A 72,089-nucleotide genomic window follows, 5' to 3' on the forward strand; every position below is an offset into this window, starting at 1 on the left:
ATCTGACAAACCAGACTATATGAAGAAGAATGCAAGATCAAAACTGGAGGAAAAATCATTAACCCGTCATACACAGATGACACAATTTTGCTTGTTGAAAATAAAGACAACTTGAGCACTGATGAAGGTCAAAGACTATAGTCTTTAATTATGGATTACATCTGAACATAAAGAAAACAAAAATCCTCACACTGAACCAATAAAAAACATCATAATAAATGGTAAAGAAATTGAAGTTGTCAAGGATTTCGATCTACTTGGATCAACAATCAATGCCGATGGCGGCAACATTCAAGAAATCAGATAACATAAGGTTGCCACGACTTGAAGCCAACTCGACAGCAACCAAAAACAACAACAATTTCCAAAATTGAGGTTGTGCGTGAAAAACCCAGAGATAAAGTCTCACAAATATGGTCAATTGATTTTTGGTAAGCAACCTAGACCAGTCAATGGGGGGAAATAACAGCCTTTTCAATCACGTACTAAAATATTAAATTGGACCCTTACCTTACACCATATATAAAAAAAAACACCTCACAATGGTTGAAAGATCTACATTTAAGAGCTAGAGAACTCATGGAAGAAAACAGGGGCTTATGCATAACCTTGGATTTGGCAATGGTTTCTTAAATATGGAAAAAAAAACAAAACACAGGCAACAGAACAAAAAAGAAATATATTGGACTTCGTCAAAGTTAAAAACTTTTGTCAGCCTGTGTATAGTTTTAGGACAACTGTGAAGTTAGAGGGAACATTTTTACCAAGACTGTCCTCACTCCTGACATCAATTGCAAGAATTCTGGTTTCCCAACACCACCCTCAGGTTTGATAATTCACTGGAAGGATGTACAGAACTCACAGAATATTGTTATATTCATGGTTACTTGAGGTAGTCTGAGAAAGCCTCTATGCCATACTTGGAGATACAGTAGCCTCCACCACGATGACATGCTGCCAGGGACGCTGGAGACTTTGACCATGGGGCCCCTCACCTTCCTCACTAGAGGCAACAGGCTCAGGGTCACCTTGAACACCCCAGGCAGGTTTATGTCTGGTATTTTCACAAAGTCCTGTTTGGTCAGCCACACAATGGGTGCTGAGGGCATGGAGACGCCAGTGTTACTCACCAGGCCCCAGAGACCTGGGAATAGTGGGAAATTAGAGAGAGGCCCTGAGATGGATTTCAGGTTAGACCCATGTATAGTGAATTTACATTCAAATTATGTTTACTGATTGAGTCAACAACCACATCCTGTGGGCTAAAAGGGAAAGGGGTGGAGAAGAAATAAGGACCTGGTGGCTGCAGGCTGTCAGGGTTTACACATAGGTCGAGATTTGGAGGGCAGGGATGGTCCCTCCTCACCTTTCTACTCCTAGTGCCTGGCACACCACAGGCCATCAACTGTGTTTGCTAAATGCATAGACAGTCTGAGAAAATGTGGTGAGTCCTTAGGAAATATCTCTTGGGGGAAGAGGGAGAGACAAAGACAGGAAGAGAATAGTGGGATGAGAGAAAGAAAGGAAGAAAAAGAAGACAAAAAAAGAGAGGAAATGGAGGAGGAAAGAAATGAGAAAAAGTAAAAATACAAATCTTTACTTTCCATACCCCGGTTACTAAAGAAGCACTTACGAATTTACAGAATGGGCCTATATTTGATATCAGGGACAGATCTTAAAAACCCCTGCATCAATTCTCAGGCAACATCTGCTCAGGGGCAAAGTTGACCCTCTGACCTGGAGAACTCCAACCCTCACCCAGGGGTGAATGCCCAGGGCAGGACTGGGGGAGGAGGTGAGGCTGCCTCATACAACATGTCAGTGGGCAGACTCCACACTCTGCTCCAAAAGGTCAGCCTCTTCTCCCACTCTCACCCCATCCCCCTTGATCCCCAGTACACCCAGCTTTCAAGAGGCTTCCCTGGAAAATACAGGAGAAAGGACACTACATGCAGGATTTGAAATAGATGACAAAGCTTAGGTCAGCAGAGGCAGGATTTCGGGTGAGTTTGGGTTGGGAGTGTTCCTGAAGGAATCAGAATTTGACCCCTTAAATACTGGGAAGAGAATAAGGCCTGCAACACGAGTCCCTCTCCTCCTCAAAAATCTTACCTTGCCTTAAACAAATGCAGTCTTTAATCCAATTCTTTTATTTTACTTACATAACATCGCTGAGAACAGGAACTATTTATAGAAATCTTTACCAAGATGTTATTTATACCAATAAAATTAGGAAACACTTTCAGCATCCAACAATGTAGGATTACTTAAATAAACTATGCCCTTCGTCATGCTGGAGTATATAAGACATTAAATATTGTGTTCAAGAAAGAATTTGATGATGAAAATGCTGATCAGAGGATCCATAATGTAGAGAGTAATTAACTCTGGCAGGGGGAGTAGAGCGAATGCTGTTCCCACTTTGTTCCTGGCTGAAAGCAGAGAGTACCAGAAAGATGTTTACCTGTGTTTTATTGACTATGAAAAGACATTCAACAGTGTGGATCATAACAAATTATGGATAACACTGGGAAGAATGGTCAAAACACTTAATTGTGCTTATGAGGAACCTGTGCTTAGAACAAGAGGCAGTCATTTGAACAGAACAAGGGAATACTGTGTGGTTTAAAATCAGGAAAGGTGTGCATCGGGTTGTATTCATTTCACCATACTTATTCAAATTGTATGCTGAGCAGATAACCTGAGAAGCTGCACCATATGAGGAAGACTGTGGCATCAGTATTGGTGGAAAACTTACTAATAACCTGCTATATGCAGATGACACAATCTTACTTGCTGAGAGCAAAGAGGACTTGAAGCACTTATTGATAAAGATCAAAGACCACAGCCTTCAGTATGGATTACATCTCAACATAAAGAAAACAGAAATCCTCACAAGTGGACCAATAAGCAATATCATGATAAGATTGAAGTTGTCAAGGATTTCGTTTTACTTGGATTCACAATCAATGACCATGGAAGCAGCAGCCAAGAAGTCAAATGATGGGCAAATCTGCTGCAGAAGACCTCTTTAAAAGATTAAAAAGCAAAGCTGTTGCTTTGAAGACTAAAGTGCGCCTGACCCAAGCCGTGATATTTCAAATGCCTCTTATGCATGCGAAAGCTAGACAATGGATAAGAAAGACCAAAGAAGAATTGATGCATTTGAACTATGGTGCTGGCGAAGAATACTGAATATACCATGGACTGTAAGAACGAATAAGTCTGTCTTGGAAGAAATACAGCCAGAGTGCTGCTTGGAGTGAGGATGGAGAGACTTTACCTCAAGTACTTTGGGCATGTTATCAGGAAGGACCAGTCCCTGGAGAAGGACATCATGCTTGGTAAGGTAGAAGGTCAGCGAAAAAGAGGAAGACCCTTGATGAGATGGATTGACATAGTGGCTACAACAATGGGCTCAAACATAGCAATGATTGTGAAGATGGCACATATTGGTCAGTGTTTCGTTCTGTTGCACATAGGATTACTATAAGTAGGAACAGACTTGATGGCACTTAACAACAACAGCAATGAAAGATCCAAAGAGGAAATTAAGAAAACATCTCCATCCACAATAAAAACCAAACCCGTTGTCATCGAGTCAATTCTGACTCATAGCAACCCTATAGGACAGAGTAGAACTGCCCCATAGAGTTTCCAAGGAGCACCTGGTGGGTTCAAACTGCCAACTTTTTCATTAGCAGCTATAGCACTTAACCACTTCACCACCATGGTTTCCTCCATTCACAACAGCACCAAAATAATCAAATACTTAGTGATAAATTTAACCAAGGCAGCACCAGATTTGTACAGTGAAAAGTATAAAATGTTGCTGAAAGAAATCAAAGTAGACCTAGATAAATGGAAAGCCATCCCATGTTCGTGGATTGGAAGACTTAATACTACCTGTCTAGTCAGCATATACATACACACACAGAGAGGGATTTGCTTCAAGGGTTTGGCTCACACGATTGTGGGGATTGGCAAGTCCAAAATCCCATCCAAAAACCAAAACTTTTGCCACCAAGTCGATTCTGACTCATATAGTTCAGGTAAAAATGGAGACTCCTGCTGGCTCACAGGATTAGGGGGAAGGGGTGGCAAATCCAAAATCCATAGGTCAAGTGGCAGGCGGGAGGCTCTTGCAGGCTTGCATAACAAGATCTGTAGGTCAGGTGATGGAAAAAGCACAGAGTGTAGAGAGAGAGTGAGTTCTGCCAAAATATCTATTTATAGTCTGCATGCAGAATACCCCCTAAGGAAACTCCCTTTTTCAACTGATTGATGGATTGACCGGATGGGACTGTATTAGATTATGGAAGTTGATTAAACTACATTGCATTAGATTACATTATGGAGCAGCAACTAGTCTAGCATTTGACCAAATCACAGGAACTTTAGCCTAGCCAAATCGACACAAAATTAACCATCACACTACCCAAAGCAATAAACACATCCAGTGTAATCCCTATCAAGTTCCAACAACAAAAAGTTCCTATTTTTTGTGGAAATAGGAAAACGCATTGTAAAACTCATATGGAATTTCAAGGGATCCAGAATAACCAATATAATCCTGAAAAAGAAAAACAAAGCTGGAGAACTCACACTTCTAATTTCAAAACTTAGTTAAAATATACAGAAATCAAAAGAGTTTGGTACTGGATAAGGATAGACATGCAGACCAGTGGAACAGAATGAAAAGCCCAGAAGTAAAACCTAAAAACAAACAAACAAACAAACCCATTGCCACCAAGTCAATTCCAACTCATAGTCTTATCACAGTTTTGCGAGTTAGAGCTGCCTGCTGCAAACAGCCAATTCTTGAGAAGGGTGAGGTGGGTAGCAAGAGCTTTATTATATATACCGGTATATGGAGACAGAGGGTAATGATCTTCTCTTAAAGCTGTCTGTCTGGAGGAACTGCAGTCCAGCTGGGGTTTTATAGAGAAAGGGGAACATGGGTTTTAGGAACTTGTGGAACGTCCATACTCTGGTTTCGGTTGTCATATTTCAAACATGTTGATTTTTTTCTTGCCGTTATCCCATCATCCCAGGGGGTGGCTGGCGCCATCCTTTGTCCTGTTTGACAGGCTTGGATTGATATCACTCGTTTTTCAAGGTCCTAGGGGAAACATTAGTTAACATTTAACTTTTAGGGGAGTTAACAGCAAAATCATAGTTGGAGACAAGCTAGGGAAAGGAAAAATGGCACAGGTTCTGTTCAAGATATGGCTGAGCAACCTGTTTCAATAGCGGCCTTGTAGGACAGAATAGAACTACCCTATAGGGTTTCCAAGGAGTGCCTAGTGGATTCGAACTGCCAACCTTTTGTTTAGCAGCCAAACTTTTAACCAGTATGCCACTAGGGTAAAACTTCACATATATGGTTAATTGATTTTTGACAATAGTGCCAACCACTCAATAGGAAAAGAATAGTCTCTTCAACAAATGGTGCCAGAAAAGAAAACAATATCTACATGCAAAAGAATGAAGTTCGAACACTTACCTTATACCATATAAAAAATTAATTCAAACTGGATCAAATTTATGAGCTAAAACCACAAAACCTTAGAAGAAAATATAGAGGTAAATCTGCATAATCTTGGATTTGGCAAAGGTTTGTTTAAAATGACACCAAAAGCACAGGCAACAAAAGAAAAACAGAAGAATTAAAATTAAGAACTTTTGTGCGTCAAATGACGCTATTGTTACCGGGTGGAAACCCACGGTTTTGCTCTGTGACTTGTAAATCAGCCAATAAATAAGAGACCAAGCTGGGAGAGTGTAAAGGGGCCTTTAAGGAAGCAATTGGGGCTGTTGCTGCTAAGATTGCTTCTAGAGGGTGAGGGAAAAAAAAAGTACTTTTAAGCGGTTTACAAGGAGGGAGTTCATACAAGTTACGTTAGCAACATTCTTAAACATACCACGCAGATGCCAGCATTTTCACAGGGCAGGCCAGCAAAGGAATTGCAATTCTGCTGCAGATTTCGGAGCTATCCAAGCAAGCTGCAGTGGAATTTTCTGCAGCCTGGGGACCTCTGTATTACTATGAAGAAGGTGAAAATACAACACATAAAATGGGAGAAAGTATTTCCAAATCATATATCTGATAAGGGTTTAATATCCAAAATATGTAAAGAACTCATACAACTGAACAAGAAGACAAACAACCCAATTAAAAAATGAGCAAAGGACTTGAACAGACATTTCTCCAAAGAAGATACACAAATGGCCAATAATCACATGAAAAGATGTTCAATAACATTAGTCAATAACATGGTTGTTGTTGCTGGGTGCTGCCAAGTCGATTCGACAGAAACAAACAGAACCAAACACTTCCCAGTCCTGCACCATCCTCATAATCGTTGCTGTGTTTGAGCTCATCGTTCCAGCCGTTGCGTCAATCCATCCCATCCAGGGTCTTCCTTTTTCAACAACCGTCTACTTTACCAAGCATAATGCCCATCTCCAAGGACTGGTCCCTTCTGACAATGTGTCCAAAGTATGTGAGATGAAGCCTCACCATCCTTGCTTCTAAGGAGCATTCTGTTTGTACTTCTTCCAAGGCAAACTTGTTCGTTCTTCTGGCAGAACATTATTCTCCAACATCACAATCCAAATGCATCAATTCTTTGTCCAGCTCTCACATGCATACGAGGCAATTAAAAACACAATGGCTTGAGTCAGGCACACTGTAGTCTTTAAAGTGACATCTTTGCTTTCTAACACTTTAAAGAGATCTTTTGCAGCAGATTTTCTCAATGCAGTGCATCTTTGATTTCTTGATTGCTGCTTCCATGGGCGCTGATTGCAGATTCATGTAAGATGAAAATCTTAACTTCAATATTTTCTCCAGTTATCATGATGTTGCTTATTTGTCCAGTTGTGAGCATCTTCGTTTTCTTTGTGTTGAGGTGTAATCCCTACTGAAAGCTATAGTCTTTGATCTTCATCAGTAAGTTCTTCAAGTCCTCTTCGCTTTCTGCAAGGAGAGTTGTGTCATCTCCACGTTGCAGGTTGTTAATGAGTCTTCCTCCAATCCTGATACCACGTTCTTCTTCATATAGTCCTGCTTCTCAGATTATTTGCTCGGCATACAGATTGAGAATGGTGAAAAGATACAACCTGACACTCATCTTTCTTGACTTTAAACCACGCAGTATCTGCTTGTTCTGTTCAAACGACTGCCTCTTGATCTATGTACAGGTTCCTCATTAGCACAATTAAGTGTTCTGAAATTCCATTCTTCACAATGTTATCCATAATTTGTTATGATCCACACAGTCGAATGCCTTGGCATAGTCAATAAAATACAGGTAAACATTTTTCTGGTATTCTCTGCTCTCAGCCAAGGCTCATCTGACATCAGCAATGATATCTCTTATTCCACGTCTGCTTCTGAATTCAGCTTGAATTTCTGGCAGTTCACTGTTGATGTACTGCTGCAACCACTTTTGAATGATCTTCAGCAAAATTTTACTTGCCTATGATATTAATGATATTGTTCAATAATTTCCGCATTCTGTCGGACTGCCTTTCTTTGGAACGAGTTCAAATATGGATCTCTTCCAGTCTATTGATAAGGTAGCTGTCTTCCAAATTTCTTGACATAGGTGAGTGAACACCTCCAGTACTGCATCTGGTTTGTTGAAACATCTCAATTGGTATTCCTGCAACTCCTGGGGCCTTGTATTTCACCAATGCTTTTGGTGCAGCTTAGACTTCTTCCTTCAGTACCATCAGTTCTTGGTCATATTCCTGAAATGGTTGAACAGCAACTGATTCTTTTTGGTACAGTGACTCTGTATTCCTTCCATCTTCTTTTGACGCTTCCTGTGTTGTTTAATATTTTCCCTGTAGAATCCTTCAATACTGTCCCGCGAAGCTTGAATATTTTCTTCAATTCTTTCAGCTCGAGAAATGCCGAGCATGTTCTTCCCTTTTGGTTTCCTAATTCTGGGTAAAATTGAAGAGGCATGGCATTGCATTTATCATCAAAAAAGGACATTTCAAGACCTATCCTGAAGTACAACACTGTCAGTGATAGGGTAATATCACACACCTACAAGGAAGACCAGCTAATATCACTATAATTCAGATTTACACACCTACCACTAATTGAAAAAATTGAAGACTTTTACCAACTTCTGTAGTTTGAAACTGATCAAACATGCAATCAAGATGCATTAATAATTACTGGTGATTGAAATGGGAAAGTTGGAAACAAAGAAGAAGGACTGGTAGTTGGAAAATACGGCCCTGGTGAATTTTGCAAGAGCAACGACTTCTTCACTGTAAATGCTTTTTTTCAACAACATAAATGGCGACTATACACTTGAACCTCACCAGATGGAATACACAGGCATTAGTCATTATGGAAATGCAAATCAAAACCACAATAAGATATGAGTTCACAACTACTAGGATGGTTATAATGCAAAAAAAAAAAAAAGGAAAAGGAAAATAACTCATATTGGCTAGTATGTTGAGAAACTGGAACCCTCATCTATTGTTGGTGGGATTGTAAAAAGGTCTAGCTGCTTTGAAAAAGTTTGGTGGTTCCCCAAAACTTATATATAGAATAATAATATGGACCAGTAATTCCTTCTAAGTATATACCCAAACAAACTGAAAACAGGGACTCAAACAGATACTTGCAAACAGATGCTATAAAATCCATGTTTTTAGCAGAATTATTTCCAATAGCCAAAAGAGTGATATAAGTGTCCTTATACAGATGAAAGGATTAAAAAAAAAAAAGGCATATACATACAATAAGATATTCTTCAGCCATAAAAAGGAATAAAGTTCTGATACATGCTACAATATGGATGAAGCTTGAAAACATGCTAAGTGATATAAAAGAAGTATAGCGAGAATGCTCCTTAGAAGCGAGGATGGTGAGACTTCATATCACATACTTTAGACATGTTATTAGAAGAGACCAGTCCCTGGAGAAGGACATCATGCCTTGTAAAGTGGAGGGTCAGGGAGAAACAGAAAGACCCTTGACAAGATGTTTCCTTCTGTTGTACACCGGGTCGCTATGAGTTGGAACAGACTCAACTGCGTCTAACAACAAGTGATATAAACCAGACCAAAAAAAGACAAATATTGTATGATTCCACTTATGAAGTATCTACAATAGGCATGTTCTAGTCATAGAGAAAGTGAATTAAAGGTTACCAGGGACTGGTGGAATGGGGAGATATTATTACTTAATGAGTACAGAGTTTCTGCTTGGGGTGATAAAAAAATTTGAAAATAGTGGTGATGGTTGCACAATATTGTGAGTGTAATGAATACCTCTGAATTATACATTTAAAATGATTATAATGGCAAATATTATGTATGTATATTTTGCCACAATGAAAATAAGTTTAAAAAATCAAGGTTTTTTGGTTTCAAAACAAAGCAAAAATTGGTTATGTCCTCCAAACCCCAGGAGCGGTGAGTTCCAGGTTACAGGTTAACAGCTCTTTGGAATTTTTTTCTGCCCCAGGTGAGTCTCCATCAGGAGAGGTGGTGAGAAGCAAAGGGTTTCTCCAGGGTGGTGTGCTCCCATTGTCCCAAAGTAGGAGGCAGCAGAGCCCTTCTGTGGGGAGGCTGGTGGTTTGAGGCTCCACTTCCAGAGAGTAGATAGACCCAAGGAGCCCCAGGCCCAGCTCCTAGGGGGTGATACTCAGAGTATCAGTGGGGAGCCCCCACTGCACCCCTGTAGGCCAGCTCCTGCTATGATCATGCAAATGGAGGGAGCCAAGGACTGAGAACCCACCAGCTTCCCCAGGCATAAGTCTTTGATGATATTTTCCCTCAACCACAAGGACCAGGCATGGGTAGGTGATGTAATCAGCTGAGGACTAAATGGGGTAGTGACAACAGGAGAAAAGTACCATGGAGCTAGCTGACACGGTGGGTAATTGGCTGAGCAAGAGAAGGGAGGCAAGGCATCAAAAGTAACTCCTGAGTGACTCTCAGTGACAGAGTCTCGGCCTCTTCATTGCCACCCCACAAAAACTCTGTCCATCCACTGCCACCTACTGCAGACATCGAACATGCAGTCATGGATAAAAATGAGCTGGTGCAAAGGCTATACTAGGGAAGCTGACTGAATGATATGATGACGTGGCAGTGTGCATGAAGTCTGTAACTGAGCAAGGAGCTGAATTACCCAATAAGGAGTGAAATCTTCTCCCAGTTGCTTATAAAAATGCTGTAGAAGCTTGCAGATTATTGTGGAGGATTGCCTCAAATATCGACCACAAAATTGAAGGTACCAAGAAGAAAACATCAAATGGCTCAAGAATAATAAGAGAAAATGCTACTAAGAGATATCTACAATGATGTACCAACTGTTTTGAAAGAGTTCTTTTGCAAGCAGAAAGCAAAGTCTTCTACTTGAAAATGAAAGGAGACTACTAGTTACTTGGATGAGGTTGTTGCTGGTGATGCCAAGAATGGGATTGTAGGTCAGTCACAACAGATAATACCAGGAAGATTTAGAAATCAGCAAAAAAAAAAAAAAAAAAAATACCTCGTGTCAGATTGGATCTGACCCTTAATGTCTGTGTGTTCTATTAGGAGATTCCAAACTGCCCTGAGAAATCCTGCTCTCTTACAAAGATAGCTTTTGATGAAGCCATTTCTGAACTCGATACATAAGAGTGATCCAAGACAGCATGCTAATAATACAATTACTGAGGGAATTGTTTGTGGACATCTTTACCCAAGTAGACGAAGCTGAAAACAGCTGCTCTGGAGTCAGATGACCTCCAGCTGTGACAAGGAGAAGATGGACCACATTAACCAGGCTTCCAACTCTTGTCTGTCGGCATAGAATTTAGGGCCAGCTGCAAAGTTAGAGGGAACAGTACCCAGCAACACTTCTCTCACTTTTTACATTAGTTACAAGTTTGAGGAGGTTCCCCAAATGCCTTTAGGTTCAATAATTTGCTAGAAAGACCAAAAGAACTCACTGAAGTCTGTTATACTCATGGTAACTGTGATGCAGTGAATTACTTAATACGGCCCTTCTAGCCACAGACTTTGTGACTCCCACACAATAATTGGGTGGCACTATGCAAATAAGGTGCTTGAGGCCACCAAAGGGATTAGACAGCTTGCTAATGAGGCCAATAAGGTCCATGGAACCCTGCAGGGTGGGGCAATGCAAATAAGGTGTGTAGAACCCTTATGAGGGGATTGGTCAATTTTGCCATCCTGTTAGTCTTAAAAGAGAGCCAATCCCAGAGCAGAGGGGGACCTGACTATCACCAAGAAGAAGAGATGGGAGCAGAGTGCATCCTTTGGACCCAGGATCCATATGCTCAGAACCTTCTAGGACCAGGAGACAGAGAGAGAGCTGTAACACAAGGACAGTGAGAAGCAGGGGCAGAGAAATGGCAGAAGCAGAGGCAGCAGAACCAGGAGACTGTCAGGAGATGACGCAGTTAGCTTCTGGCCCATGGAGTAAGAAAACTGAGCACCTCTGGCCAAGAGGCTTGCTGGCGGAGTGGGGTGCCCCTGGGCACTTGGCGGAGCTAGACTCGAAGACCCATGGAGCTAGAGAGCTGAGTGCCTCCATGAAGCAGGCCACCTGGTAGAGTGGGGTGCCTCTGGGCAGCTATCAGCAGAGCTAAAAGAGCTTTGTAACACTTGCCTGAACAGGGCAGAAGCCAGGCGGACCCAAGAGGCCCAAGGGGCCAAGGGGCCAAGGGGCTGAGGACCAGACAGAGAGCTGCCTGCAGCATGGCTGAGAAGAGGCTGTCCTGATTGATGAACTGTATCCTGAGCGTTCCTAAACCTGAATTGTAAACTGTTACTTCCCTAATAAAGTCCATAACTATGAGTATGGTCTGTGAGTTCAGTGTGGCTATTGCAACAAATTACTGTACCCAGCAGAGAAGTAGTGCCCTGGGAAGGATGGCTGGTGTCAGAATTGGCAAAGAGTTTGGAGAGAGGAGGTATATTTGATTTCTGCCTCCTTGGAATCAGCTCTGGGCTGTTGATCTTGATTCTCCTCCCCCGTTGTGGTCAGATGTCATTTTTACAGTAGTGGACACAGGGTTAGATTACCCAGTAAGCAAGGTAAGCACAAGTAAGCCCTTGCTTACCTTGCTTTCTGGGTAATCCATCCTTGTTACAGATTGTAAATTTGAAAAGAGGTTTTGATTCTGTAGGAAGGTGCTGTGGGGTTGGGAGAGAGACAGATGCTAGCCAGACCTAGAAGCAGAATCTTCTATGTGGTAAACAAAATGTGAAATTATTCACTACAGACGATCTGGTTAGCAAGGTAAGCAGTGTGCTTACCTTACCTGTTGGATAATCTGCCCCTGGTAACAGTTTATTACAGGGAAATGATACAGCTTAAAATCAGTAAAGGGAAGAAGCACAAAGGACAGTCCAGGAGAAATACCAAAGGTGTAGCTCCCATTGTCTTCTTCTGGTAGAGTCCCTATGTGTTAATCTCCGCATAAGGGTATATGACAATATGCATGGAGTATTGCCAACCAGGGAAGCTCACTCAAGTCTTTGGTGTCCAGAGTTTTTATTGGGGTTCATTCACATATGACTGACCTTTTCTCCAGTCCCTCCTAGAGGTGAGGCTAATACTTTCAGTCTCCAATTCCCTCTGGAAGAAAAACTGATGCTATGTGGCCCAAAGCCCCTGTGTTGTTAAATCAATCATTTGTTAACTGTCCAGTGGCCAAAGCCCCCATGTACAAGAAGACACTCCAATCACACAGGACATTCCAGGGACCTAGAGTCACCTCCCTGTGGCCAAGGGCAAAGGCCAAAATTCCATTTGGGTAAGGTTAATTCTTTACTACATACTGCCTCACTCCAAAATTTACACAGTAGACACTTTGCCATCCATGCTGTCTCACAAATATGTTTTTGTTTATAATTTATGGCAAATTTATGTTACTTCTATTTGAATGTTGATATTTCCCATGTAGATTTTATGATTAATATTCAGAGAGTAGAGCTAGTTAACATTGGGGAGTTATCTGTTTTCATCTTGACATGATCAGTGGGGAATGTGAAATTTTTATACAAGTTATACATGTATGGCATCATACTTTGCCAGTCAATTACTTCATATATATCAAACGTAGCAAACAAAAAGCCAAATAATTAAAAATTTTTAGGTCGTTTTGCTCTTGTAATTTTTTAAAATACTGGCCTAACATGCATGTGCTGTAAAAATAGTTAAAAGGGATACAACTTGAGATGATACCTAACTTTGTTTAATGTCTTGTGAAATTTTCATGAACAATACAAGCACAATTGTTAAGAACATGTGTATTAAGTTGATGTAAATGGAATAAATTTTGTGAATGGAGTTTTCAACTACTTTCTGTATACCTTTTCATGTAAATTAGTCTTTGGAATAAAAAACGTCTCTAAAGAAAATTGTACATTTTTGGAAATTTGTTCTTCTCTTGGGAGGGAATGTGCATTGACCAAGTTTAAATATAAAGTTTATTATAACAACAAAAATACTACTAATATAACTATTATTTTTCCAACTATGTCCAATTCCCCACTATTCCACGCACAAAAAAATCAGTTTTTATTTGGAAGGGAGGACCCACCTGCATAAAGTAATGTGTTCCATATAAACCCTTGGTATATCCATTTTTTAACTTAAGGAAGCCCCAGTGTTCTTGACCCATTGAACATTGGGTAGCATTAATTGCAAGTTTTTAAAGAATTTCTTGCTATCTTATACCTTCTCTTGGATTTTAAATCTTTGTTCCTTCTGGTTCACAGGAGTACAATATTACCTTCCTTTTTCAGCCTTCTCTCTTCTTCTGTTTGGTCACCAGCCACTCCTACTTTTGTGGCCCCGTACTTGGAAAATGGGCACACAATCTTGCTAATTTCACTCAATGTCTGACACTGGCGTCCTTTGCTTGCCTCCCACAAACTATTTCCTCATCCTATTTACAGCAACAAGTCCTTCCTTAGTTGATGAGATTGAATTTATCTTCCTGTAAATCTACCGTATTCATCTTCTATGGTTGCTGTAACAAATTGTCACACACGTAAGTGGCATAAAACAACAGGAATTGGTGCCCGGCTACCACCACTGACCACTCCAACAGGGGGCACAATACAGAGTCCTTGACAGAGAAGGAGAAAAATGTAAAACAAAATTCAGATTCACCACACTTATTGGTCTGACAGAGATGGAGGAAGCCCCAAGACTATGATCCCTGGATAGACTGCTAACTCAAAACTGAAGCCACTCCTAAAGTCTACCTTTCAGCCAAAGATAAGACAATAACACATGAGCGGAATGTCCTTTGTTCAGTCAAGTACACAAGGCCAAATGGGCAGCACCCACCCAAAAACAAAGATGAAAAAACAGGAAGAGACAGAAAAACTGGACAAATGGACTCGGGGAGGTGGGGTGGGGAGGGGGGAGTGGTGACAAATTATGGGGAATTCATCCAATGTCACAAAACAATTTGTGTATAAATTTTGGATGAGAAACTAATTTGTGCTATAAATTTTCATCTAAAGCACAATGAAATTAAAAAAAAAAAACAGAAATTTGTTATCTTAGACTTCTGTAGATATCTGACACAGGTCTCACTAGGCTAAAATCAAGGTGTTGGCAGGACTGCTTTCTGTTCTGGAGTTCCTAGGGAGAATCCATTTTCATGACTTTTCCAGCTTCTAGAGGCTACACTCCTTCTTTGGCTCATGGCCCCTTTCTCCACTTTCAAAGTAATAACAGAGGGTTGAACCTTCTCATTCCACATCACTCTGACCCCAGTTTTCTAGCCCTTTCACTTGTAGGGGCCCCTGTGATTACATTGAGCTCACATGGGTGGGTAATTCAGGATAAGCTCCCCATCCTAAGGTGAAATGGAGAGCAATCTTAACTCCATCCACCATCATAATTCCCCTTTGCCATGTAAGATAATATATTCATGAGCTCCAGGGACTAGGATATGGATACCTTTGGTGGGGCCACCATTCTGCCTACCTCACCTACCTATCCTGAATGATCTTTCAATGTCTGCCTTGAAAATCTCTCTCTTCCACTGCTCTCTAACTTCTACCACGGCTAAATTATAAAAACAGATCACCCTTCAGAATGTTTCCTCAGTACCTTACAATAAACACCAAACTATCAAATTAGGAAAAGTTTATTTTTTTTCTTTTAGCATATAAATGCCTCAAGAATAGGGACAATGATTTCTGTGTGTTCTATTGTGCCTAGTACACTGCAAATGCTCAATAAATATTGAGGACTGGAGGCTGTGAGTCTTTATATTAAGAGATATTAAAATGTCAAATATAGGTTTGTTGCTTTTTCTATTATAATTTTATTAATTTTATTATCATACTTTAGATGAAGGTTTACAAAACAAACTAGCCTCTCATTAAACAATTAGTACACATATTGTTTTGTGACATTTGTTACCAACCCCACAATCTATTATAATTTTAGATTAAATATCAGTGCTTCTGGGCAAAGAACCCAAATATTATATTCAAATGAAAGTGGAATAGAGGACTTTGGTCATTTCTTTCAGAGAAAGAGATCTCTTACACATTTGGGACAATACAATAATGCATCTTCAGGAACAGCTCTTTATTTTCTCTTGCTTATTGATTTCCCCTCACTCCAAACAGGGAGATGAAATAATTAGTCTATGGCTAAGGAAAATTAAGTAGGCTGAAGATGTGGGTCTCATTCATTTAATAAAATCTGATAACCTTGAAAATATCTAAAAATTGGCATGGATGGGTAAAGTACGGGGCCAATAGCAAGGAGAAGTAGAAGCCATGATGAGAGAAGTTGGGAGAAAAAGCACTCTGGGTACAAGGCGGGGAAGCAGGGGCCCAGAGTATTTCGACATGATCCTTAGTGAGCCTGAGGTCCATTCATATGGCACATACAGGCCTCAAGTTCCATGAGTGGCTGGAGGCAGGAGGTAGGGCAGAGCCCTAGGCTCTCGGACGGTATGAGATGTGAGAGGAACAGAGGGCTGAGGCAAGAACTTTAGGAATGCTCAGTATTAGGAGACAGGCCAGGAGAAAGAGGAAAGAAACTGTCAGAGATAAGAGGTCATCCAGAAAAGGAAAGAAAATGAGGCAGAGGGGTATAGTAGTGAGGTGCTATGCCAGGATTCCATAGTGTGCAGAGAGAGAATGATGCTGGGCCCAGGGTGGTTACTTGGAACAAATTTCAGCATCATCCTTAGGAAACACAGTGTAAACCTGGTTGCCAGATCACCTCACAGATTCCAGAATTCCAGTTACTGACATCTCCCTGACTAGAGATCAGACATTGAGTCAGGGCCCCAAAGATGCTGTAGCGAGAGACCTCTTAGATGTGTCCCTGCACACCACTGTCACAAAGATAAGCCAGTCCCAAAATCAAATGAAGAAAGTGTCACACTGGAAAAGCTTAGCAGGGTTTGGGCATTCTGAACCAAGGGTGACAGAAAAGGGGGTTCAGATCAAGGACCCAGCCCTGAAGAACAGGCCTGAACCTGCTAGGGGCTAGGGGATGGAGGCAAGAAGTGAGGGAAGGCAAACCTCCCCTACTTCATACCTGTCCCCAGCCCAGCACCTCCAGAGCTCATTTAGGAGGCATCTCCCAGCATATCTACCTCCAGGGTGAATGAATGGGGTGGGCTTGATAGACAGGGCAGAGACTGTCCCTCAAAGGTTGAGCAGGTAGGTATTCCCAGTGGCAGAGGCTCTTCAGTACTGAAGGACACAGGTGAGGCCCGGGGGTTGGCTGAGCTGGAGAAGGATGGCTCAGTACTGACCCTACCCTGGCCTGGGCCCAACCTGCACCTCCAGGACTGCTGTGCTGATGGCTGGCCAAGCTGTGCTCCCCTGGGCCCAAACATCCAGCATCAGAAAATGCAGTGTACATACTTACAGGAGATGGCGGGGAGTTGCAGAATTCCAGAGGGAGGCTCCTACTCCCAAGGATGGGAGAGCCTCCCACTCTCAGGCGACAGGCTTCCCTGCTCAGGTGGGACCTGAAGGGGACAGGCATGTGGTCACTCTTCCTATCCCACTTGCCCACAAGTATCTTCAGAGTAGGGGTGATTTCACCTCCTCCAGGCCATTTCCATCTTGTGGGATGGTGTAGACAGGGCACCTGACATTGCAGACCTTGAGAAGACAGACAGGAAGCAGAGCAGATGGGGGCTGGGCCTCCTCCCCTCTGTTCACACACTCCCCAAAGTGTGGATTCCTCAGGATGGCAGGAGAGGCCATGAGGCTCAAATATTTCAGTGGCCACCCAGGAAAACAGGGCACCAATAAGTGTTGTTGGGTCCCTGTTCCTACGCTGCAAATCTTGGTTCTTTCCTCCTAATATCCTAAAGTCCTGAAAAATGGGGCAGGGGTCAGTGGGGGTAAGTGGGTGCCCTAGCCGAATTGGAAACTCCCTCCCTCTGTCCTATTTTCATCCCCAAACCCATCTCTCCTCCTCGCACCATGCCCCAATTCACTACACCAGACGCCCAAGTCCTGTCTTCACATGGCCTTGGCAGGCCTTGGGGATTTCAAGTAGATCATGGTATCCACCAGGGCAGTGGGCATGTAGCTCATGGGGAGGTAGACGAGCTTGGCATCCCAGCCAGGTGAGTACCGGGTGTGGGGGTGGCAGGCAGTCAGCACGTGCTCCATGCAGTCCATCACCGAGAACAGATTAGGTAAGGAGTTTTTTTCTACATTTTTGGCCATTTTCATGTCTGTCCAGAATGAGAAAGAACCCAGATAATACTCCCACCTCTCAACCCACCCACCCTGGGACCAGCTTTGGGAGAAAAGTTCCTAAAAATTCCTACTTCCCCAAAGCTGTCACCCCAACTTACTTCAGTCAGGTTGCCCTGGCCTAGCCCTTCCCCTAGAGTAGGTTGATCCACACTAACCAGTCTGGATCTCAGCCTGAGAATACCTGGACAGCATGAACAAATATCTTTGCTAACAATAGGAATCTAAGGGTCTGAGAACCAGCTGTTTCCAACATCAGTTTGCTATGAGTCCAAGGGTGTGTTCCCTCTCTGGCTTCAGTTTCCTCCTCAGAATAATGAGGGGGTTCAGAAAAGTGGTCCTAGATCTAATAAGCCTGGGTCATTTGTGTGGATTACCAGTTGACCAGAGAGGATCATGGGAATCAGGCTGAACATCTCCATATTCTGGGGGAGGCAAAGCCAGGAAGATGAACCTGACACTAATAGAGCAGCTAGTGATGGGCCCAGGCCTTCCAGACAAGGGTTTGCATCTCTCCACACTGTCCAAAGCCCACTCACAGGAATCCAGGAACTTCTTGCTGTAGGGCTCCTTGACACACTAGCTGGCTCGGTCCCACAACTGTTGGAAATTCTGTAAAAATGTCTCTTTTTTGCTAGCTCCAGTTTTGAAGGAACCAGGCTCAATAACAGCCACCTTCACTCCAAAGAAGGAGATCTCTCTCCTGCAAAGCAGACAGACACAGGGAAAAGGACTTTAGAGGCCTTGGGAGAAAAAAAACGCACAAACAAACAACAATCCAGGACTGGGGTGGAATAGGCTGGAAGCCTGGGGACTTGCAAAGGGCAGCAGCCAATGGGACGATAATAATGACCATTGCATTGCCTATGTATAGAGTTTAAATAATTTTTAAAATAATTTTACATAATGAGCTCATGAGCTCTAAACCTACCTATCCCGCAGTAAGGCCCCACTGAAATGCTATCTCCTCCTATTTTCCCCACTTCCAATCATCACTAAGCCTTGCCAGTCTTACATCCTGCATACACTTTCCTGTCCCTTTCTTGCCTTTTCCTGCCCTAGTAAACCCCTGGTTGTCTCTCAGCTGAGCTCCTGCACATGTCTTCTAAGGAGTGTCTCTCTGCTTTCAGATTTATCTCCCCACACTCAGAGCCATCCTTACCACAGCAGCTAGAGCAGTCTCCTGAGGCTGATTCAACCAAGTAGCTACCCTGATTAGGTGGCTATTATCCCTTCCATGGGCTTCCACTGCCAAGAGCATGAAGTGCCAGTGGCTCTCCAGGGCCCAAAGGCCCTCCCCAAGACCACCTGTGCCTACCTCCCCAGCGACTTGCCCAGGCCCAGCCTTGTCCTTCCTCCCTGGAGTTTTTGCAGTACAGGCAGCATGCTCGCCCTCAGCCTGGGCCTCTGCTGATGTGAGGCCCTCAGCCAGGAAGCCTTTTCTGGAAACCCTTCTATGCCCAGTTGTCAGGCCAACTCCTTGTCCTTCAGTCCTTAGCTCAGACCCCAGCTCAGGGCCCTCTCCTCAATTGGGGGCTTCCAGGGCTAACTTGGTCCCAAGCATTACAAGAGAAGACAATAGTGTTTTACAATCTCTTGTCCTGCTCTCAGCTGTGAGAGTCTGTAGGTCAGGACCCAGATCTTGTCTTAGGACTCACTGAGCACTTATACAACTGCCCAGTAAATATTTGCTGAATGGAATCAAATGAGTGCCCCACTTCCATCGATCCCTGACAGAGAATATCACAGTGGATATGTACATGCACTCAGGAGCCAAGGTATCCCTAGTCTTACTCTGCCTCAGACAATTCCCTGCAGTGAAGTCTACTCTATGGCAGGGGTATATCTCATGAAACTCTATGAGCCTGGGCCCCTCCTTCCACTCAGAACATTGAAAGGTGGTTCGCAATGAATGGCCACCAAATTCAGGGAGGCAGAAAGACAACGGAACAAGAAAGAGGTTTCCAAGGAGGGGTCTAAGGCTGTGAATAAATGAACCCCCAGAAAAGGCTCCTGAAGAAGAACAGAAGCAGGAGAGCTAGGGAGACTCCACTGTTCCAGTCCCATACCTGAGGGAGTCTGAAAAGGCCTCTAGGGCGTACTTGGAGATGTAGTAGGCCCCGCCACAAAGGGACCCTGAGCCCATGACACTGGAGACACTGACTATGCGGCCCCTTGCCTTCCTCACTAGGGGAAGCATGCCCAGGGTCACCTCAACTCACCCCCAGTAGGTTCACGTCCAGTACTTCCACAATGTCCTGTTTGGTCAGCCACTCGTTGGGTGCCAAGGGCACAGAGATGCCAGCATTATTCACCAGGCCCCATAGACCTGGAGTTAGTGGGAAATTAGAGAAGAGAACGTGAGCATGTCCAGTGTACACACAGTTATGGTCCAAATTCCCACTCCAGTTGAGTGAAAAGACTGCAATAGACATTGGATAGGGGGAAAGAGGTTAGAATAACTAACCCCATGGTATCTGCAGGGTGTGGGGTTTGCAGATCCTGTAAGCTGCTGGAGGACAGTAACTATGTCTTCCTCTTCCTTTCATTCTTCATGGCCCAGCAGAGCCTGGTAGATAGTGGGTAATCCCCTATATTTGATGAATGCAGGAGCTGGTTTTAATGAAATACAATTTGTCCTTTAGTCTAGAAACTTAGAGAATAATGTTTTGGCTTCTTACACATTAATGACGTATATAGTCACCTACATTTTCACATTTTAATGGACACCTTATATAGCATGTGCTCAACAACTATCTATTGAAGAAATGAGAGAAGCAGGAAGACAGCAAGAATGATGAAGACAGACAATAAGAGAAAAAAAACAAGACAAAGCTAATATCTGTGCACAGCTTGGTTGGAAAAGACAGACCCGAAATGCCAGTTTGAGGGGAAGGTGGAGAACAGTCCTGTATTTCACATTAGAGGACTGGCCTTGAAGCCACTTGTATCAATATTGAGTAGCGTCCATGCAGGATGCAAAGTTTGCCCTCCAAGCTGGGAAGTCCAAGGGTAGGCTTTGGGGAGGAGTCCAGGTGCACTCACCCCTCACCCAAGGGCCCAGACTCCCCTTTCTACCCCAGAAAATGTCATCCTCTTCTCCCTCCCACCCAGATGGCCATCCTTGCCCCATCTCCCTCAGCTCCCAGCCCACTCAGGTTTCAGGCAACCTCTCTGGAAAATGCACTGGGGAGAAAAGACTCAACTCCAAGGACTTTGAGTAAACAGAGTTACCAACCCACCAACCTCAGAGCAGTAAGAGTGGGCTTAGGCTGAGTTAGGGCAGGGGTGGTGGCTGCTGACTCTGGAAGTATTGGTCCAAAGAAATGAGTTGCTCTCCTGCTCAGAAACATGCCCTGCCCTTATAGAAATGCAAATACTTTGGCCCAGATATTTTGTTTTTAAGAATCTAATCAATACACAAGTTTATAGAGATTTAGTTAAAAACAGATTCATGACAATAAAATGTAGGAAATAATTTCAATATCAAACCATTAGGTAATGTCTAAATAAGTAATGCTGTAGTAAAAGACGGCAGCCAAGAAAACCCTATGAAGCAGATCTACTCTGCAACACATGGGTTATCATGAGTCGGAATCAACTGGCTGGCAATGAGTATGGCAGTAAAGTAAAATGATGCTTTTGTGTGTTGTCAAGTTGATTCCAACTCCTAGCAATAGAATATTGTAAATCATTAAGCATTAAATTTCTGAAGAAAATTTGATTTTGTTGTAAAACTGAGCATCATTTTTTCAGTGAAAAGGATACAAACTGTGTGCAAAAATATAATCCCATATATGTCACAACATTAACAGTAGTTACCTCTGGGTGGTGAAATTATGGGACCTTTTTTTTTTTTAACTTTATACTTTTCTATGTTTTCCACAACGACCAACCATTACATTGATAATCAGATGAAAGAAGTCAATGGCCTTCTTTTCCTCCCAAAATAAGACAGGTAGAGTACTGTAGTAGAAAAAAAAGTGGCCACTTACTGGTTATTTGACAGTCCTAAAGCAAGTTCTAAGGAGCCCTGGTGGTGCAGTAGTTAAGCGCTCAGTTGCTAACCACAAGGTCAGCAGTTCAAATCCACGAGCAGCTTGGCATGAGAAAGAATGTGGCAGTCTTCTTCCTTAAAGATTAAAGACATGGAAACTCTATGGGGCAGTTCTACACTGTCCTATAGAGTCGTCATGAGTTGGAATCAATTCAAGGGCAATGGATTTGGTTTTTTGGAAAGCACACTCTGAAAGTTCAGTGTCCTCATCTGAAAATGGGGCTTATCTTAATTCTCTCTATAGGTGAGTGTGGGTCACCAGGAAGAACATGGTGAAGTGCTGAGAACATGAGGCCAGCTCCAGCACTGCCTGCCAACCTCCCACTCAAATCTTCTGGGAGGTGCTCCAGTCTCTACCCTTAAGTCATAAAGTCGACTTTGATCTCTAACCCTAGGGATCAGCCTCAAGTAAATCAAGAACTTTGGCTTTCGGGGAGAGGAGAGGATAAATACAAATTCTGAAAGACCAAATTCTCATCAGTGCAAACTCACCAAAATTACAGAGCTCCCAAATGGAGATGGGGTGGGAGGAAGACAGAGTGGAAAACAGAAGGGGTTCAGGCTTGCATGGTGGGTGAGGTGAAGAAGTATTAATTCAACCTGAAACACACCTTAGGTATCTACCCAGGTAACAGAAGCAAGGTCTCCCATTCACGCAGAGAGAAGCAAACAGACACAAACGGGAATCCTTCACCCACTGGGTGGCTGCATTGATGCTCTCAGTCTGGGTGACATCCATAGTCACCATCTCCAGCCTGTCTGATGTCTGCCCCTCAGTTGCTCTGCCCCCTGCTCTGTCAGACATGCAGCCAGCACCCTCAAACCTTGCAGGTCCAGCTGCCTGGCCAGCAGGTTCCCAAAGTCTGAGTCACAGCCCGTGATAAAGACACACTTCTCTCAGAGGTGGCTCACCACCTGCCTTTCCCGGTACCAGCGCAGAAGGTAGTACAGGCTCAGGATTGGCTTTCAGGGAATTGGTTAGAGAGGCTAGAATCAGAAAAGAGTCCTGGCCTCAGTAATCACAAAGGCTGTGCAGGTAGGCTGGCCTCCAGGCTCTATGATATGGAGTCCTCAAGTTTCTTCCTGTTTAATTCCTTTCCTAAGCATTATTGGCTCTGTCCCTAACTTGTGGATTCTGCTGTATTGATCCCAGTTCTAATATCGTTGGATTCCCCAAGGACCACCTTCCCAGCCACTTATCCATCCAAGGTTACCTTTTCCCAGCCACTCTTTCTCGGTACATCCACTCCTCCCTGCTCCCTATCTATATGCATGCACATGCACGCACACACACACACACACACACACACACACACACATGCTAGTGATACAGCACTGTGTGTACTTACTTTTGTTTCCTGCTCAAGTCCTGGACTCTGGTCTTGGTGATCATACAGAGGTTTTTACAGGATTCAAAACCCAGTTCTGGTACCAATTAGCTGTGTGACCTTGGGCAAGTTGTTACATCCCTCTGAGCCTGGGTTTCTTCATCCAGTTTAGCACACAGAATTTCACTCCTTCGAAAATTAAGTCACTATCTCTTTCCCTGGGATTAGGAAGAGAAGGCAAAAGAGTGTAAAGGAATAAGCATTCTCCTTATACAGTAGATCCTAGGGCAGGAAGGTGTAGGGGATCACAAAGGGGCTGTCTCACCACAGAGGCAAGGAAAAGGGAGAAGAAAGGGAATGGTGCTAGAGCACTCGGTAAGGAAGGTTGAGAGAACAACTTCTGCAAGGTAAGTGTCTTAGGCTGGGTCCTCTAGAGAAGCAAAAACAGTAAAGCGTGTATATATATATATACGTAAAAAACTTTACATATATATGTATATAGTTGTTGTTAGGTGCCGTCAAGTCGGTTCCGACTCATAGTGACCTTACGTACAACAGAATGAAACACTGCCTGGTCCTGCACCATCCTTACAATCGTTGTTATGCTTGAACTTATAGTTGCAGCCACTGTGTCAATCCACCTCGTTAAGGGTCTCCCCCTTTCTGCTGACCCTGTACTCTGCCAAGCACCATGTCCTTCTCCAGGGACTGATCCCTCCCGACAACATGTCCAAAGTATGTAAGATGCAGTCTCACCATCCTTGCCTCTAAGGAGCATTCTGGCCGCACTTCTTCTAGGACAGAGTTGTTCGTTCTTTTGGCAGTCCATGGTATTTTCAATATTCTTCGCCAACACCGCAATTCAAAGGCGTCAACTCTTCTTCGGTCTTCCTTATTCATTGTCCAGCTTTCACATGCATATGATGTGATTGAAAATACCATGGCTTGGGTCAGGCACACCTTAGCCTTCAGGGTGACATCTTTGATCTTCAACACTTTGAAGAGGTCCTTTGCAGCAGATTCACCCAATGCAATGCGTCTTTTGATTTCTCGACTGCTGCTTCCATGGCTGTTGATTGTGGATCCAAGTGAAATGAAATCCTTGACAACTTCAATCTTTTCTCTGTTTATCATGATGTTGCTCATTGGTCCAGTTGTGAGGGTTTTTGTTTTCTTTATATTGAGGTGCAATCCATACTGAAGGCTGTGGTCTTTGATCTTCATTAGTAAGTGCTTCAAGTCCTCTTCACTTTCAGCAAGCAAGGTTGTGTCATCTGCATAACGCAGGTTGATAATGAGTCTTCCTCCAATCCTGATGCCCTGTTCTTCATATAGTCCAGCTTCTCGGATTATTTGCTCAGCATACAGATTAAATAGGTGTGGTGAAAGAATATGACCCTGACACACACCTTTCCTGGGACTTTAAACCAATCAGTATCCCCTGGTTCTGTCTGAACAACTGCCTCTTGATCTATGTAAAGATTCCTCATGAGCACAATTAAGTGTTCTGGAATTCCCATTCTTCTCAATGTTACCCGTAATTTGTTATGACCCACACAGTCAAATGTCTTTGCGTAGTCAATAAAACACAGGTAAACATCCTTCTGGTATTCTCTGCTTTTAGCCAGGATCCACCTGACATCAGCAATGATATCCCTGGTTCCATGTCCTCTTCTGAAACCAGCCTGAATTTCTGGCAGTTTCCTGTCAGTATACTGCTGCAGCCGTTTTTGAATGATCTTCAGCAAAATTTTGCTTCCATGTGATATTGATGATATTGTTCTATAATATATAAAGATTTATATCAAGGAAATGGCTCACATGCTTTTTAGAGGCTGTAATGTTCCAGGTCCTTGAGGTAGGAAAGAGGATTCTCTTGACTCACCTAGCCACAGGGGCTGGCAAACCCAAGATTGGCAGGCCAGAGAGCAGGGCTATTGCAGGCTGTGAAGGCTGAGGAATCTCAATATTGGCAGGCCAGACCACAGGTAAGGTACTAGTTCAAGTTCCCAGAACCAGAGGTCAGATGTACAGGAGCCAGGTGCAGGAAAAGCTAGGCTGCTGAGGGCAGAGAGATGAAGGCTGAGAGAGGGCGGTGATCTGCCAGAGGCCCCGCCCCTGCTGGTACCATAGCAGATCCCATCGTGGAGGTAATCACGTATCAAATCTCAACAGAGAAATGATCACAACATACAGCTGCCCAAACACTGAGAATCATGGCCTAGCCAAGTTAACACACAATCTTAACCATCACAGTAGGTGTCGGACTATTACCCTTTCACCTCCTAAAACTGCTCTTTCCCACCCCTGGGAGCCCTCTGCCCCACCTGCCCAGCCACAAGTGCAGAATCTGGCCCACTCAGTACTGAGACTCTCAAAGCAGAAATCATCACCCAGCTTTATTTTCTAAGTGATGCCACCAGGACTCAGTTCAACAAGGACAGCAGGGACAGTGTGCCCTGTACTCTCTCAAGCTAGGAGGGCTGTCAAACCTAATAATTGAAAAGGATCTGATCAGTTGGGCTCAGGATGCTGATGGAAAGGAGGAGGGAGCTGCCCCTCAGAAGGCTAAAGAAAGGACCAGAGGCTGCATCTCATGAAAACTGTTGACTGAGGGAGTTTCAGGGTAAGATAATTACTACCATGTCAGGACAGAAGGTGGGGCAAGGAAGGGCAGAGATAGGAGAGTGGGGCAGGGACAGGAGAAGACAAGGTTTCTTTGCCCTGGGCATCTCCCCACTGTGCTGATTTATCGAAGCTCTGGCCCAGAAGTAAAGGAAGAAGAGGAGATGCACTGGGAGGGGGAAGAAGAGGTTTCCCGTGGAACCAGAGGCTCAACTGCAGGCAGAACAGACTGACAGTGCTGGTTTCCAGGCTCTGCCTTAAGGTGGAAACGTCATCTGCAGGGAGCTGACTGCTGGTTCTGGGAGAGTGTGTCCTCAAGGTGGAATGTTGCAGCAGTGTGGCAAAGGGTGGCCAGCAGCAATCAGCCTTTCCCTACTTCCTGAAATGCCTGGTAGGACCCTCCTACCACGGCTTCAGAGAGGGATGGGGGAGGAAAAAGGCAGAGGAGGAAGGAAGGAGCTCTAGAAACTCTGAGCAGGCCAAGGGGAACTGCAAATCATAATCTGAGATCCATATCCTGCTAAGGGAAGGGTCATGTTTACTTGGAACTAACTGGATTCTTTTTTTTCTCAGTGACCACAATTTTTTTCAACCCAAGAATATCTAAGGGCCCCCACTTCACCCTTGCTGTTTCGTTCTTGTTTGTGACCCCTTGCTGGGGTGCCAGGGCCTTCAGGGTCCCTTCCAGAGTCTGTAACAAGTCCAGGATGTTCCAGAGAGAGCTGCTTGGTCCCTACGAGAAGAAGGAAAGGAGGAGAGGAACCTGGGAGAACTCACCTGGAAGCTATGGAGTCCAAAAAACGAGACAGCTAGCAGAGGAGATTCCCTGGTGCAGACTTTGCAGCCACAAGTATCCTGCACAGGACGTCCCGTCTAAATGCCCTCTTTATTTTAAGGAAGAAACTGAAGACGAGAGGGAAGCTCCCATGGACTCATAGTAAGCTGCTGTTAGAGACAGCTGGTTTTCACACACTTAGCAGTGTTAGCAGAGACCTTCATTCATACCGTCCATGTATTTTCAGGCTGAGAGCCAGACTGATTAGTGTGGAACAACCGCTTCTGGGAAAGCCTGGGACATACCCAGGGAGGTTGGAGTAGATTTGGAGCATGGCTTGGGGTCCCCAGATATACTTAGAAACTCTCTACCTAGAGCCTTGAGTGAGAAGAGTGGGATGTGCAAGTACATCTAGATCCTTTCTCACCCTGAATAGATCTCAAAACGATTGAAGGCATTTTGCTCACCTAATTGTCCTTGGTGATGAACTGTACTGACTGCCTGCCATCCCCCTACCCAGAACTTGGCTGGTTGGGATGCCAAGTTCCTCTACCTCCCCGTGAGCTACATGCCCACCATCCTGGTGGGTGCCATGGCCTACTTCAAGCTCCCCAAGGCCTGCCAAGGTCCTGTGAAGGCAGGACCGGGGTACACGGTGGTATGGATTGCGGTGATGTGTGAGGAGGAGCCTTGGGGGAGGGGAATAGCATGGAAACGGGGAGATTTGAAGTCTCCAGGGACACTGTTCACTCCCTTCTGACTGACCCATGCCCCAGACTTTTTCTGGGACCTTACTCAGCACTCTTGTACTATTAGGAGGAAAGAATTGTACCTTAGGAATGGGAACCCGATAGCACCCATTGGTGCCCTGTTGTCTTGGGTGGCCACTGAAATATCTGAGCCTCATAGCCACTCCTGCCACACTGAGGAATCCACACTTTTGAGGAGGGTATGAGCAGAGGAGAGGAGGCCCAGCCCCATCTGCTCTGCCTCCTGTCCATCTCCTCAGGTTCTGCAATGGCTGGTGGCCTGTTTACACCACTTCACAGAGTAGAAATGGCCTGGAGGATGGGGAGGCATCCCTCCTCTGAAGATACCTGTGGGCAAGGGGTGGGAGTGGGAAGGGTAACTATCTGCTTGTCGCCATCTGGCCTCGGGTCCCAACGGATCAGGGGGGCCTGTTGCCTGAGAGTGGGGGGCTGTCCTAGCCTTGGGGGAGGAGCCCTCTACCGGGATCCTGAAGCCCCCCCACTTCTCCCCTACAAGTATGTACACTGCATTTTCTGATGTTGGATGTTTGGGCCCAAGGGGGTCACTGCTTGCTCATCTACCATTAGAGAGGTCCTGGAGAGGCTGGTCTGGCCCCGGTCTGGGTAGGGCAGCACTGACCCATTCTTCTCCAGCCCAGCCAACCCCTGGGCTTCACCTGTCTCCTCCTGAACTGGAAGACCCCCTGCCACTGGGAATACCTGCACAACTCTCGAATGGCATCATCTGCCTTCTCTCTACCAAGCCTGCCCCATTCACTCACCCTGGAGGCAGGCATGCTGGGAGATGACTCCCAATTCAGTTCTAGAGTTGCCGGGACCTCGGTAGGTGTGAAGTAGGGGAGGTTTGCATTCTGTTACTCCTCACCTCAATCCTCCACCAGCTTTAGGTCTGTTTTCAGGGCTGGGTCCTTGACCTGAACCCCCCTTTCTGTTACCCTTGGTACAGAATGCCCAAGCCCTGCTAGACTCTTCCATGGTGACACCTCCCTCATTTGATTCTTGTGCTTCCCATCATTTCATAGATTACGGAGTATAGAGATGCATCCTGGGTCTCTCCCTTCTGGGGAACTCGTGGCCCCAATTTTGTGTCAGACCCTCTAGACAGGAAAGGTATAGGGTGTTGTAATCTCTGAAGGTTGATTCCTGGAACCACCCTTGGTCCCAGCATCCTTTTGTCCCTGCAACCTATGCAATCCTGGGTGTGGCCCCTCAGTAACCTCACACTCTGTCTTTCCCATTTCTTCTCTTACCTACAGAACTATGGGAGCACATCCACCCTGGGGAAACTCTTTACTTTTCACCATCTCTCATAATTCAGACTCACCTAGGGGCAGAGAATACAAAGAGCTGATGACCTTTGTATCTTTCCCCCAAACTCAGAACTTACTTCTCTTGGGGTTTGAAGGGCACAGAAACAATTTTTATTTGCTTTACATTAATGAGTTTGTTTTATTTTTTTCCTGAAAATAAAAATTAAATTTATTTACATGGTTACACTCATGACAAATGATTCTGATCCCTGGCCCAGGGATGGGGTGGTGCAGAGGTTTTACAGGAGGGCCCTATTTTAGCTGACTCCTCCTTTCTCTTTCGCCCCTGGGCTGACCAACCAGATTAGCCATCTCTTACCACCTACATCGCTATTGGAGGCTTTCCCACCCTTGGCACCATCAGCCTTCGTGGCTGAGGGAGAGAGGGAGGCAGCCACCAGCGCTGTCAGAGGTAACAAAGCTTCAGGTTGGACTTGAATTTCTTGCATCTAGGCTAATTGATGTGCTGATGCATCCACCTATAAAAATTAGAGAGGCTCACCCAGGTGCCCTGCATCTGTTGCAAGGAGTGGAAGGGAGGAGAGCTCTTCTTCCCAGCGGGTTGCAGCTGACCACCAGCTGGGGCCTGGAGAACTAGCCGCTCTGTTGTCTCCTGGCCTGATCCTTCTTGGCTGTCATTTCACCCCTGCCCTACGGAGGCTAATATGGACCTCTCCTTTATGTACCGCTGGTTCAAGAACTGCAACTTGGTGCGAAACCTCTCAGAGAAGTATGTCTTCATCACCGGCTGTGACTCGGGCTTTGGGAACCTGCTGGCCCGGCAGCTGGTTGATCGGGGTATGCGGGTGCTGGCTGCTTGTCTCACTGAGGAGGGGGCCCAGAAGCTTCAGCAGGATACCTCCTACCGTCTGCAGACCACTCTACTGGATGTCACCAAGTCTGAGAACATCCAGGCAGCAGCCCAGTGGGTGAGGGACCAAGTGGGCGAGCAAGGTGGGGTGAATTGCATTCCTTGGCCTTCTCTGTTTATCCTTCCTTCTTTCTCTTCCACAGGCTTCTGAGAGCATTCAGGACCCTATTGTTGAGATGAGGTGGGGGAGGTGATGTAGGGAAAGGGGTTGGGTCTCTGGCTGAGTCTGATTGGAAACCATCCTGTGGTTTGGTCTGTTCATTCCAAAGGGTTGTTTCCAAGGAGGTTTTCTTTTCCCCAAACTCAGAGAGGTAGAGAAGGGACTACAACAGGAGAGGGGGAAGGGAAGATGCGTTCTGTCCTCCCAAACCTCTAAAGATGGAGGTGCCTATCTGGAACTTCAGCAGTCCTAACCATCAGCTTCTATAGAAACATGAACACATTTCCTGGTGGGATCAGGCTGCGGGGGACAGGGACATGAGGTTGGATTCCTTAAGTGGGGCATCAAGGCTAGACGGCAGAGGAAAGGGACATCTCTTCGCTTCCTTTCACGGTGGATGTTGGTTTGACCTCAGGACAAGTGTTAAGTCAGAGTGGTTGCTCCTGTTGGGAAAGGAGGCTGCAGATTGGGGGTGGACCAGGACTGTGTGAAAACCAGCCCTGGCAACTTCCTGTACTCAGGGAGTGGGTGGAGGAATGGGAGGAGGAGGATGGGTCTGTCGCAGAAGCTGCAGCTTGGGCAGAGTCCTAAAGAACTAATCTGGGGGTCTGTCCACACAGGTGGGAGGGTAGAGCCCTGGGGTCCAGGAGAAGCCAGATGGCAACTCCCTGCTTCATTTTTCATCTTTGTTCTTATCACTATTCAACATACAATATATTTTATTTATTTATTGCCTGTTTCCGTTAGTAGGATAAAGCTTCCTGGGGCAGCACTTTTAGTCTCATTTATTTACTGCTGTGTCCTTCGTACCCAGAGCAGTGTCTGACACCTAGTAGGTGCTCAGTAAATATTTGTTGAATAAATGTTGAATGAGCATCTCAGCAAGCTTGGAGCCATTTGTGTTAATGATTCATTGGGCGTGTTAGTTTCCTATTGCTGTTGTAACAAATTGCCACCAACTTAGTGGCTTAAGCTGACACTGTAAAGAAATCTTTAGAGGGAATGTTTGACAACTGTTTCAGATGGCAAGGTGAAAATAAACACGAGTTCGCTTTCCGAAAGTACCACAAGTGCATTGACATATATGTACAATGAAGTGATTTCTTGGGGTATTAAAATTAAGTAGACTCAAAGTTAAAAACCAAAATTACTGTTCCCTTTAAGTTGTGTAACAGGTCAATGAGCAATGGAAAATCATTTTATGTTTAAAACTTGGTAATAATAAGAACATTTTCCTGCTGACATAACATTTTCAATTATCATTCAATGTATAAGTTTCCAACTAGAAAAAAAAAAAAAACTAGAAAGTAAGAGGAAATTTGGGCTCTGAGTAGCTGAATGGGAACAGTGGTGGTTCAGTGGTAGAATTCTCACCTTCCATGTGGAAGACCAAGGTTCAGTTTTCGGCCAGTGTACCTCATGTGCAGCCACCACCCGCCTGTCAGTGGAAGCTTGTGTGTTGCTATGATGCTGAGCAGGTTTTAGCGGAGCTTCCAATTGAAAATGAACCTGGAAGAAAGGCCTGGTGATCTACATCTGAAAATCAGCCAGTGCAAACCCTATGGATCACAATAGTTCAATAACCAACCAATCATAGGGATGGTGTAGAACCGGGCAGCATTTTGTCCCATTGTGCATGGGGTCGTCATGAGTCAGGGGCTGAGTTGACAGCAGCTAACAACAACAACAAAGTGGCTTGAAACAGCACAAATTTATTATCTTACAGTTCTTCGAGTGTCACTGGGTTAAAATCAAGGTATCGGCAGGGCTGCATTAGATTCTGGAGGCTCTAGGGGAGAATCCCTTTCCTTATCTTTTCTAGCTTCTAACAGTCTCCCAGGTCTGTGGGGTGCAAATTGTTTATGCTTGACTACTAACCAAAATGTTGGTGGTTTGGACCCATCCATTGGTGCTGCAGAAGAAAACTAGTGATCTGCTTCTGTAAATGTTATAGCCAAGGAAATCCTATGGAGCTCGGTTCTACTCTGTAACACGTGGTGTTGCCATGAGTCAGAATCGACTCGACGGCAACAGGTGTGGTTTGGTTTTAGAGGCCTCCTATACCCCTTGGTTCATGGCTCCATTCTTCCAGTCAAAGCCAGCAAAGTCAGGCCAAGTCTTTCTCACGCTGCCATCTCTCTGGCTCTTCCTCTCTGCCTTCCTCTTCCATTTAGATGGACCCTTGTGATTACATTGGGCCCACCAGGCTAATCTAGGATAATCTCCCTATTTTGATTAGCAACCTTTATTCCCCTTTCCCATATATCCAGGAACTAGGACGTGGTCACCCTTGGGGGACATTTTTCTGCCTACCACACTGGGGACCGGATTGGGGGGGGTGTTCTTGCATGCTTTCTTGTTACCTCTGAGAGTCCCTGGATGTGACAGGCTGGCACAACCCCAGACTGCTCTGACAATTTTTTAGTTGCTCTTTGCAGAAGAAATTAAGATTACCCTCGTTCCACAGCAGGTGGTAATCCTCTCCTAGAGCAGGTTACCAGTAATGATCAGAGGTGGTGAGGAGTGTGAATCCTCTCTCCACAGACAGAGAAAACGTGAGTTGTATAGTCTTTGGGTCTTGAGGAACTTCATTTTCTCCTCTGTTAAATGAGAGTCCCTTCCAGCTAGGAAAGTTCTGAGTCCTGCCAGCCAATTGGTCTCCTGTGGTCTCTAATTGTAGGAAGACAGGAAGATAGGGTGAAGGCATGGCTTATGTAGGGATCCCAGACCTAGAGGAAGGGATGAACTGTAACTAATGTCTCTATCCACCTGCTGCAGGAGAGAGTGGAAAGTGCTCTTGTCAACAGAGGCCAAAGTGGGGAAAGGGCAGGAGCTAGGGCTGTGGGGCATGTGGGGTCCTTGAATGAAAGAGCTAGGAGGCCCTTGGAGATCATCTAGAGGTTTTTACAACAAAGTTCCTCTCCCCCTCCAAGTGGAATTTTATTTGGAAGCTCAATACGTAAAACAATTGAGGGTAGAGCTTCTCCCTCTCCTAGCAGGTTCTGGGACTCAGCCTGGAAAGTCCTCAGGCTTGTAAAACACAGACTGAAAAAAATTGTTGTAGTCCAATCTGATGAAGACTCTGAGGCCCACGCAGAGGAAGTGGCATGTGCATGGCTGTAGGTAGAACCAGGACTAGAATTTGGGGCTCTTCAACCCTGGGCCTCTGCAGGGTTGAATGACAATTAAAAAAACAAAAACGAAAAAATGAATGACAATACTTAGCATTATTTCCCTCCATTTATACCAACCCAATTTAAATAGGGATTTCCTGGGTGGTGCAAATAGTTAACGTCTCTGCTGCTAACTCAAAAGCTGGCAGTTTGAGTCCTCCCGGAGGTGCCTGGGAAGAAAAGTCTGGCAATCTACTTCTGAAAAATTCACCACTGAAAACCCTATGGAGCACAGTTCTACTCTGACACACATGGGGTCTCCATGAGTTGGAATCGACTCAACGGCAGCTGGTACTAGTAATTTAAATATCTCAGAGAGCTCTTATCACACTTTTCCATAATTGTTTTGTGTAAATATTTTATGTATTTATTTGTAAATATCATTTATCTCCTCTCTGGTTTGTGAGCTGTTTAAGGGATAAGACTCTCTCTTATTTATTTTATGGCTCTAGCACCTTCCCCTGTAATTGGCACAGAGTAGATGCAAGGATGAATGAATATGTCAATGTATGAATGGATGGACGGACGGACGGACGGATGGATGGATTTTGGTAAAATGTGAAATGGAGTTGGTTTCTTGTACTTACGTGAATAGAGAGGGGCAAGTTTGGGAGGCAGGAAGGAACTCAAACATTAATAGACACTGCTGATTTCTGCCCTGGTTCTGTCTCCCTCCTCTCACCCCCAGGCCTCTGGGCCCTGGTGAACAATGCTGGAATAGGCCTGCCCAGTGGTCCCAGTGAATGGCTGACCAAGGAGGACTACGTGAAGGTGATCAATGTGAACCTGGTAGGACTGATTGATGTGACCCTCCACATGTTGCCCATGGTCAAGAAAGCCCGTGGCAGAGTCATCAACGTGTCCAGCTCTGGTGGTCGCGTAGCTGTCATCGGTGGTGGCTACTGTGTGTCCAAGTTTGGTGTTGAGGCCTTCTCTGACAGTATAAGGTGACTGGGCCCTGGTGCCAGACCACTCTGGGTGGGAATGCTGGGAAGTTCACCTCAGGAAGAGAGAGCTGAAGTGATAGTATGTGGGTAGGGGGATTCTGGAGGGAGGACGCTGAAACAATAGCAGAAGGAAAGCTAAACCTCAGGGGGCCTTCATTAAGGGCCAAGAGAAGAAGGAACAAAGAAAAGAGCCAGAGGAGATGGAGGTGGTCAGTCTGCCTGCCCTAGAATGAGTGAAACCCTATTTGGGCCTGTGAGAGTAGAAGGGAGAGCCCCCCAAACAGACAGAGAGGGCCCCGGGGTTGCCTATGGGGAGACACTCATAGGAGGATATAGGCCTTGCATAGAGCCCCATTCCCTTCATGGATGTTGGGTGTGGGGCTGGGAGTGGGAGGAACCTGGCAGCAGGAAGGTCTTGGCCTAGATTCTCTAGTTGACTTCCTCCCCACTAGATTTGCCTAATGCAAATTACCCAGCCACTGTGGACCAGGCTTGGGAAAGGGCCAAGGCCCTAAGGAAGGCCTTATTTCATGTAGGTAATGCCTGGCCTGGTACAGGGGTTGAAGGTACACCTTTCAGGTTCCTGGGGAGACAGGCTCCTCCAAAGATGTCAGAGGTGCCTCTTCTTGATGGCCCTCTATCATCTTGGGGCCCCACACTGAGTCCAGCTCTTCTTTCCCAGGCGTGAGCTCCACTATTTTGGGGTCAAGGTCAGCATCATTGAGCCTGGAAACTACCGGACGTCCATTCTGGGCAAGGAGAACATAGTGTCTCGCATGCGCAAGCTGTGGGAGCGGCTGCCTCAGGAGACCCGGGATAGCTATGGAGAAGAGTACTTCTGCATCTGTAAGTCCCCCAGGCACGAGAGGGGTCCTGGGAGGGATGGGGACACTCTGAGGGTTAAGGGCTTGCTTTGGCCTTACAGATGATGAGGCAGAGTCTGAGGGGTTACAGGTCTAGTGGCAGAGCTGGGGTTTGAGAATAAGAGAACAGGTGAGCAACTGCTGGGAGTGGCAGGACCATGGCCGCTGGTGGTGGGGGTGGGGAGTTGGGGAGTTATAGAGATGCTGCCCAGTCCAGGCACCCTGTCCCCTCCAACCTTAATTTTGCAGATGAAGCAGGTGAGAATGCATTGAGATAAGTATAAAGAACCGATCAAAAACATGGCCACTGGAGCCAGACTATACCCATTGCCATCGAATCGATTCTGACTTGTAGCCATCCTATAGGAGAGAGTAGAACTACACCACAGGGTTTGCCGATGTTTTGGTTAGAAGCCTGAACTCTTAATCACTGTGCCACCAGGGCTCCAGAGCTAGACTGCCTGGGTTTAAATCCTCCTAGTATTGCCATTTACCAACTAGGAGACTTTGGGGATGTTTTCTAGTCTCCCTGTGCCTCAGTTTTCTCATCTATAAAATGGAGCTAATGATAGTGCCTACTCACAGGGTTACTAAAAGGACTAATATCTGTGAAGTGCCTTGCGCACGCTAAAATTGGTTGCTGTCATGTGGATTCTGACTCAGAATCTGTCAGAGTAGAACTGTGCTCACTGGGGAAGTAGAGCACCAGACCTTTCTTCCAAGGAACCTCTGGGTGGACTTAAACCTCCAACTTTTGTTTAGCAGCTGAATGCATCGTTTGCACCACCCAGGAGCTCCTGCATACACCAAAACTTGTTAAACAAAAAGGAAAAGAGCTCCCAGGCATTTAAAAGAAAGGGTCTCCCAGCAGCTCCCATCTCTCCCTGAGCTTAGGATCTCCTGTGTGTCTCAGGTGCTTTTGAGGGTGGAAGAGGGGCATCACAGCTGTTTACTATCCCCCTAAAAACTAAAAACTCTCAGTCTGGGGGACAGAGAGAGCCCTGAGCCTTGGGGAATATGAGGAGGGGGTGGCCTGAAGCTACAGTGGAGGAGGAATTGACCAAAATGTCTTTTGGAGCACCTCCTGGTAGGGGAGAGAAGACCCCATATTCACTGAAAATTCAAGCCAAACGCACTGCCTTCAAGTCAATTCCAACTCATAGCTCCCTAAAGGACAAAGCAGAACTGCCCCATAGGGATTCCAAGGCTGTAAATCTTTGTAGAAGCAGATTGCCACACCTTTCTCCCAGGGAGCGACTGGTAGGTTCATACCACTTACCTTTAAGTTAGCAGTCGAGTACTTTAACTACTGTGCCACCAGTTCTCCCATAATCACTCAGAAACATGTAATCTTGAAGCTGTGCTGGTGGGTTTCAGAAGGAGCTGATTCACAAAACTGGCTAGCTCTCTCCCAGTGCCTAGGAGAGAGAGCTGCCCCTCAGAGCCTCCTCTGTAGCTGCCCTTGTGTGGGGTGATCTCTGACCTGGCCATAGAAACTGGCCCTGGCAGGATCAGCTGGCACCTACTTAGCAGCTATCTCACTTCTTCTTTGCAAGCCCCACTACTAGCCAAGAAGCTGGGGCTGGCAGTCTGCTGGCTCAGAAGGGTCCCATTGGCCAGAGCAAAGAGCCTTCACCCATCTCTGCCCCCTCTGGACCTTCATGGCCTAGTTACAAATTTCCCTAATGCAGACTGTGTTTTTCTCTTTGCTTTGGCTTCTGTGAAACCTCTGAGGGGAAATTTGCTGCCTGGTTAAGCAGCTCTGGGACTAGACTGCCTGAGTGCAAATTTCAACCGGCTTGTTTGCCTTGGGCAGATTGCTTGTTGCTATTAGTTGCTGTGGAGCCATTTCTGACTCCTGGTAACTCCAGGCCAGCAGAGTAGAACTGCTCCATAGGGTTTGCAAGGCTGTGACCTTTTCAGAAGCAGATCACCAGGCCTGTCTTCTGAGGCACCTCTGGGTGGTTCAAATAGCCAACCTTTCAGCTAATAGTCAAACCCTTACTGTCTGTGCCACCCAGGTGGCCTTGGGCAAATTACTTAACCTCTCAGTTTTCTATTTGTAATGGGTTGTGAGAATTAAATGAGTTAATATGTTTAAGATGCTTAGGATAGCCCCTGGTCCATGGAAAGAATGATTTGATAAGGTTGCTGGTATCTTTATCCTCCTGTAGCCTGACAGGCTGGCCTCCTTTTATCCATTACACTGATACCTATAAGCTGTAAGTTCTTGTATTGCAAAAAGATCCTTAGATACTTATTTTGCAAAATTCAAAGTGATGAAGTGTTAAAGTAAACCCAGAAACTCTGGATGAGCTAATAAATCAATCAAACTGATGGCAAGCATCGGACTGCCCTGCGGTTGCAGTGCAGGTGATTCTGGCTCGTGGCAATGCTGTGTGTTGCAGAGTGGAACTGTGTTCCACAGGGCTTTCAAGGCTGTGACCTTTTGGAAGCAGATGGCCAGGACTTTCTTTCAATGCATGCCTGTGGGTAGGTTCAAAATGCCAACCTTTTGTTTAGTAGTCAAGTATAGCACCCAGGGACTATTTAACTGCCCGGAAGGGTTAATTTTAGTGGTGTGCTCCCCTGGACATCATACTTCAATGGAGTAAAAAGCCAGATTCATTTAATACCTATTTTGCTGTGCGCCTGCCACATGCCAGGCACTGGGCAGGGGCGGGGAGTCAGAGTGAACAGAACAGCTGAGGTTGGTGACTGCAGGTAGGGAAAGGCTCAATGGCCAATGTGGATAAGTGCCATGGAGGAGAAGCACCGGATTATAAAAAGAGAAGGGCTGGGCGTCAGCCCCCCAGTTTAGAGCAGAACATACGGAGGGCTTTTCTGAGTTGACTTTGAGTAAGAATAAATATTAGGCGGCTGGGAATCAGAAAGGGGGGAGGGGAGGGAAGTTTTCTCTGGAGAGAGGACAATTGCTGGAAAGCCCTGGGGACTTTGAAGAAGCTAGGGTGTCCCTGAGTAGTACAAACAGTTAACAAGCTCAGCTGGTAAATGAAAGGTTGGAGGTTTGAGTTCATCCTCAGAAAGAAGGAAGGCCTGGCAATCTATTTCTGAAAAATCATCCCTTGAAAGCTCTATGGCACACAGCTCTTCTCTGCCACACATGTGGTTCCCGTGAGATGGAGTTGACTCCGTGGCAACTGGTTCGGTTTTGGTTTAGCTCTTCCTGGGGAGGGACTAGATCAGAAGTCCAGGACCTATTCCTGGGAAAGGAGGGGAGGATGGAAACTCAGCTATTGGGTCCATACAAAGTGTCAAAGCCTAGTCCCTGGTACTTCATAAACTTTACCTTGCTTACACCCCACAATAAAAAAGAACACTTTCCTAGGTGACTGAATCCGAAGCTCACTATCTTCCTCACTGTCTAGGAGAGTGGCGGGGGCTGGCTTGGCACCTCTGTGTCCCTTCACACACAGTGACTAGCAGGATGCCCAGAACAAAATAGGAGCTGGATAAAGAGCTGAGCGAAACTGAAAGAATGTGCCTCATACAGCTTCCCCCATCTGCGTACCTTCTTCCACCCCACTGCCTAAGCAGTTCCTCCCCCTTGTCAGAGCCCAGTTCCAAAGCCATCTATTCAGGTCAGCTTACCTGGACCTTGTCAGCCCACAGAGTCTCCCTGGCTCTGAGAGAGCACACATAGCCCTGATCATCTTGAATGATCCCTTTGACACTCAGCCTCCTGCCTCGGACCCGCTGGTGGTGGTCTGTGTCAGGCACAAGGCTGGACGCCCAACGTTGGCTAAGTCTATCTTGGGACGGTTTGGCTTTTAAGTTAACACGGCTCTTTTGGGGACCCCAAAATGCAGTTTGGCATTTTCACCACAGCTGTTTCCTCATCAGGAAACAGAGAAGGAGTTCCTCAGAGTTTGGGGGGAAGGGTACTTGATGTTTCATCCCATGCCTCACTTAAAAGTATCCCCTTCCTGCAACCACTCACCAGTGTCCTCACCCCTATGGCATCTATAGATGTTCTATACCATGTAGGTGAATTCCCTGCCTTCCTAGGATACCCCACAAAGTTGGGGCAGCTTTGGTTCCCCTTTTGTTTTTAAGTCTTAATTCCGTATTCTGGAAGCCTGACCCTCAGTCACTATTTAATCCAGGAGTCCTTGGACTTTCATTGAAGTATGAGTCCCAACGACCTGCCCCTGTCCCAAATCCCTAGGGCGAGGGTGCATGTTGGCCCCTTTACAATGTACAGTGTGGCCTGTCTCCTATTTAGGTTGTGAGCTTCCACCAAATTGGACCACTTGAGTGCCCTGCACCCAACTCCACCCCCACGTGCACAATGCAAACAAAATAACCTTTCACAGTTGTTAGTGCCTTAACAGGGGCCTGTCTGTGCCTTAGATCCTTGGAGTCATACAATGGTCTTATGACCAAGGCAGGGAAAGTATTATTATTCTTTGATAACATTTTTTCCCTGCATACTTTTGTAGAACATTTGGGGCCTCTAGGAGTTACAGCTGACTCTCGGTATCCAAGAGGGATCAGTTCCAGGACCTACTCGGTCACCAAAATCTAAGGATGCTCAAGTCCCTGATATAAAATGGCGTAGTATTTGCATATAACCTATGCACATCCTCTCATATACTTTAAATCATTTCTGTTGCTAGGTGCCATCGAGTTGGTTCCAGCTCATAGCGACCCTACGTACAACAGAACAAAACACTGCCCGGTCCTGCATCATCCTTACAATCGTTGTTTTACTTGAGCCCATTGTGGCAGACACTGTGTCAATCCAACTCATTGAGGATCTTTCTCTTTTTTGCTGACCCTCTACTTTATAAAGCAAGATGTCCTTCTCCAGGGACATGTCCAAAGTATGTGAGACCTAGTCTCACCAGTCCTTCTTACTACTCAGCCTTAGTCTGGAAGGTCCACTGAAACCTGGTCTACCAGTGGCAAAGCTTCCAGTATCACAGCAACACCCAAGCCACCACATTATGACAAACTGACAGACACACGGCAGAAATTGTCTCTAGATTGCTTATAATATCTAATATAATGTAAATGCTATAAAAATAGTTGTCATACTGTATTGTTTAGGGAATAATGACAAGAAAAAAAAAGGCTTTTTTTTTTCCCTGAATATTTTCAATCTGCAGGTGTTTGAATTCACAGATTTGGAACATCCAGGTACAGTTGGCTGACTGTACATAGAAAAGAAAAAAAAAAAAAAAAGGCTCCAGTATCTAGGAATCCCACCAGCCAAATGTTTTTATTTTCTTCCAATTTTTCTATGTGCTTATAAGCACACATGTTCTATCCTGTCCTCCCCTGCCATCTACCTTGCTATTAATTATCGTCATTATTCTCCAAGGAAGGTATTATTGTCCCCATTTTACCAAAGCTGAAAGTTCAAGCTGAAGGTCATACAACTAATAAGTGGCAGAACCGGGCACAGATCTTCTTATTACTCATCTAATGCAATAGCAGGAATTCAAGGCACAATTGTTGAATGCAGAGAGAGATAAGATTATTTACGGTGTGTGTGTGTGTGTGTGTATAAAGTCATCCTGGAGGGCATGGCAGGTCTGATTAGAGATTGGGTGTTACTCAGGTGAAACTACCTTTTATGGAGAATAACAGAGTTTTTTTTTTTTCCCCCTTGTGCCGCAAACAGATACTGAAAAGTTAAAAAACACGTTGCAGTTGGCCGAGCCAAAGATCATCGATGTCACCAATAGCATGGAGCACGCCATTGTGTCCCGGAGCCCCCGCATTCGATACAACCCTGGCCTGGATGCCAAACTCCTCTATCTCCCCCTGGCTAAGTTGCCCACCCCAGTGACAGATTTTATTCTGAGCCGGTACCTTCCAAGGCCAGCGGACAGTGTCTGAGCCAGCAAGGCTCCAGGGTAGTCAGTGGAGTGTAGAGGAGTGGGTGGGAAAAGGAACTGTGGGCATCAGATGTCCTGGGGGTCCTGGCTGCAAAAGACGCTTTGCTTGGTTGCCAGTCACTGCTGGGGAATTTACGGGTAACTTTTTTTTTTTTTTAATAGAAGACCAGTGCTGCTGGTGGAAACCTGGGGTGGCCTTTGAAGGTTCAGAGGCCTAGGGTATGGCCCCAAGAACATCGCCCAGTAAGGATAAGGCATTTGCTGGGCTGGAAAAGTCGAGGAGAGAACAACCAGCTGCTCCTGAATCCTGAGCCCCTGTCAATTATCCCCCCCATTGGGAAATACTGTGGGATTATCTAGTCCACTGGAGAATCTCAACCATCTTCCTACTGAATCTTTAGACATACATTAACCTCATTGTAGAAACCCGAAACCTAACCCATTGCCAACAAGTCCATTCCAACTCATAGCGGCCCTATGGGACAGAGTAGAACTGCCCCACAGGGTTTCCAAGGAGCAACTGGTAGATTTGAACTGCTGACCTTTTGGTTAGTAGCCAAGCTCTTAACCACTATACCTTCAGGGCTCCTTAACCTCATTCATATAACCCATTAATTTGAAATATGTAATAGAGCAGGCAAGGACAGCAAGATTATATTAAGCAAAGGTTTAAATTTTCTCTCTCTTTAGATTTTTCTATTCATAGGTGATTGGGATTTACATTAAATAACATTTTTTTATTTACTCACCATTGATTAATTCTTCAAATATTTATTGTGTGCCTATTATATACCAGGCACTACATAGGTGCTGAAGGATATAAAGATGATTAAATCGCAGTCTTGGTTTTTTATTCCTTGTTTGTTTTTTGAGCACAATGTCTAGTATCAGAGAGAGAGCAAACAGTTATAGATAGAATAGAAATAAGAAACCAGATTTTTATTGCCGTGAGGGATGCTGTTGTTAGCTACTGTCATCACCCGACTCATGAACAATGGGACGAAACACTGCCTCATCCTATGCCATCCCCATGATTCGTGGGGATTGGACTGCTGTGATTCGCAGGGTTTTCATTGGCTGATTTTCAGAAGTAGATTGCCAGGCCTTTCTTCCTATTTCATTTTAGTCTCAAAGTTCCACTAAAACCTGATCAGTGTCATAGCAATACACGAGCCTCCACTGACAGAGTGGAGGCTATGCATGAGGTGCACTGGCCAGAAATGGAACCCAGATCTCCAGCATGGAAGGCAAGAATTCTACCACTGAACCACCACTGCCCCTTTGAGGGACCCTAGAGACCATCTAATCCAGTAACTCCCAAACTTAGCTTTATATCATAATCACCGGGATAATCAAAAGTACAGATTTCTGGGCCTCAATGTCAGAAAGTCAGATTCAGCAGGGTGGAATGGGGCCCAGAAATCTGTATTTGTAACAAGTACCTACATGATTCTGATGCAGTTGGGCACTTGGGAGCCACTAATAGTTCCATAGAGGAAGTAACTAATGCTCAGAGGGGAAAATGAACTCCCCAAAGCCCCTCAGGTTAATGGCCAAGATACAGACAGAACTCAGGCGTTCAGCCTTCCAAGTCAGAGTTCTTTCTCAGTCATAGGAGAATCAGCTTCAGAAATTAGTGACTTTGTCAAATAAGTCATGGAACTATATTTTTAGAAAATAAGTTTAAACTTCTGGACCACAAGAAGCTCTACTGAAGAGACTTTTTTGATCTTGAGAATGATCAATTAATAAAGATCAAATGTAAATTATTTTTTATTAAAAAGTCTTTAACTTCTGTCTCTTCAATATCTGGCTGAACTGAAGAATTAAAAAGTGACATTAAAAAAAATATATTTCTTAATTCAGACTTTTCCCTTAGCAAGATGGACTTTCTACCCTCCCACTTTCACCCCACTATTTCATATTAAAATTTGACTAAATTATGTTGATTATCTCAGCATAGATTCAAGATACAGGTTAGAGCTTATTCCCACTTTTCTGGTGATAATTAGTCAAACTTCTTCCCTTTCTGAGTTCTGAGAAAATAAGTAAGAGACAGACAGGTGGAGGCAAAAGCATCAGTTTAGTGCTGAAATCATTGGACTGGGGTTTGAATCCCAAGGCTAGACCTTAGGATGACCTACCCAAGGGAGTGTCCATCTGCAAAGCAGACACACTCAGAATCACTACCGCACATCCACTGGGCCCTGAGAGTGGGGACTGAAAAAGAAAGGCCAGCAGACCTGTCCCTAGAAGACAGGCCCTGAGTTTGGACCCTTCCCAGGTGCACTTACCACATGGAAGAGCAGAGAGAAGAGTGTCCGCAGAAAGGTAGATCCAGAAGAGAGGAAGAGACTGAGCCACACATGCCCACCCAGTTCTTTTCTCCCTGTCTCACCAAACGGACCACCGCTCCTCCCACTTCCTAGGAAATGGAGTGAAAATAACATTTCCCTTATGGAAGAGTGGGAGCCCCTGGGCTATGCAAAGAGTTAATGTGCTTAGCTGCTAACCAAAGGTTTGGAGGTTTGAGTCCACCCAGATGCACCTCAGAAGAAAGGCCTGGCGATCTACTTCCAAAAAATCAACCATTGAAAACCCTACAGAGCACAGTTCTACTCTGGCGCACATGAAGTCGCCATGAGTTGGAATCGACTCGGCAACAACAACTGGTTTTACAGAATAATGAGGAGTGGAGCATAAGCATTTCCCCCATCCCAACATCTGCAACCACCACTGTGGATAGCGGTGGGTGTTGACTTACACGCACTGCAATGTCAGCACCACTGCCGTAATAAATTCCTTAGAAAAGCTATATAAAGACAAATGCTTTCATCTATCACTAAAGTCACTTTGCACACCTACCGATGTGTAGATTGTCTGAGAGGGGGCAGCCCCACTCTCCCAGAGGGAAGCTGAAACGAAGTCAACTGGGAAAGACAAACCCTTGGGCTACCACCAGCAGCAGCTGATATCAGTCTGACCCTCTGAGTATTACAAAAAAAAACCCAAAACCCTCTGAGTATAGCTGAATTTAAATCCAGCAGCAACTGCACCCAGGGAAGAATAGATCCCTCCAAGCCTAAAGCAAGAGTAGAGAGCAGGTGGTGTGGAGGATCTCTGACAGACCCAGCCTTCTCCCCAAGCATGCGGATCATTTAATAAACTGTGATATCCGCAAGTAAGACTGAGATTCCTGTGTATTTTCATTTAAAATTTCCTTTAACTTGAAATTTTAAAATTTTATTAAAGTAAGTCATGCTCAAGGTAAAAAAAAAAAACAAAAAACCCTAATAGCAAGCAGGGTTCATGATGAAAAGAAACAGTTCTACCTTTAATTCCATCTCCCACATTTACTCCCACCTCCCTGACACTTGTAACTTCTTTTGGTTTTAATTTTCCTGATGATTTTCTCTATTACTCTAAATAATATTCTTATACCTCCATTTTCTTGATTTATCCATTTTAAACAATATTTTTTGATCCCTGCCTGGGAAGAATAGGATTTAGGTAATCAGAGCCCCTAATCCCTGTCTCCTCTCCCTCCCACCTGTCCAAATGTGAACATTATTATTTTTTTCTACTGTTTCTCTTTTTAACTTTAAACTATAACATACTTCCTTTTGTTTTTCCATCAACTTTTGTCATTATCTTGACTCCTGCCTAAGAGGAATATTTGTGTCTGTAAGCTGATAACCAATAAATGGCGTAGAGACTGTATTAACATCGTTCTCGCTTGACCATGTAGAATGCTGTAATTACATTCTTCTCTGGGAGTCCAAAGACAATACTCCTTGGACCACTCTAGGAATCAATTCAAAGTCATTTCTTACACTTTATAAGTTGCTTAAAATCATTGTAGCTGGGTAATAATTTGAGGTGATAGAAGATCTCTCTTTTTTAACAGCTTTCTTGAGATATAATTCACATACCATACAATTTACCACCTAAAATGCACGATTCAGTGGTTTTTAGCATATTCACAGAGTTGTGCATCCATCACCACAATCAATTTTAGAAAATTTTTACTATTACCCCTAAAAGAAATCCTGCAGCCCTTAGCTATAACCTCCTAATTTTCCCCTCCTCCTCATCCCATCCCAACCACTAATCTACTTTTCATGTCTATAGATTTGCCTATTTTGGACATTTTGTATAAACAAAACCATGATATACGATCCTTTGTGACTAGCTTCTTCCAGTGATCTGGACTACCAGAACTGCACAGCTATGTTGGTGGACTGAAATCCATACCTACTGTGTACGAGGGCTTATCTCTTATTACAAGGGATTCTTGTCCAGTTTGTGGCTACACAAGGGGCCCAATGCAGCCCCTGTGCTGGGACAAATTTCTTTTGCATCAGTGCCCATCCTGCTGGAGAAGCAGTATATGAACATCAGCAAGGACCCTCAGAAGCCCCTACTGGTTTAAGAATTATTGGCGGACTGTTATCAGAATGAGTTTGAAAAAGGACTGCAGAATGCTTTAAAATCCATAGCAGAAACAAGCAGAAGGAAGAGAGGGTCAAAAGAAGTATTGTCAGCGTTTGCTGATAAGGGTAATTTGACCCATTCCCAGAAGAATATTGAGAAAGAGAAGAAGGTGAATAATTAACTTCATGCCCTTTATCCTGGCTTCAGGATATCTAAAATATGGAACCTGCTCCTTAAAAAGGAAGGACAATGTTCCTAAGGACATTGAACTGGAAAAGCATGGACCTGACCTGTCAAAAACAGGTTTCGGCAGGTGCAAAACTAAATGCCAGTCTTTGAGCTTAGCCTGATGAAGTACGCCCCCACCTCTGGACTTCTGTAAAAGGTACTGGAAGAGAAGAAAGTGGAGTTGCCTGCTCACCTCCATGAGTGAGGGAAGCCAGGCATAGATTGAGCAATTATTGTAGCAGCAGCTCAGGGCTGGCCAGCTAAGGCAGATGAAGAATTTTTACTGTAAACAAAAAGCCCTGTTGGACACTCTGCTGCCTTTTAGGACTCAAGTGGGAGAGCTTATCCATAGGTTCCCTCAAAGATGGGTGCCACAGCAGAGGAATCTTCTATCTACTAACAATGTAGTGATGTGGGACACATATAGAATGCACCTTGGAGGATGAGTTAGCCAAACTACAGGGCAAGGTTAGAGAGGGCACAGTTACTTGGGGGGAGCACATTTTTAAGACAGCCTCTACCAGTTTAGAGAAGTACTGTTTAGAAGGAAGATGGATATTTCATTGTTAGCTGTTGTTAGTTGCCATCGAATTGGCTCTGACTCATGGTATCTATTAAAAACTGACAGCTGGTAATGTGGGAGTCAAGACATGCTTGGGGTTCCCAGGGAAAAGAAACGAACCAGAGGGTAGAGCAACTCTGATCCAAAGGCACAATTATTTTCTAATCAGTAAAACCCTAGAGGAGGACAAAAGAGGATGAATCCTACCTGGCGAAGAATGTGGATGAAAGGAGGCTGGTCACTCAAATGGAAGTTACCTTCTTGTCTTGCCTCTTAAACTGGGCAAACAAGAGAAAGGAGATTCCTACCAACCTGTCAGATTCTGAGACATGAAGGAGGACAAAACTTCTGAAGGGAAAGAGGGTGTCATGGATTGAATTGTGTCCCCCAAAAATATGCGTATCAATTTGGCTAGCCCATGATTCCCAGTATTGTGTGATTGTCCACCATTTTATCACCTGATGTGATTTTCCTATGTGTTGTAAATCATACCTCTATGATGTTAATGAGGTAGGATAGGCCACAGTTAGTGAGGCAGGGCTCAATCTACAAATTGGATTGTGTCTTGAGCCAATCTCTTTTGAGATATAAAAGAGAGAAGGGAGCAGAGAGACAGGGGGACCTCATACCATCAAGAAATCAGCACCAGGAGCAGAGCACATCCTTTGGACCCAGGGTTCCTGCGCAAAGAAGCTCCTAGTCCAGGGGAAGATTGATGACAAGGACCTTCCTCCAGAGCTGACAGAGAAAGCCTTTCACTGGAGTTGACACCCCGAATTTGGACTTCTAGCCTACTAGACTGTAAGAGAATAAACTTCTGTTTGTTAAAGCCATCCACTTGTGATATTTCTGTTACAGTAGCACAAGATAACTAGATGGAGGGCCTGACTGAAGATGCAGGTTGGACAGTAGACCACTTGCCATTCTGACCCTGGGGAGGATGCAGGTAACAGAAAACCCAATTCGCAAGAGCTTAATCAATAAGAACATTTATTAGTTTACATTGGAGGACAACCAAATCTAGGTCAAGCATCTGAGTGTGCCCAAAGCCCCAATGTCATAAAGAACCTGGGTTTGTCACTTTGATGAGTGGCATCTAGGGTCTTCAAAGCTAGCAAGCTTCCATCTAAGATGGATCAATTTGTCTTAATCCAACTGGAGCAAAGGAAAGTGAAGAACACCAAAGACACAAGGAAAATATGAGCCCAAGAGAAAAAAAGGGCCACATAAACCAGAGACTCCATTGGCTTGAGACCAGAAGAACTAGATGGTGCCTAGCTACCACCAATGACCACCCTGACAGAGAATCCCTGATGGACCAGGAGAAAAGTAGGATGCAGAACTCAAATTCTAGTAAAAAGACCAGACTTAATGGTCTGACTGACACTGGAGGGACCCCAGAGGACATGGCCCCCAGACTCTCTGTTAGCCCGAAAGTAAAACCATTCCTGAAGCCAACTCTTCAGACAAAGATTAGACTGGACTATAAGACATAAAATGATACTGGTGAGGAGTGTGCTTCTTAGCTCAAGTTGACACATGAGACTATGTGGGCAGCTCCTGTCTGGAGGCGAGATGAGAAGGCAGAGGAGGACAGGAGCTGGATGAATGGACATGGGAAATACAGGGTGGAGAGAAGGATTGTACTGTCACATTGCAGGGAGAGCAACTAGGGTCATATAACAATATGTGTATAAGTTTTTGTATGAGAAACTGACTTGAATTGTAAACTTTCACTTAAAGCACACATATACACACACAAAAAAGAACCTGGGTTTGTTATGTCTCTCTGTTTGTATCCATTTTGGCTTCATTCTAAGGCTGGTGTAGAAGGGTTGTCTGTGGTGACCTGGGTTGTGTGCCTCCTCAGTCGTATCCAGAAGGAGAGAGAACTAGAAAACTGCTTTTTGAGAAGCCCCTAGTAAGCACCATTTTGAGCCTTATTAGCTCAAAATCACTTTCCCTCCCTGGAACCATAACCTGTCAAGATGGAATGGGATTGCTATGATTGGTTTAGACTGAGAGTTGGCAAGCTTTTCCTGTAAAGGACTGAAGAATTAATGTTTTTGCCTCAAGGGCCATGGTCTAGACGTAGCTCTTGTGATCCAAAATCCTAAGGCTAAAAGATAAGCCGTTTGCCTTTGGTGCAACCAATACGCTGTTATCTAGATAAATACAACAAAATGTCTTATTTGGAAAATGGGAATCATGTATATCAAATATTGCTGGGTGGAATTAGCAAGGACCCCCTGACTTGGCAATGAGGTGCTTTGTCTGTCAGTCTGCCATCTTCTGATTCTATCTTCATATGAGGACCTTCCTGGCCAGTTGTCCTCCCAGAAACAGTGGGGGATGGGCATTACTGAGGTTTCCCTTTCTGGAAGTTGCACCTCTTTAAATCTCACTTCTTGTTGGGGCAACTTTGAGGGCCAGGGGTTGCCTTAGGGTCACTAGCTCTTGTCTAATAGGTGTAGGTTTTCTTTGGTGATGCAGACCCCTTAAAAATGGTGGTAGGCTTCCAGGTGATTTTCTTGTGGTCAATCCTGCAGTTTACTAAACAAAACCAGAGAGCTTACAGGCTGGGAATTTCTGTCTCTGCATCAGGTCTCTACCCTTACCACTCCCCACCCTTTTATTCAAAGGCCTCATCCTAAATGCAGTTAAAACCAATTTTCTCTGGTAAAACCAGTTGCCGTTGAGTTGATTCTAACTCATGGCGACACCATGTGTGTCAGAGTAGAACTGTGCTGCACAGGATTTTCAATAGCTAATTTTTCAGAAGTAGATTGCCAGGCCTTTTTTCTGAGGTGCCGCTGGGTGGACTCAAACCTCAACCATTTGTGCCACCCAGGGACTCCTCCTCTGGTAAGGAGGCATCAGTTATCCACTCCTTGACCCCAGGCTACACTCTAGCAACATCTTCACACTTATGCACGACCACCATCACTACAAGGCACAGAAGGCCATACTGTAGGATCCTGGGATGGGGAGCCAGCCTCCCCCTTGTCTCATTTTTATCTCTGCCTCTGCTAGCATTACTTTTGGCTTGAGAAAGAGACTTTCGACTTTCAGCTATTGCAGGACAAAGGCTGACGCAGTGTCTCATGGGAAACCACATTCTTTCCGTTTTACTTTCAAACAGGTTACCTTCAGCCTTAGCTCATTTCTTTGTTGTGGAACCTAATTTTGGTAAGACCACAAGAGATAGACAACACATTACATCATCTTCAATTTCTCCTATCACATCCCTTAGTGTTACTGTTGTCTCAGTAGATGCTTAGTTGAGTCCTTACTTACAACAAAAAAAAAAAAAACAGTGCCATCATAGGTTATAGTTTAACCAGCTGTTTGACTAAAAATAACTGTGTTATCTGTCTACAAATAACTGAGATTACCAACTTCCCAGATGTGAATTGTGGAGTCTTGACAGCCTACCAGTTTGCTCCTCACTCAACCACTTCCACATTTACGCCTATGTATTAAATTTCTGTGGCTGCCCTAATAAATTACTACAAGCTTGATGGCTTAAACAATAGAAATTTATTCTCTCACAGTTCTGGAGGCTAGAAATCTGAAATCTGGCAGGTCCATGCTCCCTCCAGGGGGACTCTAAAGGAGGATCTGTTCCTTGCCTCTTCCAGCTTCTGGTGGCTTTCAGCATTCCTTGTCTTGTGGTGACATCATTCCAATCTCTGCCTCTGTAATCATATTGCCTCCTCTTTGTGTCAAATCTCTGTCTGCTTTTCTCTCATAAGGGCACTTACCGGATTTAGAGCCCACCTGGATAACTGAGGGTAATCTCCTCATCTCAAGATCATTAACTTAATTACACCTAAAAGATCCCTTTTCCAAATAAGGTAACAATCACAGTTTCAGGAATTAGGGTGTGGATGTACCTTTTGGGGGGCCACCATTCAACCCAGTATAATCTGTTATTTGTAGCACTTCATTTGTAGAAACAAAGTCTGTATCAGGTAGGATTCTTTGAGTATCAAGCAACAGAAAAGCCAACTCACATTACCTTAAACAGTAAGGAAAGAGTTAGGGCAAGCCCCAGTAACTGAATGACTATGTCAAGAATGCAGGTTTTTCCCACTTCTTCACTCTGCTATCCAGACCTTTGGCTTTATTCTAAGGTCAATTACCTTTATTGTTGTGGATGGCTGCTAGTGCAATGGGAACCCTATGCTTCCTCATTCACAATTTATGGGAGAAGAGCTTGGTGTTCCATGGCGTTCAAGATTAAGGAAACTTCTTTTCAGGAGCCCTCACCAAGACTCTGCTTGATTCTCATTGACCCAACTTGGCTTAGGCTTTTCCATCCTTGAGTCAGCCATTGGCAAGAGGATAGGTTGCCATGAATTGCTTAGATTAATAATGGGACAGAAAGGGGGTGTTAGGGAGTCAATCACAATGACCAGTGCCCTGGAAAAATGAAAATTCAGACCTCTGCGTCATTGAGACCCATTGCCATGGAGTCGATCCCTACTCTTAGAGACGCTGTAGGACGGGGTAGAACTACCCCATATGGTTTCCAAGGCTGTAATCCTGCAGAAGCAGACCACATCTTTCTCCCTAGGAGCGGCTGGTGGGTTCAAATTACTGACCTTTCGGTAACTAGCTGAGTGCTTAACTACTGTGCCACCGGGGCTCCTATGCTATTGAAAGGGTGAACCTAAGTCAAAGGTAAATTTTCCTTGTTGAAGACACAAAAATGTATTAGGAAGAGGCTATGGCTAGTAATATTTTGAGATATTAATTGAAATTTTTTGTTGCTCCTTGTTTTCCTAATTTCCCTTTCCCCATTCAAGTAGGTGGCCAATTTGGTTCTTCTTTACCTGAGCCCTGGTGGCACGGTGGTTAAGCTTTTGGCTGCTAACTAAAAGGTTGGCAGTTCAAATCTACCAGGCGCTCCTTGGAAACCCTATGGGACAGTTCTATTCCGTCCTATAGGGTCACTATGAGTCAGAATCAACTTGACAGCAACAGGTTTGGGGTGTTTGTTTGTTTGCTGTTTGTTTGTTTTACCTGAGGTAAGGTGGTTGATAGAATAAAAAAAAATTTTTTTTTTTTATAGAATAGAATAAGTAAATTTTCTGTACTTTTTCCAACTTTAGTTTTTCCAAATTCTAGGATGTTAAGCGGAATTAGAGGGTTTGGACGAAGAAGCAAAACGGAATGTGACTTGTGGGTGCACACAGTGTCTCAGAGAAGCAGAGGGAAGAGTAGGGCTTTTCCCCTACAACAAGAAGATTCACTCTGGCTGATGAGCAAAGAGGATGAGGTTTGAGGCTTCTAGAGCAGGAGTGACCAGAGTTCCCTTTCTAGAAGTACTTTGGGAACGTAGCAAGACTTGAGAGTCAGCTGCATTGTATGTTTAGGCAGATGAGACCCTGGGGGGCCTCACAAGAGACTCCTGGGTCTCACCATGACAGGATAGCAGTAGAGAGTAACAAGGTATGAAAGGCACGTGACCTGGGACAGCCAACATTTACATGGTAACTTTTTGAAGATAGAAGACCTAATGCTCTGAGGGCCCCCACTTCATCTAATAGAGGTATTTTTTGAATTTGTGGGCTGAAATTCATACCGGGTCCAGTGTTACATTTTAGTTTTTTTCATAGTAAGATCATGACTTTTCTTGTATAGTGTATTAGCTTCCTAGGGCTCATGCAACAAATTACCATAAACTTGGTGGCTTAAAACAACAGGGATTATTTTTTCATAGTTCTGGAGGCCAGAAGTAAAAAATCAAGGTGTCAGCTGGGCCATGCTCACTCAGAAGTCTCTAGGGGAGAACCATTCCTTGTCTATTCCTGCTTCTGGTGTCTCATGACTTGTGGCTTGGCCTATGGCAGCAAAACTCCAATCTCTGCCTCTGTCTTCAAGTGATCTTTCCCTCTGTGGCTTTGTGTCTGTTTCCCCTTCTCCTCTCTTCTAAGGACTTATTGTTGGATCTAGGACCAACTCTAATCCAGGATGATCATATCTTGAGATCCTTAACTTAATTATACCTGCAAAGACCCTTATTTCAAATAAAGTCATATTCTGAGGTTCTGGGTGGACATATATTTTGGGGGTCACAGTTAAACTTAATACACAGTTTTTATACTTTCCTGGAGTTTCAAATAGCCTTTTCTTTTCTCGTTCACTTATTCAGCCTCTTAGTCGTATTACCTCCACTTTTTTTTTTTTTAAAGAAGGAGACTAATGTGATCTGAATTACATTTTAAAAATATCACTGTGGGTGCTCTGTGGAGACTTAAATGAGGGAAAAGGAGACCCATATGGAGGCCATCATTGTAATCTAGGCAAGAGACCAGGCAAGAAAGAGGTGTAAGTGGTGGTAGTGGGGATGATGAGAATGAAGTCAGTAGGTGACTTAAAGGTAGAGCCACTAAAAGATTTTAATCAGTTAGTCAGTCTGTTAAGAAGAATTTATTATGCACCTACTAGGTGCCAGGTCCAGTTCTGGATGCTAGAGTTATAGTGATGGACAAGACAGAATACTTGCCCTCAAAGAGTTTATATTTTAACAGCGGTGGTGTGGCAATAGGTGTGTAAAGAAATGAGTAAAATAATTTTAGTATTGATAAATGCCATGGTGAAGAAAAAATTTAGTAATGTGATAGATGGCTGGGGAGGCTGGTTACTTTTTTAAAACATCAATTTTATTTAGATAAAATTTACATAGAATATAACACTTGTTTTAATGAGTTTTGACATATGAATACACCTGTGCAAACATCACCAGCCAAGATATAGAATGTTTCTCTCATCCCAGAAAGTTTCCTCTTGCCCCTTTGCAGTTAATCCTCTCTCCCCTCTCCCCTGGCTCCAGACAACACTGATCTACTGGCTGTCACTATAGGTTCATTTGGAGGCTATTTACTTTTAAAGATCTCTTTTGCCACAGTTGGGGAATGAATTGGAATGAAATGGATTATGGAGATACAAGAGGAGCAAGATTAGAAATGATGGAAGAAATGTATAACAAAATAACAGAAATGGTAAATTAGCCTTTATTAGACATTTACCCAGTCCCAAGCACTGTGCTTAATGTTTTCCATATGTTATCCATCCAATTTTATTTTATTTCTGCAACAAGCCCTGTAAGGCTATCCCTTTTTTATAGAGGAGGAAACTAAGGCTCAGAGAAGTGAATTGATTTGCACAGAATTACACAGCTAGTAAGTAGCATAGTCAGGATTCTAGCCCCTGCATTTCGCCACACACTATACTAGCAAACACTGACATAGAGGTCACTACATGTCATGCACTGGTCTACAAACTTCGGTCCGCACAACAACCCTGAAAGGTAGCTGTTATTATTCAAGTAACAATAGAGATAGAGGACTGCAGCCCAGAGAGGGTAATTACATGCCTTATAAGCAACTGACAGAACAGGTCCTTCTAGTTCTAAAAACCTATTCAGTGGTTTAGTTCACCCTGGGGGGCATCCCTGTACACACACGCACACACACATGCACGCACATGTGCGTGTGCGTTTGCAGGAGGTTTTTTTTCTGGTCAACAGCTGTGATGTGGCTTTCCTCTGTTTCCATGAACCTTCTGAAACCTCTCCTCACCAGCCTTGCTCAGGCCTTTCTCCAGCACTTCTCTGTGAACAAAGAGGGGCCTCTACCCTTTGTGGACCTCCTCCTCTCCTGTGGGGCCTGTCTGCCTCTTCCCTGGCCCTCAGCAAGTTCCCTGATCTCCAAAAAACCTCAGTCAAAACGTGAAAGGAGATGGGAGGAGAGGAGCAACCCAGAGTATCATGGCTGATCATTGTACATTGCCTGATGAGACTGTCCAAGATGTTCCAAGAGGCCAGATGTCAGACTGGCTGGAGAAGGTGATTCTGGACATCACTCAGACAAAGGGTGATGGGTGAAGGAGTGCATGGGGGACAGAGGAATGACTTAGATATAATACTGTTAGTCTGGATCTTGTCTTACTCCACATTCTGGCCCCGCAAGTAGATGATAGCCTTCCAAACAAGAGAAAAACTCTATTAAGTTACTGAATTTGCACTTAATTACACATTTCGGCAGAAAGGAACAGTAATCTGGATCCAAGATAGCAGCTAATTCTACTTAGTCATACTCTGTGGTATGTAGATGGTATGGTATGGTGTATAAACATGCTTTATACAAATACAAACTATTTAATAAAAAGTAATCTTTGTATTGGAAACCTTTGTGGCATAGTGGTTAAGAGTATGGCTACTAACCAGTTTGAATCCACCAGGGGCTGCTCGGAAACCCTGTGGGGCAGTTCTACTCTATCCTATAGGGTTGGGTTGCTATGAGTCAGAATCAACTCGACGGCAATGAATATGGTATGGTAATCTTTGCATAGCACTTTAAAATTTAACTGTTATTTTTTATATATATTACCCCATGTCCTGTTTAAAGAAGTTTCGTTTTGCCCCAGATAATTTGAATGTTTTTGAATGAGTCTTCCTAGTCCACATTCAAAGTCTTTGCCTATAGCTCCCGTGCGCACACGGGAATTGGAGTCTGGATGCCTGTGATAAAATCCTGGCTGCACCCTGCGTGACCTTGGGCAAGTCATCTAACCCCTCAGTGATTCAGTTTCTTCTTCTTAAAGTAGGAATAATAATGCCTCCCCAAAGGGATTATGGTAAAGCATACACGAGGTAATTATATTAAAAAAAAACTTCATAAAGGAGAGATGGAGCAGGGAGTCCCAGAACCAAGGTAGAGAATCAGTATTCTGTCTTCTGTGAATGGAGAGCTATGGGAGTTTACGTACAGAGGGAGCTGTTTTCCTGATTTCTCCCTAATTTCTTTTGTCCATCCTGAATTTACCTAGTTTCCAGGACATTGAACTTCTGCCTACTGACAGCATCAGGCAGATTCTAGTCAACAACTATAAGAAGAAGGAAACTGTCGGCAAGTAGCCCAACAGATCTAAGCCCGCTACAGGAGTAGGTACCCAGGAAAGCAAGGGGAGGAGATAAGTTTCCAAAGGACATAATGTAGAAAACAATTTTAAATAAAAAGAAACAACTTGGCATCGGCTTATATAACCCACTTGTAGATTCCAAGAAGATAGTTTTTCTGTGATGGCTGCTTGGTTACGGACATACCAGTGGTGGTGGCTCCAGACTTTCTCCATGGGAGGGACCCAATGAGAAGCAATTAGGTTGGACTGGGGTAGCTAGACACTTGTCTTGGAGCTGCTTTTGCATAGAAGGCAGTTTTTTCTTTCAAATACTGGTTAAAAATCATAGATCTGGATACATTTCATACCCAATAGGATGGCTATTATAAAAAATAATGATTATAATAACAAGTGTACAGGATGTGGGGAAATTAGAACTCTAGACCATTTCTGGTGGGAATGTGAAATGGTATAGCCACTCCGGAAAACAGTTTGATGGTTCCCCAGAAAGTAAATAGAACTACCATATGACCCAGCACTTCCACTCTTAGGTATATGCTCAGGAGAATTGAAAGCAAGAACTAAAATAGAGTCTTGTACACCAATATTCATTGCAGCGTTGTTTACAACAGCCAAAGGTAGAAACAACCCAAAAGTGTGGACTATACATTTTTGTTTGTTGTTGTTAGGTGCCATCAAGTCAGTTCCAACTCATAGTGATCCTATATAAAACAAAACAAAACACTGCTTGGTCCTGCGTCATTCTCACAATCATTGCTATGTTTGAGTTCATTGTTGCAGCCACTGTGTCAATCCATCTCATCAAGGGTCTTCCTCTTTTTAGCTCGCTATCTTACCAAGTATGATGTCCTTCCCCAGGAACTGGTCCCTCCTGATAACACATTCAAAGTAGGTGAGACAAAGTCTTGCCATCCTTGCTTCCAAGGAGCACTCTGGCTGTACTTCTTCCAAGACAGGCTTGTTCATTCTTCTGGCAGTCCATGGTATATTCAGTACTCTTCACCAACACCATAATTCAAAAGCACCAATTCTTTGGTGTTCCTTATTCATTGCCCAGCTTTTGCATGCATAGGAGGCAATTGAAAATACCATGGCTTAGGTCAGGCAAACTTTAGTCCTTAAAGTGACATCTTTCTTTTGAACACTTTAAAGGGATCTTTTGAGCAGATTTACCCAATGCAATATGTTGTTTGACTTCTTGACTGCTGCTTGCATGGGCATTAACTGTGGGTCCAAGTAAAATCAAATGCTTGACAACTTCAACTTTTTCTCTGTTTATCCTGTTGTTGCTTATTGGTTCAGCCGTGAAGATTTTTGTTTCCTTTATGTTGAGGAGTAATCCATGATGAAGGCTGTGTTCTTTGATCTTCACCAGTAAGTGCTTCAAGTCCTCTTTATTTTCTGCAAGCAAGGTTGTGTCATCTGCATATCACAGGTTGTTAATGAGTCTTTCTCCAATCCTGATACTGCGTTTTTCTTTATATAGTCCAGCATCTCAAATTATTTGCTCAGCATATGGATTGAATAAATACAGAGAAATGGGTACAACCCTGACGCACACCTTTCCTGACTTTAAACCATGCAGTATTCACTTGTTCTTTTCAAACGACTGCCTCTTGGTCCATGTGCAGGTCTGTGTATAGGCCAGTGTATAGAAACCATAGTTCATTAGTGGTTACACAGGGACAGGTGGGAGGGAGGGGAGAAGGGAGACTCATTGCTCAGGGGACACTGAGCTTCTGTTAGGGATGACAGGGAAATTTGGAAACAAATAATGGTGATGATTGAACAACATGATAAACAACAAATGTCACTGAATTGTACATGTGAATAATGTTGAAAAGGCAAACAATTTGTTATATATACATTTACCACAATTAAAAGAAAAAAGTTGACAAGACAGGAGAAAGAAAAGAATTGCTGGGTTGGTGTCTTTGAGTAGGAAATGTTCTAGAAACTAGTGTAAGAGTGAAGGAGTTGGCCTTTAGGAGTTTATGCGGTTTATTCATTGAAACAGAAGGGAAAGCAGAGGATAGAATCTGAGCACAGATACTGATAGGTGAGTAGATAAAATAGTGGGGACTTGTAAAAGTTCTCCTTTTTTAAATCAAAATTTTTATCAAAGAATTTTTGATAAAATATATATATCACAAAGTTTGCCATTTTAACCATTTTTAAGTGTACAGTTTGGTGGCATTGATTACATCACAATGTTGTGCAACCATCACCACCGTCTATTTGAAAACTTTTTCATCACCTCAAGCAGGAACTCTGTGCCCATTAAGCAATAACTTTTCCTTCTTCCCTTCCCCAGCCTCTGGTAATTTCTAACCTACTTTCTGTCTCTGTGCATTTGCGTATGCTAAATAGTTCATGTAAGTGAAATCACATAAAGTTCTCTTTGACTGATCTTCTTTTCCCAGTAAAACAGGAAGCAAGGTCTTCAACTGAGAGAGAAAATGTGGGAGGGAGGAGTTGGAGTTTGAAATGATCATCTGAGAGAGCAGGATAATGATGGAGCAGTTTTTTTCAGGGCCCATTTGAGGTTGGATGGAGTTCCTGTTTGGTGCAGTTAAGCGCCTGCCTACTACCAAAAATGTTGGCAATTTGAATCCACCCTGCAATGCCTCAGACAAAAGGCCTGATGATCTACTTCCAAAAGATCACAGCCATTGAAAACCCTATGGAGCACAGTTCTCTGAAACACATGGGGTCACCATGAGTCCAAGTTGAATGGATAGCAACTGGTTTGTTTTTATTTGAGGTTGATGAATCATACACTGTATACTCTTTTGTGTTTGGCTTCTTTCGCTTAGAATGATTTGGAGGTTGGGTGGTTTACCTATGTTGTTGCATATAGCAAAAGTTCATTTCCTGTTTGTTGCTGATTATATTTCATAGTAAGGATATAACACATTTTGTTTATCCATTCAATAGTAATGGACATTTCGATTGTTTCCAGTTTGGGGCTATTATGAATAAGTGCTATAAATATTTGTATACAGGTTTTTGTGTGAACATAAGTTTTCATTTCTTTGGTGCTGCTGGCTCTAGTGGGCAGGGGCCAGGGATGCTGATAAATGTCCACCAGTGCACAGGGAAGTCCTCCACACAAATAATTACCTGGCCCAAAATGTCAATAATGATGAGGTTGGGAAGCTCTGCTCAAGGATTTGCTGACCTCTTCACTCTACCATAGCTAAAAATCCCCTATTACTTTTGAGTTAAGATTTGCATCATAAAACCCAGCAGCTTCAGGACAGCTATTCCACTCCTGAAAGCATCCTAGAGAAAGTCTAGAACCATGTTTCTCTAGGAAAAAAAAAAAAAAGATAGAAGTTCTTTGGAAACTGTAAGTGTAACAGAAATCAAGGAAGTACTTTTTTTTTAAGTTTTAATTCTAACTTTTTTTTGATGTACTTTAGATGAAGGTTTACGGAACAAACTAGCTGCTCATTAAACAGTTTCTCATTAAACAGTTAGTACACATATTGTTCTATGACATTGATTAACAACCCCACGACATGTCAATACTCTTCCCTTCTCAACCTTGGATTCCCTATTATCAGCTCTCCTGTTCTCTCCTGCCTTCTAGACCTTACCCCTGGGCTGGTGTGCCCCTTTAGTTTCATTTGTTTTATGGGCCTATCTAATCTTTGGTGGAAGGGTGAACCTCAGGAGTGAATTCATTACTGACCTAAAAGGGTGTCCAGGGGTCATTCAAGCAAGTGCTTTAGATCTTTAGTTCAAGACAATTGATTGAGTCTTAAATAGGACTCTGATGCATGGTGGACAGGCTCCTCAAAGCTATCTGGGTTGATCCCCAGACAGCTAGCTTCCTAAGGTCTTACACTGAGATATTTGCTTCTCCCTAGTACAGTACCATACAACATGCTAAAGCCAGAACCTGTGTAAGGCAGAAACCTTTTCACCAGAAGAGGTGATAGAAAAGTGGTAAGACTGCACCCTGTCAAAGGCAGAAAACTTGCAAGACCCAGAAAAACAAGGCAGCCCTGTTGAGTTCCGACTCTCACAGATTTCACTGTATGTTAGCCTTCCTCACTCTTCTCTCTTCCCCTCATCTTCACTGAGAACATACATATGCATGTACACAAACACACAAAGACCTATGTGTGCGCATACACACACTGGCAATTTGCTTTCTAGAGCAATTTACTACAGCCTCAGTGAGACCAGTAACGTATATTTAAAGATGGCCCTGAATGAGGCTGCTGAAGACATTCTGCTCCAAGTACCAAAAATTAGGGGTCATACTTTATTCATTCACTTTACTGATTTTTGTTGAAGCATCTACTATGAGCTCAGCAATGTGTAGGATCTGGGGATATGATACTGAATATCCACAGTTCCCACCCTAGAGGAACTTTCAGTATCAAAGAACAGAAACAAGTAAACAAGCACGTACAAGAAAGCATGGTAAGCATAATGGCAGGAGAGGTACAGACGGTTATAGGAACTCATGATAGGGACACCTAGTCTAGACTTGGGGGGTCAGAAAAGGCTTCTTGGAAGAAGTGATATCTAAATCGAGACTAAGGAATGAGTCGGAGTTAGGCAGGCAACTGGTTTATGCTGTATAATATTTACAAATGTTCAAACCTAGGCAAGTTTAACTCAACCTTCCACCCACTTACTTTACTTCTAGGTCACCTCCCCTGCTTTGCCTTCTTGCTTCACCCTGTCTATGTCATTTGGTATATGATCCTCTGGGAATGCCAGCTCATTGTAATCTTTGATAGAGTTAGATAGATTAGAAAGATAAGTATGCAGCAATAAAAACAATCCTTAACCTGATGATTGAGAAACAAAACCCCAAATTTTCTGGCAGCTTCTGAGCATGGCAGGTAAGACCAGTTCACAGAACTTCCCTGCAAAAGATTCATGAGATGGGGTTAGACTAGATAACCCTGAAGTTTTAATCCTGGATCTGCCATTGAATAACTGTGTGACCATGGGCAAGTCTCTTAACCTCCCTAGGCTCTGTTTTTTATTAGTAAAATGAGAGGAGTAAGTCACTTTCCAGTCACCTTCCACCTCAATATTAAGTGAATTGAGGTTAAGTTTTGTTTGTGTGTTTGCAAAGCTAAATAGGAATGATTCTTGAAAGGGTAGTGCTGTAGAAAGCAAGCTGAGGTCCCAATAAAATGAGAAAGATGCTACCTACAATGCCAGGGTAGAGTTTATAAGCAGAGTTAGAGGGCTTGTAATCTACTTCAGCAGCTCTCCCTTCCTACAGGTGGTTGAAGAATGCTCCATTGTGTCCCTACAGATTTTTATTCAGCAAAGCAAATCAGATCTGTCTCCAGGGGCAGACAGCATGGGCGCACGGTGACTGTTTCATATCCCCAAACTCCCCACTCTGCCAAGTTATTTTATATTCCTCTTTTAGTAACTAGCTTTTCTGGAAGAAACCTTGTTTCTAACTTGGACTAGGCAAAAACCTGCAGTGAAGTAGACCCACTCTAGGGCCCACTACTGATGTCCTGATTCTGTGTGGAAGCTGAAGCCAAATGCATTGATGGCCAAAAAATGCCAAGTCCTGTTCTGAAAAATTCCACAAGTATAACTCAGAAGTCGTGGACAAATGCAAAAATCTTGTGAATTCTTGAGGAGTCAAGGTGCACTTTCTGATCTGCTCAAAGTTTCCGGTTTCCAAATTTCCAGTTTTGGAATAAATTGCTTCCCTTTTGATACTCCTGCTGGAGTAGTAGCTGGTGAACAACACTTTCATTAACTGTAAGCCTGGGGTTCTTGTGTGATCCAGGGAACAAGGATGGGGGCGGGCAAGGATGTGAGAAGTCCTGCTGAGGCGGGGGGGAGAGAGAGAGAGAGAGTGTTAAGGGTGCCAGAAAGTGTCAGGTTGCTTTTCATTTCATTAAAAAAAAAAAAAAAAAAATTTTTTTGTTTTTTGGGGGGAAAATAAATGTGCATGCTGGCATTGTCCGTAACTAACACATGTGCAGGAGCAATGTTCATCACAGACTAATTCTAACCTGCCAATGGTGGGACATTTTTGACTCTCCAGTAGAAGAGAAAGATACCTTAAAGTAAGTATTAAAACCAAAAACTAATAAACCCATTGCTGTCGAGTTGATCCTGACTCACAGTGACCCTATAAGACAGAGTATAACTGCCCCATAGGGCTTCCAAGGAGCAGTTGGTGGATTTGATCTGGCCACCTTGAGGTTAGCAGCCACAGCTCTTAACCACTGTGCCACCAGGGCTACAAAGTATTACGTCGCTAGATCTCGCAAAGTGGGAATTTCCAATTATTCTAAGTATGAAAACCTCCAATAAAATAGGAGAAAAAATAAAATAAAACTAACAGGCAATATTTATTGAGCCATTTCTATGCACCAAACCCTAGGATAAGTTGTTAATAATTTTATTTTACTTAGATCCACAATAAATGCTCATGGATGCAGAAGTCAAGAAATCAACTGACATATTGCATTGGGCAAATCTGCTGCAAAGTGCTCAAAAGCAAAGATACCACTTTGAGGACTAAGGTGTGCCTGACTCAAGCCATGGTATTTTCAATTGACTCATATGCATGCGAAAGCTTGACAACGAATAAGGAAGACTGAAGAAGAATTGATGCATTTGAATTATGATGTTAGCAAAGAATACTGAATATATAATGGATTGCCAGAAGAACAAACAAATCTGTCTTGGAAGAAGTATAGCCAGAATGTTCCTCAGAAGTGAGAATGGCAAGACTTCATCTCACATACTTTGGAAATGTTATCAGGAGGGACCTTGGAGAAGGACATCATGTTTGGTAGAGGGTCAGATAAAAAGCGGAAGATCCTCGACAAGATAGATTCACAAGTGGCTGCAACACTGGGCTCAAACATAGCAACAATTGTGAGGATGGTGCAGGACCAAGCAGCATTTCCTTCTGTTGTGCATAGGGCAACTATGAGTTGGAACTAACAACAATAGCAACAACACCTGTGTTACAGATCCCTGTGTTCTCATCTGTTTTTCCCATGTTGCCATTTATTTTAAATGAACAAACAAGAAAACACCTACACATGGCCTTTTATTGTTCTTCCTTATTATATCAGCAATATATGTCAATGTAAGATACTAGATAACACGAATAATCAAAACAGAGGAAATAAGAATGAGCATTATTCTACCACTTAGAGATAACCACTATTAATACTTTGAGACTGTGTTGTTGTTGTCAGGTGTTGTCAAGTCAGTTCTGACTCATATCAATTCTATGTACAGCAGAACAAAACACTGCCCAGTCATGTGTCATCCTCAAAATCATTGCTATGCTTGAGCCCATCGTTGTAGCCACTGTGTCAGTCCATCTTATTGAGGGTCTTCTTGTCTTTCACGGGCCCTCTACTTTACCAAGCATAATATCCTTCTCCAGGAACTGATCCTCCTGATAACATGTCCAAAGTATGTGAGACAAAGTCTCACCATACACTTTTCTTAGGAGCATTCTGGCTGTACTTCTTCCAAGACAGATTTGTTCATTCTTCTGGCAGTCCATAGTATATTTAATATTCTTTGCCAGCGCCATTATTCAAAGGCATCAATTCTTCTTTGGTTTCCTTATTCATTGTTCAGCCTTCACGTGCATATGAGACAATTGAAAATACCATGGCTTCGCCTATTTGGCCTGTACAAAAAACAGATGGGTCTTGGAGAATGAGAATGGATTATCATAAACTTAACCAGGTGGGGACTCCAATTGCAGCTGCTGTTCCAGTTGTGGTTTCATTACTTAAGCAAATTAATAAATATCCTGGAACCTAGTATACAGCTTTTGATCTGGCCAATCTTTTTCTTGATTCTGATTTTGAAGGATCACCACAGCCAGTTTGCGTTCAGCTGGCAAGGCCAGCAATACACCTCACTGTCCTACCTCATGGTATGTGAACGCTCCAGCCCTGTATCTTAATTTAGTCTGAGGTGACCTTGATCACCTTTCCCTTCCACAGACTTCACATTGATCCATTACACTGATGATATTATGGTGACTGGACTGGTAAGCAAGAAAGTATCAATGACTCTACACTTATTGGTAAGATAGTTGCATGCTAGAGAGTGGTAAATGAACCCGACAAAAATTCAGGCACCTTCCATTTCAGTGAAATTTCTGGGGCTGCAGTGGTGTGGGACATGTTGATATTCCTTCTAAAGTGAAGAATAAGTTATTGCATTTGACCCCTCCTACTTTTTTTTTTTTTTTACTACTAAAAGGAAGCACAATGTCTGGTGGGCCTCTGTGGATTTTGGAGGCAACATATCCCTTATTTAGGTGTGCTACTCCAGCCTATTTATCAAGTGACTCGAAAAGGTGCTAGTTTTGAGTGAGGCTCAGAACAAGAGAAGGCTCTGCGACAGGTTCAGGCTGCTGCACAAGCAGCTCTGCCACTTGGGCCATATGATCTGGTTGATCCAATGGTACTTGAAGTGTCAATGACAGATAGAGATGCTGTTTGGAGACTTTGGCAGGCCTCTGTTGGTGAATCATAGGGCAGATCATTAGGATTTTGGAGAAAAGCCCTGCCATCCTCTGCAGATAACCACTTTCCTTTCGAAAAACAGCTTTTGGCTTTTTACTGGGCCTTAATAGAGGCTGGACACTTAACCATGGGCCACCAATCACCATGTGGCCTAAGTTTCCCATCATGAACTGGGTGTTGTCTGACCCACACAGCCATAAAGTCAGACATGCACAGAGGCACTCCAACGTTAAATGGAAGTGGTATATCTGAGATCAGGCCCGAGCAAAACCTGAAGGCACAAGTAAGTTGCATGAGGAAGTGGCCAAATGTCAATGGTCTCCACTCCTGTCACATTACCTGCCCTCTCCCAGTCTGCACCTATGGCCTCATGGGGAGTTCCTTATTATCAGTTGACTAAGGAAGAGAAAACTTGTGCCTGGTTTACAAATAGTTCTGCCTGATATATAGGCACCACTTGAAAGCAGAGAGTGGCAGCACTACAACCCCTTTCCGGGACCTTCCTGAAGGACAGTGGTGAAAGGAATTCCTCCCAATGGGCAGAACTATGAGCAGCACACCTGGATATTCATTTTGCTTGAAAGGAGAAAGGGCTAGATGTGCAACTGTATACTGATTCATGGGCTGTGGCCAATGATTTGGCTGGATGGTCAGGGACTTAGAAGGAACATGATTGGAAAATTGGAGACTAGGAGGTATGGTAAGAGGGATGTGGATAGACCTCTCTGAATGGGCCAAAGAAGTGAAGATATCTGTGTCTTATGTAAATGCTCACCAAATGGTGACCTCGGTAGAGGAGGATTTTAACAGTCAAATGGATAAGATGACGTGTTCTGTGGAAACCAGTCATCCTGTTTACCCAGCCACTTCCATCACTGCCAATGAGCTCACGAAAAAAAGTTACCATGGTGGCAGGGATGGAGGTTACGCATGGGCTCAGCAACATGGACTTCCACTCACCAAGGCTGACCTGGCTACAGCCACTACTGAGTGCCCAATCTGCCAGCAGCACAGGCCAACACTGATTAACCAATATGGCACTATTCCTCAAGGCAATCAGCCAACAACCTGGTGCAGGTAGACTACATCAAGCTGCTTCCATCCTGGAAAGGGTAGCATTTTATTCTTACTGAAATAGACACTTACTCTGAGTATGGATTTGCCTTCCCTGCACACATTGCTTCTACCAAAACTGCCATCTGTGCATTCACAGAATGCCTTACCCACCCTCATGGTATCCCACAGAGCATCGCCTGAGATCAAGGGACTCACTTCACAGCAAATGAAGTTCAGCAATGGGGCCATGCTCATTGAATTCACTGGTCTTTCCATGTTCCCCATCACCCTGAAGCAACTGGCTTGATAGAATGATGGAATAGCCTCCCAAAGACACAATTATGGCACCAGCTAGGTGGGAATACCTTGCAGCATTGGGACAATGTTGTCCTAGGGCTGTATATGCTCTAAACCAGCATGCAATATATGGTACTTGTCATGAATCGAACTGTGTCCCCCCAAAATATGTGTCGACTTGGTTAAGTCATGATTCCCAGTGATTGTGTGGTTGTCTTCCATTTTGCAGCTGTAATTTTATGATAAAGAGAGTTAGGGTGGGATTGTAACACATTACCCAGATCACATGCCTAATCCAATCTAAAGGGAGTTTCCCTCAAGAGATAAAAAGTAAGTGCTTCATATCCTCTTTTCTTTCAGCAAGCAAGGTTGTGTCATCTGCATATCACAGGTCGTTAATGAATCTTCCACCAATCTTGATGCCATGTTCTTCTTCATATAGTCCAGCTTCTCAGATTATTTGTTCAGCATACAGATTGAATGAGTATAGTAAAAGGATACCCCTGCTGTACACCTTTCCTGATTTTAAACCAAACAGTATCCCCTTGTTCTGTGTGAACGACAGCCTCTTGGTCTATGTACAGGTTCCTCATGAGCACAATTAGGTGTTCTGGAATTCCCATTCTTCGCAATGCTATCCATAATTTGTTGTGATCCACACAGTTGAGTGCTTTTGCATAGTCAATAAAAAACAGGTAAACATCTTTCTGGTATTCTCTGCTTTCAGCCAAGAACTATCGATATCAGCAATGATTTCCTCATTTCATGTCCTCTTCTGAATCTGGATTGGATTTCTGGCAGTTCCCTGTATGTGATGGTTAAGATTGTGTGTCAACTTGGCTAGGCCACGATTCTCAGTGTTTATACGTGATCACCCCCATGATGGGATCCACTGTGAGTAACCAATCAGTTGAAAGGGGTTTTCCTTGGGTGTGTAGCCTGCACAAAATATAAGTGGACATTCTGTCTTTTGCCCTCTCTTGATCCTGCAGCTGCCTCCTGTTCACCCGACCTCCTGTTCTTGGAACTTGAGCTATCAGCTTACCTGCTGATCTTGGGATTCGTTGATCTTCACAGCCTGTGAGAAAGAGCTCTGCTCTCCAACCTGCCTATTTTGGGTTCACCAGCCCCTGTGGCTACATGAATCAGGAGAAGCCTCTATCCTGATTCACAGACTTGGGACATTTCAACCTCTACAATCGCATGAGCTGTTTCTTTAATATAAATCTATCTATCTCCCCCACATGTCTGTCAGTTTGTCATACTGCGCGGGCTTGTGTGTTGCTGTGATGCTGGAAGCTATGCCACCAGTATTCAGATACCAGCAGGGTCACCCATGGAGGACAGGTTTCAGCTGAGCTTCCCAGGCTAAGACAGACTAGGAAGAAGGACCCGGCAGGCTACTTCTGAAAAGCATTAGCCAGTCAAAACCTTATGAATAGCAGCAGAACATTGTCTGATATAGTGCTGGAAGATGAGCCCCCCAGGTTGAAAGACACTCAAAAGATGACTGGGGAAGAGTTGCCTCCGCAAAGTAGAGTCGACCTTAATGATGTGGATGGAGTAAAGCTTTTGGGACCTTCATTTGCTCGTGTGGCATCACTCAAAACGAGAAGAAACAGCTGCAAACATCCATTAATAATCGGAACATGGAAGGTACGAAGTATGAATCTAGGAAAATTGGAAATCATCAAAAATGAAATGGAACACATAAACATCAATATCCTAGGCATTAGTGAGCTGAAATGGACTGGTATTGGCCATTTTGAATCAGACAATCATATAGTCTACTATGCTGGGAATGACAACTCAAAGAGGAATGGTGTTGCATTCATTGTCAAAAAGAACGTTTCAAGATCTATCGTGAAGTATGCTGTCAGTGATAGGATAATATCCATACGCCTACAGGGAAGACCAGTTAATATGACTATTACTCAAATTTACGCACCAACCACTAGGGCCAAAGATGAAGAAATAGAAAATTTTTATCAGCTGCCACAGTCTGAAATTGATCGAACATGCAATCAAGATGCATTGATAATTACTGGCAATTGGAATGAGAAAGTTGAAAACAAAGAAGAAGGATCAGTAGTTGGAAAATATGGCCTTGGTGATAGAAACAATGCCAGAGACTGAATGATAGAATTTTGCAAGACCAATGACTTCTTCATTGCAAATACCTTCTTTCACCAACATAAACGGCGACTATATACTTGGACCTCGCCAGATAGAACACACAGAAATCAAATTGACTACATCTGTGGAAGGAGACGATGGAAAAGCTCAATATCATCAGTCAGAACAAGGCCAGGGGCCAACTGTGGAAGAGACCATCAATTGCTCATATGCAAGTTCAAGCTGAAACTGAAGAAAATCATAGCAAGTCCATGAGAGCCAAAATATGACCTTGAGTATAAAATATGACCTTAAGTATATCCCACTTGAATTTAGAGACCATCTCAAGAATAGATTTGATGCATTGAACACTAGTGACTGAAGACCAGACGAGTTGTGGAATGACATCAAGAACGTCATCCATGAAGAAAGCAAGAGGTCACTGAAAAGACAGGAAAGAAAGAAAAGACCAAGGTGGATGTCACAGGAGACTCTGAAACTTGCTCTTGAGCGTCGAGCAACTAAAGCAAAAGGAAGAATTCATGAAGTAAAAGAACTGAACAGAAGATTTCAAAGGGCCTCTCGAGAAGACAAAATAAAGTATTATAATGACATGTGCAAAGAGCTGGAGATGGAAAACCAAAGCGGAAGAACACGCTCGGCGTTTCTCAAGCTGAAAGAACTGAAGAAAAAGTTCAAGCCTCGAGTTGCAATAGTGAAGGATTCCATGGGAAAAATATTAAATGATGCAGGAAACATCAAAAGAAGATGGAAGGAATACACAGAGTCCTTATACCAAAAAGAATTAGTCAATATTCAACCATTTCAAGAGGTGGCATATGATCAGGAACTGATGGTACTGAAGGAAGAAGTCCAAGCTGCTCTGAAAGCATTGGCAAAAAACAAGGCTCCAGGAACTGATGCAATATCAATTGAGATGTTTCAACAAACAGATGCAGCGCTGGAGGTGCTCACTCGTCTATGCCAAGAAATATGGAAGACAGCTTCCTGGCCAACTGATTGGAAGACATCCGTATTTATGCCTATTCCCAAGAAAGGTGATCCAACCGAATGTGGAAACTATAGAACAATATCATTAATATCACACGCAAGCAAAATTCTGCTGAAGGTCATTCAAAAACGGCTGCAGCAGTATATCAACAGGGAACTGCCAGAAATTCAGGCTGGTTTCAGAAGAGGACGTGGAACCAGAGATATCATTGCTGATGTCAGATGGATCCTGGCTGAAAGCAGAGAATACCAGAAGGATGTTTACCTGTGTTTTATTGATTATGCAAAGGCATTTGACTGCGTGGATCATAACAAACTATGGATAACACTGCGAGGAATGGGAATTCCAGAACACTTAATTGTGCTCATGAGGAACCTTTACATAGATCAAGAGGCAGTTGTTCGGACAGAACAAGGGGATACTGATTGGTTTAAAGTCAGGAAAGGTGTGCGTCAGGGTTGTATCCTTTCACCATACCTATTTAATCTGTATGCTGAACAAATAATACGAGAAGCTGGACTATATGAAGAAGAACGGGGCATCAACATTGGAGGGAGACTCATTAACAACCTGCGTTATGCAGATGACACAACCTTGCTTGCTGAAAGTGAAGAGGACTTGAAGCACTTACTAATGAAGATCAAAGACCACAGCCTTCAGTATGGACTGCACCTCAACATAAAGAAAACAAAAATCCTCACAACTGGACCAATGAGCAACATCGTAATAAACGGAGAAAAGATTGAAGTTGTCAAAGGATTTCATTTTACTTGGGTCCACAATCAACAGCCATGGAAGCAGCAGTCGAGAAATCAAAAGACACATTGCATTGGGCAAATCTGCTGCAAAGGACTTCTCCAAAGTGTTGAAGAGCAAAGATGTCACCCTGAAGACTAAGGTGTGCCTGACCCAAGCCATGGTATTTTCAATTGCATCATATGCATGTGAGAGCTGGACAATGAATAAGGAAGACCGAAGAAGAGTTGACGCCCTTGAATTGTGGTGTTGGCGAAGAATATTGAAAATACCATGGACTGCCAAAAGAACGAACAAATCTGTCTTAGAAGAAGTACAACCAGAATGCTCCTTAGAAGCAAGGATGGCAAGACTCTGTCTTACATACTTTGGACATGTTGTCAGGAGGGATCAGTCCCTGGAGAAGGACATCATGCTTGGCAGAGTACAGGGTCAGCGGAAAAGAGGAAGACCCTCAACAAGGTGGATTGACACAGTGGCTGCAACAATGAGATCAAGCATAACAATGATTGTAAGGATGGCACAGGACCGGGCAGTGTTTTGTTCTGTTGTGCATGGGGTCGCTATGAGTCGGAACTGACTCGACCGCACCTAACAACAACAACAACAACAATCTATCTATCTGTCTATATTTATACACTTTATTGGTTTTGCTTCTCTAGATAACCCAGCCTAAGACATCGTAGATGTACTGCTGCAACCGCTTTTGAATGATCTTCAGCAAAATTTTACTCGTATGTGATATTAATGATATTGTTCAATAATTCCCACGTTCTATTGGATCACCTTTCTTTGGAATAGGCATAAATTTGTTTCTCTTCCAGTTGGTTGGCCAGGTAGCTATCTTCCAAATTTCTTGGCATAGACAAGTGAGCACCTCCAGTGTTGCCTTCGTTTGTTGGAACATCTCAACTGGTATTCCTGCAGCCTTGTTCTTCACTGATGCCTTCAGTGCAGTTTGGATTTCTTCCTTCAATACCATCGATTCTTGATCATATGCTCCTTTGTGACCATACATGAGAATTCTTCTATACATGCTTTAAAAATGGGTCATAGTATTCATATGATACTTTTTTCTTAATATATATTTAAATATTAAGTATAAAAATTTATACCATATTTAGATCGCATAGTTTTTATTGTATGAGTGTGCCACATCTTATTTACTGTCAGCTGACTGGATTGCTTCCAGTTTGTTAGCAATTATCCACAACACTGCAAAGTGGTTATCTGTTAAACTTTATTATTCCCTTAGGATAAATGTTTGGGAAGAAAAATGCTGGTGTAATGAGTTTGCATATATTACTCAGGTTTTTAATTTTTTATAAGCTACCAAATTGCTCTCAGCCTCTACTGTCAGTGTATGAGTACCTAGGTCCTTGAGTTCCTGCCAACTCTGGATGTTAGCATTAAAAACAAAACAAAGCAAACAAGACACTTGGTCATTGCAAACTTGTTCTTCTTTAAGCACTGGGAAAGTTAAATTTCTTTTCATGTTTATGGGAGATTTTCTTTTTTTAAGTGAGTATTCATATCCTTTGCTTATTTTTCTATTGGGTAATTTGAATGCCTTGTTTTGCTCAGGAGTTACACAGTATCCAGGATCCCTCCATATCAAAGGCCATTTTGCAATGATATTAAAATGAGGTCGTGTGTGTATTCGTCTGTGCACATCTTTGGACAAGGCATTTAGGAGTAGAAATGATTTTTCTGGGACTATATTTTTTTATGTTGATTACTAAAATTAATGTTTAAAAGTATTTGTTTATTTTATGAATCTCATTATTGTAAAATGTAGAAAATTTTATCAATTATTTTTAAGGGGGACTTTGATCAAGATTTGGTTCTGAACATTAAACTTTCTGAGAAATTTAAACTGTGTTTATAAATTTAACATATTACATTTTCTTCTATATAGAAAGTACATCAATCATGTGGCTGATAAACTTTAAATAAACCTTATAAATGAAATAATAGGACATATCTTAAACTTTATAATGTTTATAAATTTAGCACAATTTACTTAAAAATCAAAAATCAAATCTAATCAAATACTCATTATGCTTTTTTAAAATTGGAATTATAAAGCTAATCTGTTGGATAGTCTATTATGCTAATTTTTTTTCCATCATGGTGAAAACATCCATAACAAAACATCCAAAACAAAACAATTCAATGACATTGATTACATTCTTCAAGTTGCATACCCATTTTCACTATCTTTTGTCAAATAGTTCCACAACCATTAACATAAACTTAATGCGTCCTGAACATAAACTCCCCCTTTCCCTCTCCCTCCCACCCCTGGTAACTACCAATAATCTTTAGTTTCTATATATTTGCTTATTTCATATAAGTGAGTTCATACAGTATTTGCCCTTTTGTGACTGACTTATTTTACTCAGCGTGATGTTTCCAGGGTTCATCCACATTGTGGCATGCATCAGGACTTTATTTCTTTTTATAGCTGAGTGGTATTCCATTGTGTGTACATACTTTGTTTATCCATTCATCTGTTGATAGACATTTTGGATATTTCCACCTTTTGGCTATTGTGAAAAGTGCTGCAATGAACACTGATGTACAGGTTTTTGTTTGCATTCCTGCTTTCACTTTAGAGTATAAACTTAGGACTGGGTTGCTGAATCACATGGTAGTTCTATGTTCACCTTTTTGAGGATCCACCAAACTGTTTTCACAGAGGCTATACCATTTTACATTCCCACCAGCAATGGATGTGGATTCCAGTTTCTCCACAACCAACACTTTTCTTTTTCTGTTTTTATTTATTTACTTTTTATCAATGCCATTCTAATGGATGTAAGGTGATATCTCATTGTGGTTTGATTTTCTTTTTTTTCTTTTTAATGGCTAACGAAGTAGCCCTGGTGGCTCAGTGCTTAAGCATTCAGCTGTTAACCAAAAAGTCAGAGGTTCTAACTCATCAGCCACTCCATGGGAGAAAGATGTGGCAGTTTGCTTCTGTAAAGATTTACAGCCTTGGAAACCCTATGAGGCAGTTCTACTCTGTCCTGCAGGGTCACTATGAGTCAGAATCAACTCGTGGACAGTGAGTTTGGTTTTGGTGGATAATGGCTAATGACACTGAGCATTTTCTTATGTGTTTGTTGGCCATTTGGATATCCTCGTTGGTGAAGTATCTGTTCAAGTACTTTGCCCATTTTTTGATTGAGTTTTTTTTTGTCATAAATTGTTCTTTTTTAATATGTCAAATTGTCTTACATGTTGAAGTACTTAAAATACAAAACAATTATAGATTATTCCCAAATTTAATTTAAAATAATAATAATTCAGGGTCTTATTTACTTGACCATCACTATATTTAATTCTAAGCCTTCTCATACATTTACTCATGAAGGAGGAAATTATTTCATCTCAAGTAATTTGACATGCCCATTAGGGTGCTGAAGTTGCATATAGACCTAAGATTTTGGTTGGGATAAGAATATTTACAGCTCTAGACATCTAGGATAACTTTTCTTACAATGATGGAGGGCAAGTATTACTAGAAACCTCTTTTAATGTCCCTATGCCTATAGGGATTAAGCCCAGCTCTCCAAATTGGGAGTGGGTGGAGTCTAACACAACCCACATCTTCTACATTTGAGTTACAAGACCCTTAATTATATCTCATTTAAGCCTGCAACACCCATCCATG

General features: G+C 43.4%; 1 protein-coding gene and 2 pseudogenes across 1 annotated transcript; 2 read left to right on the forward strand and 1 right to left on the reverse strand.

The window, feature by feature from the left end:
- Positions 1 to 9,456: 9,456 nt before the first annotated feature.
- On the forward strand, positions 9,457 to 10,744 carry LOC100658929 (14-3-3 protein zeta/delta-like; annotated as a pseudogene).
- Positions 10,745 to 17,086: 6,342 nt separating this feature from the next.
- Positions 17,087 to 28,091, reverse strand: LOC100658644 (retinol dehydrogenase 16-like; annotated as a pseudogene).
- A 1,199-nt stretch (positions 28,092 to 29,290) lies between these two features.
- SDR9C7 (short chain dehydrogenase/reductase family 9C member 7) lies at positions 29,291 to 41,266 on the forward strand. The gene is made up of 4 exons (XM_003405563.4): positions 29,291 to 29,579; positions 33,518 to 33,776; positions 34,459 to 34,622; positions 40,290 to 41,266. Exons 1-4 carry the CDS (start codon positions 29,291 to 29,293, stop codon positions 40,505 to 40,507), a joined length of 930 nt encoding a protein of 309 aa, XP_003405611.1. The 3' UTR covers positions 40,508 to 41,266.
- Positions 41,267 to 72,089: the final 30,823 nt, after the last annotated feature.

Source organism: Loxodonta africana, chromosome 4 (assembly GCF_030014295.1).
Source record: "Loxodonta africana isolate mLoxAfr1 chromosome 4, mLoxAfr1.hap2, whole genome shotgun sequence".
Classification (NCBI taxonomy): Eukaryota; Metazoa; Chordata; class Mammalia; order Proboscidea; family Elephantidae; genus Loxodonta; species Loxodonta africana.

What these genes read in the sequence shown, in the direction of transcription:
- SDR9C7 (XM_003405563.4), top strand. Translation starts at nt 29,291, where the DNA reads ATGGACCTCTCCTTTATGTACCGCTGGTTCAAGAACTGCAACTTGGTG. An exon ending in GGACCAAGTGGGCGAGCAAG is followed by an intron (nt 29,580 to 33,517) that starts GTGGGGTGAATT and finishes TCTCACCCCCAG; the next exon opens with GCCTCTGGGCCCTGGTGAAC. An exon ending in GCCTTCTCTGACAGTATAAG is followed by an intron (nt 33,777 to 34,458) that starts GTGACTGGGCCC and finishes CTTCTTTCCCAG; the next exon opens with GCGTGAGCTCCACTATTTTG.